Source organism: Eleginops maclovinus, chromosome 15 (genome assembly GCF_036324505.1).
Source record: "Eleginops maclovinus isolate JMC-PN-2008 ecotype Puerto Natales chromosome 15, JC_Emac_rtc_rv5, whole genome shotgun sequence".
Taxonomy (NCBI): domain Eukaryota; kingdom Metazoa; phylum Chordata; class Actinopteri; order Perciformes; family Eleginopidae; genus Eleginops; species Eleginops maclovinus.
In genome coordinates, this window is record NC_086363.1 from 14,476,511 (window position 1) to 14,548,599 (window position 72,089).

The following is a 72,089-nucleotide window of genomic DNA, read 5'->3' on the forward strand; positions in this document are numbered from 1 at the left end:
CAAACTGTGCTGTGAGGTATCCTTGAGCAAAATATCCATTTACTTCACAGCAACACAGAAAGGTGTGCCTCAAACCGGACTGAAATAAAAAAGCTGACACACGCCGACACTCTGGCTGCGTCAAAAATCCCTGCTGTTTCAAGTTCTCCGGGGTGAGCGTATCTGCCAGTACTTGTTGGCCTTTGGGGAGGCTATTATGAAATGGAGTGGTGACTTGGACCAAAGCTGTCAAAACTTTTAAAATAATCTTGATGGAAAACTTCACCTCATACAAAAACTAAGCAATGCACAGTTTTACATCTCCTGGGGTTTTATTTGTTGAAGAATTTATGGTCTAAATATTGACTTAAAATTGTGCCTTTAGTGCACTGTGCCAGTTGGAAAAAAACAGTAACAGAAGCAACGACATTGTTCATGCAGATGCATAGCACAGATGCCTCCCTTTGCTCATTCAGATCTCACAGCTCTGAATGTGCCTGTAGCCTGTCAGAGTATTTGTATATATCCTGTGAATCATCTGTTGCATATCAAATAGATCCACAGTTTCATCTGACAATGGGAGTAGCATCAACATCAATGTGTTCCAGATCTGGCAACCTGATAGCCTGCCTTTCTTCTCCCTGTGAACAGATCATCCATTCAAAGCCTCTACATTTTACTTAAGACCGGCCCAGGCTTAGTGTCCGCTGACTGGTTCCACGTGTGGGCAGGCGGCACTGAGGTATAGGATGGTTATGTGCCTATGCGCAGGCTCCACTAAAGGGGTCATGAGTCACTGAAACATGAACGTGACTGATGCACTTTCTAAGTCTTACTCTAATTACTGCTGAGGTGTCTGTGATTGCCGTGGTGACAATCCTGAGCTCTGCTGGTGTGCTGTTTCAGCCCCACCAGGATGACACTATCACAAAACCCAAGTCCGTAAGGTGTAATTGTGCATTTTCAAAAGTACTGCATTAGTCAATCACTATACACCTTGGCGTTTGGATGTGCGTAGGTCGTGGCAAGCAGCGACCCTGTCAACTGCTGTAGTAATTGCTGCTGAGTAATGTTCTCGCTAGGGCTTGGGATAGTGAAAAAACTCACCAGTAAATCTGGAGGCCATTTTAGGACTTCTCCCAACAGGCTATGAGCTCGCATGGGAAAAGAGCCCTCGACTATTATAAGCCAAAGAAATGGCAAAGTTGAAACCATACAACCTTAACAACATCAAATTAAAGCTCTCATCAAAAGTTGGCCGCCATGGAACGAGGGCGAGAAAGCACAAAGTTGGCCAACAAAGCAGCGCAGTTAAAGGAAATACCCACACCGCTGACTGCACAGAAGCACAGCCTCTAGTCATTCCCAATGCTTGCAAAGACAATGGGGATACGCTGAGGCTTAAGTAATAAGCCCAAAATGACTTCCAGAGCAGCGGGGCCTCCTCATTTCACCATGGCAGCCATGCGGGGAAATCAGAGCCACGCGAGTCGAGGGTTCCGTGGAGGATCAAAGATCGTGATTAGCTTACACTGTCCATCCAACATTATGGGGAGCCCTGCCGCCAATGGCAACCATATGCCGGCCGGATTAACCCTCCATCACAATCATTATCCAAGGGAGGAGGAGATGAAGACAAGAGGAGAGGAGACAAAAGTGGAAGCACGAAGAAGGAGAGGAGAGCAGAACAGAGAGGGTAGAGGAGCCCGAAGAGGCGGGGGAGGAACGAGAGGAGTGGAAGTGGAGAGGTAGAAAACATAAAATGTCAGTGATGTGTGGCACAACACGTGTGCCCAATATGCAGGAAGCCTTTTGGCAGGTTTCCCTGACCTATCCGGAAGTTGGAGAAACTGCAGGCTGAAGCAAGTCTTTCAACTTTTAAATGAGCCACAGTAGATGCTCTGCACTGCACATTTGGGAATTTAATAAGCTGATACCGATTGAGGAGTAAAGACGTGTAATTTCACAAGTAGTGTTCCAGGAGGGGGTCATCTAGTTCAGTGAAAAGCTTTTCATTAAAACTCAACTAAAATGTCTTCTCCTCGTAATCACTTTGTGCCAGTCTATATATTCGTTCGATGGAGATACTAAACAGAGGACAGAAAATGAAACTACACCTGGATGCAAACGGCTTACATGATTCCCATGCTACCTGGGTCTCCACACTGCGGCTATATTGCTTTTTATTCTTTTGTCAGAAGGGGATAAAACCATTTATAAACATGTGAATGAAAACAGCATCTGTGCTTTCATTTTCTATGCTAGAACTGTTTTTGCAAGGAGACCGCTTCAGTTGTTTACTCATGGCTGCAATTTATACTGTGGCCCTGTGTAGCCTACACACATTGATTAGGCTTTTTTTCCCCCTTTAAAAATGTTTGTTTTGTCTGGGAAGTAATTTCTGAACAACAGCGTACAAACTGAATGTATTGGATTAGATATCATTTGAGATTAAGCAACAGCAGAGTTGTTCAGTTTGTATAGGGATACATTTAGTCTAACTGCTACCAAATATATTTCTCTGTCTGCTACAACATTTAGCTTTATCTTTGCAACATTTAGTTTGAATACCGTTCCGTTTCAGCCTGCTACACAATGCAAGAACAACACCCCACACTTTTAACTGAGCTGAGCAAAGACATTTGTATAGTTCACCTATAAGCATTGACGACATTGGATTCTCAGCTTGTTCACTTCCTTTGCTGTTTAGCCATTGGAATAATATTGATAGGAGGCGCTTTCACTGCAGTACAATAAACAGAAATTGGATGGAAAATGTACTATTTCAGCTCAGTTCAGCATTAACAGTTTAACCATACAAAAAAACCTGTAGCTGTCAGTTGTTTGTCCCTCTATCATTTTTGTGTCTCCTTCACCCACTCCCCCAGCTCTGTGCCTGTTCCAGATTACTCAGATGAGCCGATGAGTCGTAAGGTTTAATGGGCCTCTGCTCTCTTTCATCAGCAGAGAGCCCAGTCATCACTACTGAGTGGAAAGCCTATGTGGGCTTGGCTGCTCGGGGAATAGGAGCGGGATTAAGTGATATCATATTGTTCAGCAGGGGATCTCCCTCCCTTGGCAACAGCCCTGAAAGTCAGTCATGCCTTCAGTAGGTGGTAGTCATCATGACTTCTGATTCGTCTCCAGAATCGGTGATATCTCCATTGGTGATATTATATATCGCAACTGTCATGACAATAAATTGAAATTAAAAAGAAGGCATTTGTTAGAAAGGGATGAGTCACTTGTATATCATACAGGCACATTCATCCAGTTATATTACACACATAGAGCATCTGCCGCAATCTGTCTTTCTGCTCTTTCCAGCTGAAAAAGTGAGTGGGTGGGACAATTTAGCCAATTCCCTAAAGGCCTGTTTTTGCGTGGAGAGTGAGTTCTGATGAAACAGTGTTTTGTGACGCAGTAGTTATGGTTTATACATTTTCTGTGTAAACCATGCAGCCCTGTTTGGCAGAAGGACACTTGAAGGACTCTGTGAAGTTACTTAAAAGCATTTTGCACTGAGATCATGTTGACACATTAGCGCACAGTGATACTTGGATGAACTTACTCAGAGATGCTTTCGGGAAACCTGGCACTGGTTATAAGAGAAGGTCAGGCTAGATAACTGCTGCTGTTAAGGGACTTTGTGGAAGCAGTTCAGAGAAGGCCTCAGATGGCTTCCGTGTGGCTTTTTTACCTCTAAAAACAACAAAAAAAGTCAGATTTTAGAGCCCTGAAAAAGTTAAACCTTAAATCATTTTTGTATTCTTGCAAAATTAAAACACCAGAGAGAAGCTCATGTCATGCTTGATTTGAATTTGTGCTTGAATAATGCAACAGGTCTGTGCTCATATGTTTGAGTCATTACTGAAATTAATGAAATGAGGAGATGCTGTACCTGAAACAACACTTAAGCAGTGTGGTTAATTTAGAGGAAAGGACACTTGTGAATCTGGTCTTCTGGTTTATGCCTGTTAATAAGCAGAGCCTTCCATCCACCATTACACTCTAATTAGGTGCAACAGATTCAATATAAACGTCCCTGCCTTTTTCTAAAATCCTGCCCATTAAAATAAGAACTACCATTAGGGGAACACTGATGTAATGATTGTTATGAATGCAAGCAGTTCTAAATGTCAGATGTCATTTTTCTTGGCCACCCAAGCTCTCCGTGTTATGAAACCTTTAGGAACATTCACAGAGGATTGTCAAAATGCTATGTCAGTTCTTTTCTTGACCAAACACACAAGCCTGGATATAGTAGAAGTCGAAAGCTTAAAGGGAATAAAACAACATATTTATCAAAGCTGGTAGTAATAGGGTCTCTTTTAAAGTACAAACTGAAACCAGGCTTACAAGCGATATTAAGTCTTGCCCTTTCGAACCACGCAATCCAAGAATATCAATAGCAGGTCTGAGCTGTCACTCCATATGCAGGTACATTAAGCAAAACATCTCCATGGATGGTCTTAAAGCCAATATGGTTTGTAAAGTAAATAAATACCACAGTGTAGTCGCTTTGACATTTAAAACTAAAGACTCTGCTATGTGTTTTCCAGACCCATATTTTTTAGCTATAGACTGCAGTTAAGATCTGATTTACTTCTACTTCTAACTTAGGTATAACTCTTTACATAAATGTTAAATTAGGGATGTCACTGTTAACACGTTAAAGCTCCTGATAAGTCTGGAAACGTTAAAAACAAAATAACATTAATAGCATCTCATTCTGATTGCAAAGTCTGAGACAAAGTTGCTCCTGTAAAAATCATGGATGTTTACCATGAATTGCATTGAAATGAATAAGGAAAGAAGTAGGAGGTTGCTCAAGCTTCATGTAATGCATTGACTTGAGGCCACTGGACATCAGTAAGCAGTAAACAATGGCACACTTCATCCATAAAAAAAGGCAAATGCACTTGTTTGCTGTAGGTGTGGTGAAACCAAACTCAAGGCATTTTTCCAGACCATGGGCCAATTTCTCAAAGTTGCACTGGAGTGGGAGATAGCGGACTGGTAGACCAGATAGTGCTTGTAGTATGAAAGCTGCAGAGAGAATACTTATCTTAATACTTAGGGCACATTATCAGAGGAGTACCACAGCGGCTCTCTGTGACAGCAGCTTTGTCGATTCTTTGACCAGAATCTGGAAAATTGTCAGACTTTATGCCAAAAAATTCTGAAGTCCAAATTAATCTCAGATTATTATTGTGGTATCACATGATCAAACTTTCATGAATTGACAGCACTAATTTAAATCCGTTTAATCACGATCTTCCTCAATGAAGTTTAGCAGCTGCATGTTACCTTAAGGAGCTAACGTGAGATTAACTCAGGAGAGTGGAACATTTGAATAGTTAAGTATGGAGTTATCAGTATGTTGTTATAAGTATCCCAGTATTGTAGCAGTCTTCATTTATTGCGCACTAAATTAGTGAATACAATATTTGGTCTGGTTTTGAAATGGTGTAAAGCACATATTCGTTAAAGCATGAGGTGCACTGTTTTGATCATCCTATATTTTTCTTCTTTTAATTTAAAAAAGATCGTTTAGAAGCTAATACAATACAACAACTCAGACTTTAAAGGTTTTTTCTAAGTGTTCTGTTCTCCGGCACAACACCAACACTAGCTAGGACTTTGATAACAAACATATATAACACTCTGATAATGTCAAACCTGTTGGATTACATTCATTCAATTGTATGGATTTCTCTAATGAATTAATATGTAATTTTAATTCTCACATCATTATATTATAATTTGTAAAACTTAAATGTTTTTTTTAACAGCATTGCTTATTGTCCCCCTTGATGAAGCAATTGCCCCCTAACAATGTCACAAGCCTAATCTTTGAAGCCTTTCCTGGTTATCCTGGCTCTAACACTACCAGACTGTTTACAATGTATTATGTGCACAACAGTTATCTTAAAATATTTACACACACATAGCTCATGAAATGTCTACAACAACATTTTATACTTGTTCCTTTTCTAGAAATACACTATTTTAATGACAGCATGTTTTAAGACTGCTTCTTCTGTTTACTCACCTTGTGTTGAAGTAACATATATTTCGATTTATTTTTGTGGAGTGCAAATAGCTTTGAGGCAGTGAATTATTAAAGATTAACTCTGCGTTATTGGTTAATGAATACCTTGTTTTTCACAAAGTCATTTACAATTACTTTCAATGCTTTCAAACCACAAATTGTATAGTGGTTAATGTCACTCCATTTTTAAAGTGAAAAAGCAGAACTCGGGTATATTGATTGATTCCCCTCATGCTGTAACTTTAGTAGTGCCTTCTGGAAGTATCTATTCCTGTCTGCGGCTGGTGATCCAAAGGACAACAAAAAAGATACTTTAGAACATTTCATCAAATTTCATGACATGGAGAAAAATACTACAGGGCAAATGTTATTTTTAAGTTTATGACAGTTGACATTAATGGTGATATATGAAGTGCAATGTGTAAGTTAGAAATCTCTTCAGTTCTCAAATATGGCAAGGAATCTTCCAGAGGAAACAGCTTTAAGGATGAAATGATCCCTCAATTTATTTTGAGTAGAAGTTGGTTCATTAAAAATACTGGAAAATCACATTTTCTATTCTGGTCCAAAGTATAACAAAATCAAAGAGGGGAAGATTTAGAATTCCAAATAAAGACGGCTACAGATTTTTTCTTTAATGTCTCGTTTTCTGTTTTTTCAGCGGGATAAAATGGTTACTCTGTACTTTGCTTGAGCTACAGTCAGTAAACAGAACAGCAAATATGTTAGTCGGACCGTCTGGAATGCAAGTGTACGTTTTGGTTAACTTCTTTACACAAAGAACCCTCCCGTACAGAAGAGCTTGTATTTTATTCTGAAGTTATTGCTTCCCCACCCTGACTCTTTAGGGATGACACCAAAGGGAAAAAAACTGTAAATCTTATCATATGCAAGACTCTCAACAATTTAGTCACCCTTTGAAAATGTCCTTGATGAGCGGTAATTGCCATCCCAACCCTTCCATCTTCTTCACACTTTCATGTCCCCTCAGTGGGTCTTGAATCACGGCATTTGGTGGTCTCCTAAACGACCCTTCAGGTGTCTGATCTCTGAGAGAAGACCACCAGAATTGCAAAACTTTGGCACCAAAGAGGGCCCTCTGGTGTGCCCATTAAATCATCCTACCCTATTCCCATCTCAATATAGCCACGTATTTCTGAACAAGATAAATATTTGACTAATACATACTGTAGGTACAGGACTGAGCTCAGGCCAAAAACACCACTATCAAAACAGGAGAGAAAGAGAAGCATTCAGCAGTCGGGGATTATTGCAGATGCAGCATTTGCACATCTCTGATAAGACTGGAGTCTCATTTTGTCACAGGGATTTAATTCAAAATCAAACATCCTATATAAAACAAACTAACATTGACCCAAAGCCACAAAGTCAATCTTTGTATTTTGGTTATTTAGGGGTACAAATTAGGTCCTTACAAATGGCTTCTCAACATCCAAAAATATGTTGGCCCTCCTGTGGCCCAAAGACCATTTGATAATAAAATAGAAAAATAATTGAAGTCAAAATGTCCTCGGTTTTCAAAGGAAAAGCTGTCTACATTCAGTGCAGTTGCTTCAATTGCAAAGTGTTTAAAAAATATCAGCTATAATGTGGAAAAAATAAACACTGATAATTTGTTGAGAGACAATTTTGAAATGTTTACGGTATCTCAGTTACATAATGCCTTTCGGGTTGTAGTCCAATTCGAGAGACACTGCTGGCTTTCATTAGCAGCAGGCATTTTTCTCCATCATATTGAGCGATGCTGCCAGAAGTCTGTGCTTCTGAAAACATTGCAGGGCCCTGCCAACAAGTCCCCCCCCCCCCCCTCCACCTTCTCCTCTCAGTGCAGCCAGAGCGGGGCCAGATTGCTAAAAGGCAGCTCAGGCAGTGTGGCCCTTCTCCAAGCTTGGCCACTTTGGAAATCGCCACACGCAAGTGCTGGCCTCGCTGTCGGTGGCGTGATGGGGTCACCTCTGGGGCCTGGGGTGGGTAAACACACATGACCCAAGACAAACTTTCACAATTCGACCAGGTGTGCAAACAGGAGGCCGCATAAACACCCGGAAAACTCTGACCATGCAAAAACAATATAACTGCCTCTGATGAACTCCTATGAAGGTAGAGGCACAAAAGGCTAAACCAGCGGAGACGGACCAGCATTGCGCGTAGAAATTTGTCAAGTCTTGGAGAACTGGGAGGGTTTGGATTGGAGAGTCACCTGCTCTAATTCAGACCAAATACTCAGCTAAAATAATCACATGCCTCATGGAGACATAACGTTTTTAAGATTACATCTGACAGCCAGCATTTTTGTTTGTCTCTACCTCAATAAAGCTCCCCACGTGGCTAACGGTCTATTTAGTGTCTTTGTAGTGTTTGTTTCATGGCCCGCACCAGCGATCCAATCCCTCCCATCCTGATCTATTGTCTCCTGGGCCGTTGAGTCCTGAAGCTGACCTCTGTGGGGAGTCTTCCCGGCACCACATGTTGGTTTTGTGTCCATATGAACTCTACTTGCTTCAGCACTCGGGCCTATGGCACCATGTCTGAAGGACAGAGCAAAACAAGGATTTAACTGCAAGCAGATGCACCACTGTCCTCCCAGATCATCTCTTATGCTTTGTCTTAGATGTTCTTCAGAGATTCACGCTGCTACTGGACGTTGATGCCAGTTTGTTTGTTCGCAAGTGAATAATCAAAGCTTTTGTGATGTATTCAGATATGTTTTCATCTGTTTTTTCCCCGGAATTATTAGTGGACAACCCTATATGTCACTAGCAGTGTTACAACAAGCCTATATTTCTTCTTAAACTGCCGTAAATCTTTGTCACAACAACATACAAGTTGAACCACACCGATTTTGGCTTAATAGTGATATTTTTGTTACAGCTTACCTCTGCTCACCCTTACAGCTAGACATTGAGTAAGCACGTAGCAGCCTGCTGGTTATACTATTAGCAGTACAGATGAGAGATGTCTGCATGTCTGTAAAGTCAACCTGTAATTATGATGGCTGTATATCCCCGGGCGAGAGACTAAGTCAGATTTATAGATTTATTCTGTCTTCAAATTAGCATCATGCCTCAGATTCCAGCATTTCATCTTGCAGGCTGCTGGAATGTTTTGAGAGTGAAAAAAGGAGTCATTGTAATTCACAAATACACATCCCAAAAACCACCATCTGTAAAATAACGTTGGAGAGGTAACAATATGCGAGTGTACTGTTCACAGGAGACACATGAGAAACCTCATTTAACTGGAGCTCTACGCTTTTCATTTTGGATAAAAAGGACATATAAAAGTATCTACCAATGTTCACTATAATAAGATTGCTGGAAGTCAGAAAGAACTGCTTTAAATCTTTTTGCTAATTTAGGATTCATGAATCATTTCTTCTGCTGCATTTAAATATGCTGCTGCCACAAGGCACAGTTCAGTAAGACCCCATTCATACATTTTCAGTTAAAAAGACGTGTACTAAATATAATATTTGATGCGATTTCTTAATTGTTATGTGTAGTTGCTCTTAAGATGCTGGCATACGTCTTAAATCCAATGAAGAGCCAAGCTAACAATTTCACACATGGAAAAATAAAAAACCTTAAAGCCTTCAATTATGGCATAAAAGTGCATTGAATGCAAGTAGCATGCATAGATCTCTTTAGTGAGCAAGTGTCATTTTAAAAGCAGCTCTTGGTTTAATTTAATCTTGTGATTACCTTTATTGTGAAAAAGAATTTGTTTTCTTCAGGATAGTACATTGCCTGTGTATTTAACATTTACCTGGAGAATAGGACAATACATTTAAAAGAAGAATTCCTGTGCAAAGAATAGACGAGAAAAAAGTAACCCGGTTGTTAAACTTTATTTTTGAAACTTTTGCTTAATAGGTTTCAAGCACAAAGAAACACAGACATACAACAACCTCACAATATTTTACATGTAATGCAAATTATGATGAAGAAATTGTTTAGTTGAGTTGTACAAAACCACTGTACTACTGAACTTACACATCTATTTAATAACATTTTAGTCGTATAAAAAAAAGGACTGTATGTACTTTTTACTCAGCTAAATGTATCCCACAAAAAGTGTCCAACAGGAACTAAAACAGATACTAATTTACTTAACCTCGACCAACTACAGTACAATAATAAAATAGTACTTACATATTGGTGCTTCATTATTTCAAACTTAATATGCGTTATAGAATAATACCCGTCTCACCCACGCCATCTTTCTGCACAGTGAGTAAATCGTTTTTGCTGATAGTACAATTATTTGACGAACTTATAAGTTCACTTGTACTTGTAATAATGCATTTTCCCATGATGGCATTACTACTTTTTATTTAGAGGAAGATTTGAATACTTACGGCATGTAAAAAACCAAAGTCAGTGAATATTTTTTTTCAGGTATGCATGTAACCTTAAATGTTCTCCTGTGCCACATTTTACAAAAACACAGAACACCCACCTCTGTTTAACTGCACTTCTGAGTTCCTTGCTTTCGTTTTAAAATGACTCCCAGAAGCACAGCAAGCCTCTAATTTTTTACAAGCATATTTAATCTGCATGCGCATTTTAACGGCACATACCGTAGCGCAGGTTCTTTTTAAGAATGTGTTTACAAGTGCTACCTTACCCAGCCATCCTGTAATATATGCATTCCTACGTGTCAATTTACTGTTTGGTTCATCATCACAGCGTACATTATAATGTAATTTCTTTTTGAAGTCAAGTGTTTTTTTCTCCATGAGGAGTAAATACATTCCTCGCCTGACTTGTCCCGGATTGAGCTCTGCTGACTCAGAAAAAAAAATTGCATACCTAAGAAGCATCTAGTAGACAATGCCCCGGGGTTTCTTCTGTGCACGTACAGTTCATGTGCAGACGCCTTTGTACGGAGAAGCATTTTTACAGTTCAAACTAGTCTTTGAGGTAGCAACGCAGACATTTAATCTCTGCAGACTACTGTCAGCAAGAAAGAAACATTCATTTGTAAAGAGGTTCAGGTGATGAATGTGAGCTTTTAAACAGCCTAATAATGCACATTTTAATATGGGCTTTAATATAGTTATACAATGCTTAGCACTGTGGTAACTTCCTTTTTATTCAGTATAAATCTGGGTTGACTCGGGAGTATTCCCATCTGATTTGAATTTGATATTTAGACAGCCTTAAGAAATAAAGCCATAAACTATGGTGCAGTTGTGTGAGCACTTTTAAATGATTATCCTGAGACAATACAGCCAGTGAACTCTGGGAGCTGTGCTGCAGGCTGTATTATGACTGGTTCAAGTCCGCCTCCTGCTTATACATCTTTCTAAAATTATACACCACAATGAAGAAAAGCGGCCACTTCTAAACAATGCCAAAAATTCAGATTTAGATCCCTGCTCCTTTTTTTTTATCTTGTTATTGTGTTACACAGGGACTGAAAGACGAGTCACAGCATTATGAAATCATGTGAGGAGGGCAATTATCCATCACAAAAGCCCCACAGAAAAAAATATAAAAAATAACCCACCGACTGGAGGAGACAACAGAGCCTTTTGTTTGCCCATTGTCAGTGACACAGTGCCGAACTCCTCCTCATAATGGCTTGTTTCTCCAGTGAGCCGCCTGCCTTCATCAGGCCTACTTTGTTCTCGACAGCAAGTAAACTGAGTTTGTGAGACACATAATGGGCAGCTTATGTGTAACTCATTCAGGTTGCCATTGGCTGCCGTGACCCCCAGACTTGAGTCACGGTGAAAGCATAGTTAACTTATTCCTCCTCACACTCGCATGACAGACAGTCATTTCTGTTATTGACATTTGCCTAAAGTGACGGCATCTCGTGACCGTGGGGCACCATGTGACCTCGTAGTGGACTTGTATCATCGGCGCGATGTAATTATAATGCTGACATAGCAGTTCAGGCGCTTGAACTCTGTCGACCTCGGCCTAACAGCTATTGTAAAATCTCTCAGCTGTTGACAACTGACCACGCAATGACAGGGTTTACAGTCACCGCAACTATACTGTACCAACCTCAGAGTAGCGTTAGAGCATCACAAGGTCCTCAGTCATGGTCAAATAGTCTTCGGTATGAAGAATTTGCTCTAAGTCTCAGATCTGGTCTCAGCAGCCGGACCTGTCCTCACCTTTAACACAGCATGGCATATATAAACAGGACTTGTGGAGGACTGGTATTGCTTTTCATACTGAGAAGAACCATAAAATTTCACAGAGGTGAAGAAATAGCGGGAGAGTGGTATGTCTGCCAAGTAAGAAAGATATATATAAGTCCACCTCCATCTACTTAGCACACAAATTAAACCGAGTTGTCAGTGAACATTTAGAAATCATCGCTTGGGTCTCTGCGGGCCTCGCTGTTTGAGCTGCAGTGTAGGTAGGCACTGTTTATCCTGGACCAGGCGCTTGATTAAAATGAGGAATGGAGGGAAAAATGAAAAAATAGACCAGTCTCTCGGTGGTCAGCCACAGCCTCCTCATCGCAGCCTCCACCAACGATCCGACTTTTCCCCCCCTTTTTTTGCAAATTTTATGTAATCACAACTCCAAGAGCTATTTTTAATGTGTGTTTAGGTTGTGCTCGCGCCATTCGATATTAAACATTTCCCCTTATTACTTAAAGGCTGACTTTATTTTCCCTCACAGCTGTGACTCCAAAAACAGCTGTCCAGACACCACAAGAAAGGGCCTTAAGTCACTGGAAGATGTAGATACCACTGCTGGACTCCAAAAGAAAAATATCTACTTTTCATTTCACCATACCGTACCTTACAAAACAATTCACACAGAACATCCACATCCTCTTGGCGTCGCAGCGTTGTAGATTCAGTTTCTGCACTTCTAATGAGTTTTTGGGCCATGTTGAACTGAGACCCTTCATGACTCCGGCTTTGGTCTATGGGTCCAGGTCACCGTCCCGCCTCAGCAGCACTGTAAGGACATATTTACGTTCACACCAGCGGCGCAGCGGCCAACAGAAGCTGATTGCAAGTGGTGTTTGTTTCCAATGAAAGCACGTTAATTCGGGCTCGGCCGCAGTGTAAACTACCTTGGCGTTTTACAGATGTCGCCTGTTGAAGTGAATCACTGTACCTGCCTGTTTGCCCCGCTGGGCCTTTCTGATGCCTCGCCAGAGAGAGTACACAACACGAGCCAAAAGGGGCTATTAATAAACCTTTCCTTTTCTAATACTGTAATACCTCCACGTGTGTAATGTCTGCGCCGGGCTAATTTTGTCACGTCATTTTTAGCATTCGAAGAGAGACGAATACAGACAGCCTCAGTCTGAGTTAATTTTAACTCATCTTAGGAATCATTATCCCCAGATATTTTTCCAGAAAATGATTTTCTTTCTGCGAAGTTCATCTGATGTGACAAAGCGAGAAAGGTAGATATTTTATACACACTGTGTTAATAGCATGTGTGATTTTAAAGCATGTTCCAACACATGATACCTCTATTATGTTTCTGTGAGAGCTTGAGATAACAACGCAAGTCCACTTGAAGGTGTGTGGTCCTGAGTGGTAGAGAGAGAAAGTGTCTGGCAGGGTGGGCCATCAACCACAGTCCTCAGGGCAGACCTTGGCCAGAACCCCGAGTATGGCCAGGCTCTTCAACTCCGCACACACACATACACCTACAAGTATAGCAAGTGTAGTATCCGGCCACCAGCGGAGACCCAGTAATGAATGAAATATTATATTCCACATCATATTCCAGCATCTAGTATTATTACCTTCACATAAAAGCAAGGAGCACATATATTACAAATGTGTCTGTGCAGCAAAATGACAACCTTTTCAAACTGGCAGTACCTCCCTTAAGTGCTTTTTTATTATTATTTTTTGCATGGAACTCACTGCTTCAATACATTATGATATTATGTTAAATCCATCAAAAAACTCACATAAACTTAAATCATAGGCTCTCCTAAAGATATAATTGGTAAAATCCATCCAATCAGGCCAGAATAAATTCAATAAATACCTTTTTAACCAAACTGTTTATTTGCCAAACGTCCCCAAAACTTTTAATAAGAAAATCAAAACCTTTTATTTGCATGATTTCTGGATTAGAGGTAAATTGAGTTTAATGTTCAGACTTGCCTTTCAACACAAAGAGAAGATGTGGTCGAGGTTCCAGGGATGGAAACACTTTATTGTGGTTTTCTTAAGGTAGGTGAACTGCTGACCTAACCCAAAAAGTTGGACACGTAAAACAACAGTTGGCCAACTTTACCTAAACTTTGTTACTGTATCTGGGGAAAACATCATCCATTCCTCGCAATTTTAATCCTTGCAGTTGTTAAAGAATTCATGCAGAGATATCTGAGACTGCAACATCATCATAGTTCAGATTTTCGCCATCAAGGTTGTTTATCACATGCCATGCCACCCAAGAAGTTATGTTTCCTGGCTTAGGAGTGGAGTTTGACATTTGTGCATTCTTTTTTTTTCATTCAGTATTTCAGATTCAATCACGATGTGCAAATTATACTCCCATCAAACTTTGTGTAATTTACTGTGGCTCAGCAGAACTCATTGCACTCCGTCCTAAAGTTTAACTGTTCTGACAGCAAAGAATCCACTCACAAAAACCTTAAAAAGGTTATATATAACATGAAATAACATGAATTATTATTCTTGGAGTACTGAGAACCAAACCGATGCTGAGAACAGTTTGTCTTTGCGCTGGTGATCCAAAACATATTCTGGAAGAATTGTTCAGAAAGCATCAAGGTAAACTGAATTAATGACATGGTCAATTTAAATCCGTGAATGGAAATAGGTAAAGTGTGTGTTCTGGGGGATTCAGTGTGTATGCAGCATCTGAGTATACTTTACCTTAAGATATTGTAACGCTGCAACTCAAGAGCCATGTTCTTGTTTTAGACAGCAAATATTTACAAAGCAATAAGCCAAAGAAAATGTTCACGGCACAAAAATAAGGTAGGTGGCAAAGACTTGTGGACATGCTGTTGTGTGGAATTCGGGGAGGGGGGGGATTGTTTGTATTTCAAGTTTGACATTTTTATTCACTAACACCACATTAGGTGAATTAAGATTTTAAATAAAGGTTTTATTGCTTAATAATGAAACATATTTTGTGTCAGCTTTTACACAGATGTTTTACGCTTTGTATTTTCAGCTCTCATTTTATACTAAATAGTTAGTTTTTTCTTATGACTTTATAACAATAACATGTACATTTTGTTGTTATCTCAGAGCTATAGTTTAGTACATATTAACCAATTTAAACATTTGAACTACAATTAATTCAATTTTGAAGAGAAATTGTGTGCTTATATAAATGCTCAATTTATGTCCAAATGACTCCTTTACAATATCATTCAACTGTACATTTTTAACAGTTTATCCCTTAACAGTTCACAAAAATTACTAAAAAATTATTAGTTTCATCACTTACATATTCTGATCTAGTCTTGAAAAAGTTTAGGATATATATCTGTGATTTCTGCTATTACCTCAATGCATTACAAGTATAATTTAGTTTCCTTATTGAGCTCACAGTAATAAAGATATGCATTTAAAACATTTATCTCAAAGACCCTGGCACATAAACATGCCTTTTTAAATTCCTTTATCACAGGCTATGATTAAACTACTTTGACAGATTTATGCAAATGACAGTTCAAAGGTAGTTTCAATTGGTAATAACAAATGATAATAAAATAGAGCCAAATGCATTGATCTTAAATTTACTGCTTAGTCATACATGCCCACTGGCCTGCGACACATTTGACTGATATGCTTTCGAACCTGACTAAACTCCCTGCTCCATTCCTCACATTCCTCTGCTTCTCTGCTAACACCGTCTGTGTTTTTGATCTGTTGAAACAAACACCTGATGGGCGCTGATCAAAGACGGGCCGTGACGTGCAAGGGTGTTTACTGCATGTGCGTGTGTGGGAATCTGTGTGTGTGATGATTCACCGTTTGATTGCCGTGAGCTGCCTGCGCCGCACTACATGTTGGCACGGCCATCCTTGCAGGGCGTCTGTGTTCAAGTGTGTGTGTCTCTCCGGGTGTTGGCAAGACTGTGAGAAGGCATCTCTTTCACAGGGGGAGACAGGTGGCCACGATTTACGGCCTGTTACAGGAATCGCCCACGTCTGTCGCTTCTATGAGAGCCAATTAAAGGTCAGTACGGACTTGAATGCACACACACCGTTATTACAGCAGTGACATGGAGTTAGTGACAGTGTTATAAAAGTGTGAAACAGGAGGGAAAAGCACCAAAATTCAGGCTGCAAAAGTGACAGCTCTCACACAGTTCTCTGTAAATAAGCACACCACCCCCGCGTTCTCCTCACACACACTCACCCAGCCCCTCTGTCTCTCTTTTTCCCCATTCTCTCTGCTGCACATGTATACACAGACACACACCCAGTCTCACACCGCGAGCCAGCCAGCCATTCGCTCCTCACTCACACCCTCAAGTCTTACCAAGCTCAGCTCTCCCTGCTCAGAGGCAGACAGGAGCAGCACAGCAGCCTGTTAAAGGAGTTGAAGAGAAGGAGCAGTGGAGTCAGGGAGAGAGACATAGAGAAGAAGGGGGATGAAAGAGTGAAGGGTGAGCAAAGCAGAGAGAGCACTGTTCTCCATATGCTGAGGAGGCATGGGCGGTTGAACAAGCTGCCCCCACTGAAGCCTCCTGACTCATGGGAGCGTCAGACCCCGATCCCCCAGAGAGCCCGCAAACGCTGCCGAACCACGCGTAACAGAGAAGGAGGGGAGAAAAAAAAGTCCGTGGAGAGGGAAGAAAGCCACAACGGTAGGCTGTCCCACTCAACTGCCGTGCCGTGATGACGTCAGACGACATGTGACCCGGGCTCTCCAGTGACGGCACATGGAGGGCAGGAAAGAGACGAGTTTTAAAGCTGGTGCCTTTTGGGTTGTGTGAGGGCTCTTGCTCGCCTCCCAAACAACCACAGAACCACAGACGTGCGGCTCGGGGTTGGTGTTTGAGGGCGACCCGGAGTGTAAATGGTTAATCGTCGCGGGCCAGCACCAGTCACAAGGACGGCGCTAAGCGAGTAAGTACGTTCCAACCACACTCGCCAAGCAAGCAAGTCCGACACCATCTGATCTATCCGCAAAGACGATATTTGCCTCTGCAATTTTTTTTTTTTTTTTTTGCTCTATAAAACCAGAACCTGGTTGTTACTTGTGGTCATCCAAATAGTTGATACGTAAAAGCATGTCTTGTGGATGATTTTTCCATTTTTTTTTTCTTCATGACACGCTGCGTGCTCTTGGTTTAGGACGTGTCAAGGGTCACAGAAACCACAGAGGAACAAAAGTGGGGCTTGCTGCGACCAGAGGCAGCTATGGCATCTAACAGCCTCTTCAGCACAGTGACACCATGTCAACAAAACTTCTTCTGGGGTGAGTACCGCTTCGCTGCTTGCCGTTGTGTCTGGAGTTGGGTTATTGGGGATTGGGTGATGGGGAGGACTTGGGGTCAGGTGTTGAGGTTTGGATTGAGGAATTAAGGGGTTTTGGGTAAAGAGGTTAACGACAGTGGATTTGATTGAGGGATTTGGGTCCAGATTGAGGAGGTATTGGAGGGGGATCAGCTGAGGTCATTGAGGGACCCTGCTATCAAGGTCCAAGCTTTTTGTGGTGGAGGAAAGATCGAACTATCATCAAGACTTTTTGTGGTGCGCGAATGCAAAAAAAACAACAACAACCAAAAAAACCTCTTCATTTAGAGATTCCAGTATTTACTCTACCCTATGTTTATAAATATTCCTCAAACAGGAAGATGACATGTTTGTGCAACATACCCTTAGATTTACAAAGCGATGCCATTGCGGAACCAAAAACAAAAGCGCGGGTGATATTTCTGACAAGCGTAAACAGACGCCGCACAAGACAGTTTACAGTTGAGCATTGAAACAAGATGTGGAGATCACTGGATTGTGTGTGTTGGGTGTCTGTGTTGTTCAGAGGAAAGAAGTATTGATCAGAATGCCAAGAAAGGTCTGTAATCGCTTCCTGAAATTGTTCCGTCGGGCTGCTCTCATTAATTAATCAGGGTGGATTTCTGCAGCCTCCAGAGACCATTTAATCGACAGACATAAATCCACTTAGAACAAGAAGTTGCTCCATCTCGACTTCCATGATATGAATTTGTAATTAAAGTGCTGGAATAATTCATTTGGAATTGAAACAATCCATTAACTCTGACTTATTGCTTCACCGCAAATTCCTGAAACTATTATAGTTTTGTGTGAATAACTAACTCCTTATTTGTACTTTTTCAAATTGAATTTGTTCATTTAATTGCATTTTGTTTGTTCAATCATATATTCCAAACCTGCTTATATCCCAAAGAAGATACGAAATAAGACCCCAAAAAGTCAAGAGCTGTGAACAGTAGCAGTGTAGACCATATGATTTCCAAAAACCTGTGAAGGCCAACTCGCATGCTGCAGTTTGTGGCCTCTGTTTAGGGTTTGCTATATTCTATTGTGACAGCTTCTTTACACAATCTAATTTAATCTGCCAAATAAATGATGTCTTTAGGTCTGCCAAATGAATTTTGAAATTTAAACAAGAATAGACATTTTAATAGCCCCCCCCCTTCCTCCTCTCTCTTCTCCATTCCGGTCCATAGCCTCCGCTCCTCTGTCTAAATCAAATGTTTAAAAGACGTTTTGAAGAAGTCGCTCTGTCGTCAGACACAGCTGTTCGGGGCTCTGCACAGAAGCAGGGTGGCTCCTAATACACTCTGAAAGCCGGGAGAGAGTGAGCGTCTTCCACCAATCACCACCACCTATTACCATGTTAACCCCTGACCCCTCGGTGTGTCTCTTGGGTCGCAGCGAGAGGAGAGGAGCGGGGCGCCGCAGGAAATTGAAAGCATGCTGTAACAGAGGCAGACAGGAGCAGATGTGTAGAGATGTTCAGGTGGAAGGACTCTGAGGAAAGATAATGGCTGATCTGGTCTCCGGTATAAAGCATCGTGGCTTGATATTGCGCTGCGGTTCATTGATGTTGCCCCTGTTTATGAACATCTGGGCAGTAAATCTGTCAGTGCAACCACAAAAAGCCCCCTTGACAGCCTAATGTAATTTTGTAAGACCACCAGCGTTTTTCTGTTGTATTCATGATGTAAAATAAATAAAAGAAGTGTACTGTGTTGTATCAGAACCCGCAAGATTAGGATTGGCGCCTTAAACATGTTAGTTTTGGTCAAGAGAAAAAGAGTTTGAATGAAGTTTGATTTTCAATAATCATGAAACTGACATAAAGTGATATAATAAGTACTAAATAGAGTTTAGATTATATGTATTTATTTATGTTTATCTTGATTTATTAGTTTATTCCTCACAACTTTTGGGGAAAAAAAATACAATAACTGAGGTAAAATCTCGCCTTCTGTTGACTTTATCCCGTCCTCCTGTTACCATGTTCCCATTATTTTGTCCAGCGTCAGCCCTTTTTATTGGAACAAAATATGTTTTGTTAGTTAGAAAGCCACATTACTCCATCCCGTCCTTAGATTTGTATTAAAGGACATTTTTAATTTAGGACTGAGTGTACATTCCCAGCGATAAATTGAGCCGACTTGAGGGAGAGGGGCAAATATTCCAAATTGAGAAAAAGGGGGCTCATTAAAATTTGTCTTGGCATTTACATCAAGCTTTTTTTTCATCTAATTGCCTCCAATACATTTTTTATAACTCCTCAGACTGGCAGATGAGATGAGGAGGGCAGAATAATGTTCAACATGTGTGGCACCCACTCAACCACCATGCCTCTCTGGGGAACATTTAAGTGCCCATTTTCTCTATTACAAACTTAATTACATATAGACAATTAAGTCATGGGAGCAATTATCGTTCAGTAAAGTTGTGCAGTCGCAGTGGTGATGAAGAAAAAAAAGTGCTTACACAGACGGACCCAAATCAACACGATCAAAAGGAAAGCGGGCCGATGTGGGTAAATATCTGAAGACTCCGGGCGGAAAACTTTCCCCAAAGAAAATCTCAGATAATTTGCAGGGAAACCGTATATGTATTTGAGAAAGGCAGCTTCTGTTGCATAAGTGTTGCCTTAGATCTAACCGCAGGCCTGCTTCTTGGAGACATCTTAAAAGTGAACCAGACATCCTCCTCCCCTCATCCAGGGAGAGACGCGAAGCCCACTCATCAATAGGTAATTTGAAAAAGCCAGGGGGAAAAATGTGAGCGCTTCACTGGCTGCTACTGTGCAGAGGAGACTCTTCCCTTAACTCCAGGCTCAAAGGAACTCTATTTAGCATCGCTTAATTGTACCTCAGAGGCAAACATGTTATTTAATCCTGCCAGGGTCATATTGATGGAGTAAAATGGTGCTGTTTGTGTTTGCATGCTGCGCTAGCTATTAGGACGTATTAGCGCTGGAAGTTCACATTAGTCTGCGTAATTCCTGAGGGTAATCACAGTGTTAATGTGATCATTGTTTAATCAAAGATAGATTAATTGCTCTGCATTTTCACTCATATGTAACAGTGAATGGTGGGTTGATTATGGCTCTAAATAGGCTTTAGGCACTTATTAAGGCCCAAATTAGAGCGTCATGGGAGCACATTAACCAGTGATTTGAACAGGCTGGAAACAGTCTTTTCCCACTGTTGATTTTAAAGAAACTTTTTGTTTTTGTTCATTTGTAAAGGTATTTGCATGGTCATAGAGCATATTAAATCTGAAACACGATCTGAAATCTATAAAAATGTGACGCCTATCCCTAGAAAACAAAAGAAACCCTGATTGCGAGGCCCTTTTTTTCTACAGTATCAACTTTGTTGTCACGTCACGAACAACCCTGAACAATGTCTGCCTGCTTCTCCTCCTTCCAACTGAAGCACGGAGGAGTTGTAGAAACATGGAAGAAAGAGAGTCTCACTGCAGAGAGATCACATTCAATCCTGTATTCTGCAGACTGCAACAACAAACGGAGAGTTCAGTGTAAATACTCACAAGGCCCTGTGTATTATCCCTTCTTTTATCCCCATATTCAGTAGCTTGGGGGCTAATTACACTGTTATGATGAGGCAACCTGCCAATTGACTGTGCTTACTGTAGCTTTCAGCCTGTTTAAAGTGTTAATAACAGACTCAAAAAAAAAAATCCCGACGGAGCGATGAAGCCTATCTGTTAAAGGTTATAAGTTCCAACACCTCTGCTTTTTAGCACATAAATCAATGTGAGCGTTTAATATCTTTGCCGTGTTTACTCTTACTACCTGCCAATTTCGTGTGTGTGTGTTTTAATGATAGCTCTGCAAGCTCATGCTACAGAACGCAATGAAATGATTATTTGATTTATTTTTAATGCACCTTAATTACCATGTAGTTTAATGCCAATGCGTTAGCCAGTGAGACTTTTAATGTGTCTAACGCTGTGCTATTTTCACACTTAACAAGATCCTACAGCCCTCCATCCATTTCAATTGCATCATGCTGGGCGAATTACTGTTATCCGATATAAGCCCTCAGAGAGGAAGTAACTACCTTACACTTTGAAAATTGGTCTATCTTGGAACCGGTTCACGCTAATGAAACAGAACACCAGTATTATAGCATAGATTCGTATACTTTGTTCACTCTGCTCTATGTTTAATTTCCTCTCGGTTTGAGTTATTTTGGTCAGAAGAAGGCATTAAATGCAGCTGATACAGAAAATCGCAGGATACCTGAACAGCATTGTTTAGCATTCCGCCCCTCGCTTTCCTGCGACAAGGCTGAGGCGGCTTTGCTTCCACGCTGCATGTTTCTACAAGGGGGAAATATGGAGTGTCGAGCCTGTTGGATGTTTGGGTTCAGCCCGTAACGATGTGAGTGAGAGCGCGGCTGCAGCACCTACACAAGGCCTTACCTGTTCTGCCCCACGCCGGAGAAAAGGGCAGGTTTTTCCCCTTGTTGGTTTAATCTTAAAGGAATGCGGTATCCCCTCTGACTCAGGATAAACTCCCAAAAATATGAACCCTCTAACCAGCAGGTCATGAAAGGAGCAGCACGGGTCGGACGTGTTTTTTAAGCAATTCTGATTATTTATCAGGTAACACACACTGTTATTTAAGTGAGGACATAGAAGGGTAGGATTCTACTCAATCTTTTTGGAGAGAAGGTGATGCGAGATGAGTTAAGGAGCATCAAACAGCGAGCTATGGCTGTGATCAATAGCCTGGCAGCAGATCAGTAGGGCTGTCTGTCTGGAGGGATAAGTACACCGTGTTACAACGTGTCTTCAGACGTTGGTATCAGAGCTCTCCTTCTCATGAGTTGTAGTCAATCATGCATTTAAAAAAACCTTTTTTGCATTTTCAAATGAGGAGTTTAGTTTGTAGAAATGTCGCAGATACTGACAGTGGGGTTTGTAGTTACTTCTGTGAAAGCGTAGTGCCGTAAGTGTGCGCTGAAGGTGACTGTGACAGGAAGATCTGTCCGCTTGATTAATGCTCTCACTCAAACTGGCACCTGGAACCAATCCCCACTCCTGCCGCCCCCGTCCCATGTGCACCTCCCATGTGCACCGTGTGTGTGTGCATTCCATACACTGTGCCTTCAGAGGGGCTAAGGGTGGGTGTTGAGGCACAGATGGGACCGGACTCTGAGCGGAAGAAAAGAAAGGTGCGTACAGAGGAGGGAACAATAGGTGGACGTTCTGTGGAGGGTGTGGGGTGTCATTAATAACACACAGGCCCCATCTCCTAATTTGCTCAAATTACCTGCCCACACGTTGGGCCCCCTGCCAGTGTCGAGGTGTGAACACAACAGATCAAATAAACCTGAAAATCAGAGTGCCCACCCACTCGGAAACGCCCACGCAAGTCTTTTATGGCAATTTGACAACTCGGGAAGAGTCCATGGTTATTCTTTCATATGAGAGTGCGCGGTAAAATGTAAGAAAATGACAGAGAACATTAAATATCAGAAAAGGAGTAAGTGAGACCTAGATGTTATACAAAGGAAAGGATCAGTTTGCAGTCAGAGCAACACAAGACTGACTCTTTCAAACCATCTCCCATATGGCACTGCGGGGGTGGACATTTACCATCATCTACCCTCCTCTTCTCCCTTCTTCCCTTTCCTTCCTCCTTCCCCGTATGTCCACCCTCCATCCTTCCCCTCCCACCCACGCATTCAGGAAAAGGGGCGATGATAAATGTGACGGCCGGCGATGCTTTGGTCACCGCAATAATCAGAGGCGAGTCACCAACACTGGAACCACCTGTGGCACACACACGCACGCGGGGAGACATAATCAAATGTGTGCACAGACACTGAAATTAAATATGCCCCTGAGACACAAAAGGGGCCAGGAGTGTGTGTAGGTGTGTGTCGTGGGATGCCAGTGTTTGATCTTTGAATCGTGTGTATAGCTGATATTGACAAGTCCCCAGGGAGAAGCTAGAAATGGTAGCTCCTGTTCCTAAAGTGGCCTCTAGAGAAAGAGAGATATAGAGAAAGAAAATGAGGGAAACAAGCGTGAAGATAACTGGGAAAAGTACACCATAACGAGGTAACACTTCGCTTTAACTCGCTGTTACCAGCAGACATTTCAATTGTTTATCAGTGTATATGTGAACAACTTGAACTCCACTTATGAAGCATCTGAAAACTTTTCATTCACTTCTTCCTGGGGCTTTTTCTAACATCACATGGCTTTCATCAGTGGAGTTTACTCAGATGTTAAGGAGATTAAAGAAAAGCTGTTAATGAATACATTCTTAATTAAAAAATGACATAAACACTTATGAACTTATAGTATTGCATGCATAATAAACAAGATCAAGCACCCTACACAATTCTGAGTGAACCAGAGTAATATACTGACCTAATGCATTTGTAAATTACTTGATTATTCAGATAAAAAACAAATATTTCATACATATAACATTTTATATTCCTTATTACACTCATGCATGAACTGACAAACTTGGAGCCTGAATGTTGATAAAACATATATACTACAAGACAGTTGGATAGGTGTTTAAAACTACATTAAACTGTGTTATACATTTATACAAACTTTATTAGGTGTCTGCATATACAACTTTATACGGGGTTAAATTAAAGTGTTGCCAGTTTTTTTTATCTGATGCAGACTTTTTGCTGTGATAAAAAGAAAAGTTTCAAACTATTTCTGCTATACAGCAATGTTACAGAACTGCAGAATCCCCTGCGTTACATTTCAGCTTGTTTCAAAGCGCCCTCCTGCGACAGAAATTGCCAATCTTTCGAAAACTTTTAGCTGCTGTGTATTATGTTGATCACTGAGCTGTTCCAGTTTACACATATTCAATCGAATCATAGCGCTCCGACACGTAGCTCTGTGTGATCAAAGTCTACATACATACACATTTTCTGATCCTCGCAGAGCACCCTCTCAGTCTGGAGTCGGATCCTGTCACTCACCCAGACAGCTGCCCTCTTACAGTCGTCTGTACTTCATTTTGTTGTTGCAGTTAAAAGTTTTCCGTCAACTGTTGAGCTCCTCATTCTATTTTCTGTCTTTTCCCCAAAGGAAATAGGTCTCTCTCTTTTTCCTTTTTGGACGGAGACCAATAACAGGCGTTTTCCACTTCACTTCTCCTGATGCTGAATGAGCAAAGGAATATTTTATTAGAGTGATATTTTTGAAAGTTCCTCTCCTTCCTCTATTTCTTTCTTCCTCTCTTGTGATGGAATTTTAGAATGCTGCAACAATTCTGTCTGTGTGTATGCGAAAGAAAGCTCACGCAGAGCAAAGACAATTCAAAGCTACAGCTAAATGACAGGCTGGGAGCTCCGGTCTTTTGAATTGCATTGTTTTCTTTTTATTCCGGCTTGGGAGGAGGATCGGTGGGGGGGAAAAACCCCAATTGGGACAGAAAGCGCGCAGTTTATTCTCTGGAGAATAACACTCGACTCAAACTAAAATAGCAGTCATTTTTTGCTGACAAACACTTTTTAATGTGAGGGAGTTTTCGTGTGGAGTTGAGCTCTTTTTGTTTTCTTATTTATGACAAATATTTCAGGAAAGAAAGGGTGGCGTGTGTATTGTAGCATTGATTTACTGTAGCTTAAAGCTGTAAGAGGGAAAAATAAGAATGAGCAATGTCTGAGTTCTTCTTAATTGGAAGCTACATAAGAAATATTTGACTTCAAGGAAATGTATATTACAAGAGTTATTTCCTACTCCACCGATGATATATCTTATGCATTGTACAAAACGTCACCTTCAAATGAATACTGCATTACACACATGATTACACCTACACACAAACATGCACACACAGCCAGACAGATACACACACACACACACACGCCCTTTTCCTGCAGGGCCCTGCAGATGCAGCAGAAACAGCAGAGTTGGTCTCTCTGGTAAACAAACAGTGAGAGGCTGCTGGGAGTCTTCACTGGGCCTCCAAATTATAGTCCGCTTAACCAAAGTCTCAGAGCCAGCCCCTTTACTGCTACACACATACTGTGCATACACACCCACAACACAAGCATATGCGCATAAGCACATGACCTGTGTACATTAAGGGACACACTTTAAAAGCACATATGCAATCAGGTGGTAATGGGACCTTGTTTGTGCTGCCAAGGGTAAAATATGTTATAGACATAAGAGAGACTAAGAGGGAAGCAGGCCCTTAGGGCTCATCATAAATATTACCCAATCATCAGGCTCACAGTGTGAGGCAATTACTAATGAAAAATAATCTGTTGTAATGTAAACAGTGTAATGTTCACCGCTTTTAACCCTGTATACCTGTTTTTTGATTTTTGTACTGGACCAAGCTGCTTTACTTTGACAGGGCGCTATGTGACTCTCGGTGAAATATTTGCTTATTCTATTGGAAAATTACTAAAAGTTGATAAGGACTGGAGGTTGGGTTGTCTAGAGCTTCTTTAATTGTCTGTAAATGAGTTCTGCAACTACTGGGGACAGTTTTCAGTCTCTCGGGACGCAAGAACATATCAGAGTGATCTATGATGCCATAAAATCCACTTAAAACTCTTACGATGATCAGTTCTGGCAAAATGATTTGCCGTAAATCTCACGCCTCCAGAGTGACAGCATATTCCAAGCGGACAATTTAATTGTCAGCCCGAGACCACATCCCAACAACCCTATTGCCAAAGAGTGGGGTTTTATGTGTGTGACGTTGAAATACTCAGCTTAAAATGCAGTACCACAGAATATATTGTGTTTGAAGGACAGCATTTCACAATGTAATTGATGTTCCCACTGGGACCAGGCAGTTGATGAGTCTCCCTGCTCTTTAGGCGCTTTAAAGCTGGCGTCATCTGAGTCTCAGCCAGGGGCAGAGCAGACAAGAGATGAAAAGGCCCTGTCCTCAAACAACCGGCAAATTCTGGCAACTTTTGAGTTCGTGTGGAAAATGCAGGGTCATAGGTCACATAATGACAAAGTCGTTTATCTTCTGTGAAATCATGTTTTCCACCTTTTACTTTCATGATTTTTCCTTTCATTGAACCCACTTTTCCTTAAGATGACTCGAATTTTGTCTGAGGATATCTCAGGCTGGAAGCTATGAAAGTGAACTCCATCCACCCATCCTCCCCCCCGTACACCCCCACCTTGTCATGAGTCATTTCTGACCAGGAGCTTAATAGGCTCAGTCTAATTACAGGCTAAGCTTTTCAGCAAAGGAACCATCTCTTAGTGTGTTTCATCAGCGATGACACTCTCAACTTTATTTGTTAACACGTTCGGCACCCAGAGCATCAGATGCTACATGTGAGGCCAAGCCAAGGGTTTTCCCAGGCCTTTTTGACGCCTAAATAGCTTGGAATCTGATCTAGGATGTATGGCTCCAGGTTGCAGAGTTCATGCTTTTGGAGAGGTTCCGAGCTGGACTGTGACCAGAAAGAGATCGGGAAAAAAGAAAATGAGCGGGATCCAAACCCTCGGAAGTTGAGTGCTCGATGCACGCCCAGTGCTGCGGCTGCATGCGGCGCCTGCCCAGTACTGTTTTTTCATTTCCTGTTTATCTGATTGGCTGTTGTCTTAGTGCTGGACATGATGACTGACTGTTTTGACATTGATTACCCCCCAGAATTGAAGTAGCAAAACAATGCCAGGACTTGGCTCAGTGGCTGTCAGATTTATTGCCCAGTATGTGACGATGGCCAACCAAAATAGATAGTATATTTAACACATTTAAACACTCCAAGACAAAAAATTTGTATGGACCATTTCAAGGCGTGGGTTTACACCGTCTATGTTTATGTCTGCGTGCAATTGAGCATCCATGGCAGACTTTTCTTCCTTCATATGGCTTTCTACAGCTCCTTATATCGATTTGGACCCATTGCACCTGGACATTCCTTCACTCTGCTTCCATTCATATACATACATACATCCTTACCTCCTGTCTCCTTCCTCTCCCTCCCTCGTCTCCAGCCCCTGTCCGTCCTGTGTTTGCCTTCCTCTGGTCTCGAAACAGGAGCAGTGGAAACGGGCGAGTGATAGCCGATAGCCTCCCTGCGAGTGCTAGTCTGGGCTGCTGCTAGTTTGCCTCTTGCCGCGTAGTCACTCCATCTTTCTCGCCTGTGCCTCCCTGCCTCACATAAATCATCCTCAATCACACCACACCGACAAGGGAGAACAGAGAGAAATCTCCCCTCTATAAATCTGGTATTAGTTTTACCTCGCATAATGAACACAGGGGCTAAACGATCCTGGATACATGAGAACAGCATGTCTTGCAGATGTACTATAAATATTTTGATACTAGCCGGCTAGTTTGCAGAGGGGAAGTAGACCAGTGAAATACACAGAGGAAGGGAAAAGTGTAAAGTGGAATGTTGGCCTAGCCCGAGTGTCTGTATTGTCTTTAGCACCTACAGAGGGTCTCGGTCCAAGAAAAACGCTCTTTACAGGGTTCCTGTTCCCAGCCGTGGTCCGGTACCACTCCTGGATACGCTGTGTTTCCTTCAAGCCTTCAAACTGGTCTCAGAGGAGCGGGGCTCATTGTTTGATTAATAGCACGATCAGACCTGATTGAGTGATAGATGCTGTGAAGGGGAAACCAGCACGCCTTAGGGACACTCTGGGACTGAGTCTGGGAAAGGCAGCTCTAGGGGAAGGGTTTGATTGGTGGAACGACTGAATTAAAGTGAAGGACCAATAATAGCATAGCTAATGACACAATGGCTGCAGCCAAATATGCCTGATCACTGTACAGAGATTTTGTTGCAGCAATGTAAAGAGAAACTGTAACATAAACTTGCTTACAAAAGTGGAAAACTGCCTCTCTTTGGCATTTGTCTGGCGTCAAACCCGGGCACTGTCACTCTACCCCATGAAAGAGCCACACACCCACCAACACAGAAAAGCCTACAAATACAGTCGTTGTGACAGCAGGTGGTGTGTGACACGTCAACATCTGAGGGTTCCTTGGCAGACGGAGAAAGAGTTCTCAGCTCAATCGCTCAGATCTATCACTGGGACGCTTTAATGGCAGTCTTCGTCACATATTACTGCTTTATTTTCTCCTTTCCATCTTCCAGCCCACATAAGTCTTTTTGTTCCTATTTTTAAGTACAAGTGATCTCAATTAGGGACCTCCATGAAGGCGGTAGGCGGCAGACAGTCAGAGCAATAAGAGCAGAGAGGAAATTGTCTTTATACCCCTTCTCCCTCCCTCCCTATGTCCCTCTCCTACCCTCCTGCCACAAGCAGTGAGCAGCCGCCCCTTCTATGTCTCCATCTCTTTCCATGCTGCTCTTTCAAGAACAGAGTGAAATATCAGACACACTTTTTTCTGTATATTCACTGAGAATAAATACATTAAACTCTGAAGGCACTCCAGCCACCTCAAAGTTTAATACAAACCTTGAATTTCACTCGTTAAAAATGGTGGCTTAGGAACATGCACACACACCGCAGAACGTGCCATCCTCCTCCTAACAGTTCATTGTGATGTCACAGGCTCGTTGACAAACAGTCATTAAGGGCTTAGCTGCGATCTGGGATCAGTGCAGGGATGTGTGTCGGTGAGGTCAGGAGGAGTAAACTTTCGGCCCATCGTCATCCTGGTTGGACGTCTACCCGGCCAAGTCTAACTACAGTGACCGGCAGGCTAGTTATGTGGCCGCTCCTCCAGTTGGTTGGGTTGATTGGCTAGTAGACTGGATCTTTGGCTGCTCCGCTGCCGAGCCTGGTGGGCTCCCTGATTGGTTAGCTGGCAGAACCCGTTGGCTGGTGGCCTGCCAAACATGGAAACATCCCGTTAGAGCCGAAAAAGCCTGGGCCTCGTCACTGCCCTCTTCTAGAAAGCTATAATTAAGTGTCTTGAAAAATGCACCACTGTGAAATGGAGCCCTTATCCTGAGTCTTAAGTGGCTGTACTTTTCCTCTCAAATGGCGAGAGCATGCATTGTGAAGAGGAGATGGAGAGAGTGTTGCGTTTTATAATACCGTCAAACATATAGTCATTGTCAAATCTAAAGGTGAATGAATGTGCATTAAGACTTGGGTGTACCCTGCTTTTGCACTGGACTATATTGATGTACATTTTAGCATCAACACTGTGCTCTGTCATCTTTTCTACAATGAAATGTTAATAGTTAGGATGGATTGGCCTCTAAATGTGTGTTTGCTTGTAAATCTGCGTGTGTCAAACAGCAAGAGAGATGCTAAGACCTTGACAGATGCGCTGTTGTTTTAAAAAAAAAAAGACAAGGGAAGAGAGATACTGCATGGTTAGTTTGCTGACAACTTTAAAGACATCATGTGCATTCATATTAGAGGTTCCCACAAAGTCTTTGTCATTCCAAGTGGGAACTGGAACAGAAACTTTTTATGACACGCTTGATATCACGACAGGAAAATTAGCCAGGGAGCGTCAGCTGAGTTTGATTTTTATTGAAAACAAATAATTGAAACTGAGCGGCAGAAATACAATATTACCATAAATCATAAAACACACATCCTGCTCAATGTGGTACACTGTGGTTCTTCACTGTTAGTGACTTCTCCTACTGTGCAATGACTCGGAGCCAGTGTAACACAGTAGATGAATAATACCAGAGCTGAGAGAGAGACGATCCAGCTGCGCACCAGGCGAGGAGAAGCCGCATTGAATGAACCGCTTTATGCTAGATTCATTTACTACATAATATTACATTTGTTAATACTGAGCAGGATGGGTCCAATATCCTATAAGTCCAATAACACATGAAGGATACAGCATTCACATTTAATTAGAAGTTGATTTTTGGCGGGGCTAAATCTTGGACAGTGAAGCGGGGAAGTGGTATTTTTTTTATCAAACAGCGTATCCTGGCACATTAACGCCTTCTCTTGTGTCTTCCTAACATCTTTGCGACTTCAAACGACATATTTCAAACTCTGAGGTTGTCCTACCTCTGAATGACAGAGCCAGGCAGCAGGCCTTAGTATATGAATGCAGGCCGTATCCTGTAGGGAGCTGGAAGACAGATGCTGGACGCACAGCAGAGAGGCAAAACGGAGTCAGATGGGACAAACACTCTTTGATGAGCTGAGCTTGTCAGGGTTTAAGTCACGGATACACTGGGGTTAAAAAAAAGGGGGGGGGCGTTAGGGTTCTTGGATCTGGCTGGGAAAATCAATAGGCTTTTCCTGCTGCTGCCTATGATGGGACAATAACAGGGTGCAGAAAATCCACATTTAAGACTGATTAGTTGGCCTAAAATTAGAGCAGCTTTATTATCTTGACAAAAATCAGATCTGGCGTTCATATAATGTACATTAATGTGTCTCTGAAGGATAATAAAAAAGTTCTAATATTAAATTCCAGTTCAAATTTCAGTCAAAATAACGTAAAACACATAAATAATTTTGCTGATTTAAATTGATGGCATGAAATTGACTCTGAGTTTATTATTTCATCCCGAACATTTCCTAAATTAAACTACTCTACAACATTAAGGATGTTTTCCACATTACCCCAAATGTATTCAGCGGTGAATATATTATATTATCTGAGCTGAAACTTAACTCTGTTGGAATAACTGACTCCACGGTTCCTGCAAGGCCATGTTTATCACTATTACAGATTTAATTACTACTATTCACATTTATCCATCCATGAATTGTGAGTTGATCTTTGAGTATGTAGGACAATGTGAACCATATTTCTGGTGTTTGGGGCACACGGAGGGGAAGTGTAACTCAATCACTCTTTTTTTTTCTCTCTTCCCCATTCCCCGTCCACATGACGAGGTGCCAGATGCATGTCAATGCTTTCAGACTTTATATATCCCTCCCACATCCTCACACACACACACACACACACACACACACACACACACACACACACACACACACACACACACACACACACACACACACACAAACACATGCTAACAGACATGTATGCATGTGCACACATAGGTACATACATTCTTATGTAACACAAGAAGTCAAGTTATTTCAAGTTACAGTCCTCAGGCTTTGGGCTTTTTTCTCTCAACACAGAAACCTTATTATAAAAATGTATAAGACAGAATCCAGATTTTACAGCCTGAAAACAAGCTGCAGAAGCCCTGACAGAACCCAAATAACCTCACAGCTGTGCCTCCTATAGTCCCTTTTATATTGAAACAGGCCAAGATTATCAAAGGCCTTTGTCTTTAAGACTCTTTGCAATTAAAGCCTTTTAGGGAGCAACGGAAAAGGACACAGACTGGCAAATACACATGCTGCTGTGTGATGTGGCACCCAGAAAACGCTTTTTTGGAGACTGATGGGTAATCAGGGCAGAGGGCGGGGCGGTGATGAGAGCCGGCTTAGATGTGGAGTCTCACAGAGGGGGGATGATGCCCTCTACAGTAGACACAGGAGGGGCAACAGGCCTGCTCAGTCACTGACTTCAGAGCAGCATCCTCAAGAAGTATAAAACATTTCAGCTCTAAAATAATGCAGGAAATTATTTTTCTATATTTTATTTTAGACATTTTTCCTCGCAGTACAAAGTTGCAATTATGAACCGATGTACAGATGACTGATTTAAAAAGAAAAAAGAAAAAAGATTTCAACAAAAATTGTGATTTGTTTTTTGCTGTCCCTGGAAAATGCTTGATTTTCAAATCTAATATTTTTCCCTGTTCATTTTACATTGATGGAATAAGATCCTTTAAGTATAAGTAGAAATAACACGCTGTGAAAGTCATGCATTCAAAATATTACATGATTTAGAATACATAAAATAAATCAGAAAAATGAGCACTGAGTGTTATAATATAATATATTATGTCCTTGGTGTAGTGTTACTGATGCATTGACATGCATCATTTTCTTTGTCTAGGAACAGCCTTTTTTATTTACTTTATGTGGGTTGTTTAATCTTAAACAATACATGTGAGCTCATGTGTTTTGTATCTTAAATCTTTATCTGCAAAATAATTTATACTCAAATAAATGTGGTGGAATATAAAGAGTATTTCACTCTACAATGTAGTATAATGTAAATATAAATTGCTTAAAAAAGGATCAAGTGTTTGAGTAAATGTTATTACTTACATTCTACCTTTGTAATTTTGAGGTAAATATATATTCATCCGGGTATTTATTTTTTGGCGCTGTTATGTTTAAATTAAATTGTAAAATAATGTTAAATTGTATGAGGCACAACAGATTGTTAGATTATATGTTTTACTTGCCTAAAAAGAGCATACAGTTCACAGTAAACGGTCACATGGCTGGATAAACATAACTAACGCCCGTGTTGGTAGAATACCTGTACACCTGCACAACAGCTCTCCCCTGCGACCGAGTGAAACCCTACTCCTGCCTGTGCCTCTATACCTGACTCACCGCTCTCCGGTGACTCACCCCCTCCTACCTTATGGAGAGTAACTCACTTCTCACCCGGGCTCGGATCTCTGAACGCTCTTCTGAGCCGTGTATTATCGGGACATAGTGGGTAACACAACACGGAGTGATGGACTGATTCGCGTTATTCCGACTGGAAATGACCATCCCCGGAGTTAGGAGCGCGCCGATGGTCCGGGGCAGCGGTAACATGTCGGTATGTACGTGAGACAGTGTGAAACTCTTATCTGTGAATAACGACGGAGAGAACATGCGTGAGACTTGAGTGTTTCATGAAGGTATCGACGTTACACTGAAACCTGTCCGGCCGTGTATATAGGCGTGATAGATTATGGCAGAGGGAATGGATCTGACTCCAGACACCACGTGTTGGAGTCGCATCAGCGCAATAATTGCTGGGCGCTCGAGCTATATAAACCACAAAAAGCCTGAGCACGGGAAACCCCGGCCTCCAAACATTAACCACATTTACGGCTACAAATACGGGATACTATTTTTCCGACTCCTTCATCTCACCGGCGATTATTATTTTTTTACTTCACCTTTTTAACCTTATCTACAACACTGCCGAGAGTCTTTACGGAGAATATACACAGTTGTAAGGCTTCGGTGGTTCATACGTAGCTCTTAAGTATTGTTAAAGTGTATTTCTTTGACTTTGAAAACTTTTTTGTGTGTACATTGCCTGAGGGCTTTCAAAGAGCCTTTCAGTTTGGTACAAAGACTTCAATGACGCACCTGGAGCAGTGCTTTGACTTTTCACTAAAGGAAGACAGACAAAAAGGGTTTTTTTTTTTACATCTGAGTCGGCGATTCCTTTTTAAACCTGCCTTTTTTGTAATTGTACAGCCCATTACGAGCTCGGACATTTATTTGATGTTATTTATATCCACACACGAGCAACTACGCCTGCGTTATGGCGCATGGACGCTTTCCTCGAGAAGTTTGAAAAAAGGAGCTCGTCATTTAAAACATCATCAAGTTTTCAAGGGTTGTTTTTCTTGACGGAGAAGTATATTTTATGTCGTTTGAAGGCGACCACTAAAGTTTGTAGTGGAGAGAGTTTTGAAACGCGGTGCGCACACGAAGTTTTCCATTGGCAAGCGCGCTGAGGTTCTCCGAGCAGCGGCGCACACTCCGAGTTTTCCCCCTGAAGTGTGTGAGAGACAGAAAGAGAGGAGCTGGAGAGCCTTTGGTGTCTTTTTTGATAACCAACGCTGTTGTGATGCGAATTCCCGTAGATCCCAGCGCCAGTCGGAGGTTCAGTCCGCCGTCAAATAGCCTCCAGCCGGTCCCAGGAAAGATGAACGATGTGAGCTCTCCAGCGGGGCAGACGGACGCAGCTGCGGTGCCGAGACTGCGCCCCCACGAGAACCGCAGCATGGCGGAGATCATCGCAGACCACCCGGCCGAGCTGGTTCGGACCGACAGCCCCAACTTTTTGTGCTCGGTCCTCCCCTCCCATTGGCGATGCAACAAGACGCTGCCTGTCGCCTTCAAGGTGAGTCCCGTCTCAGCGATGTGCTCGGTAATTAACATGAGAGTAAACCACAAAGTGTTCAGTGTTCACTTTACTGTAACAAATCATTCAATTTAGCCAGATTTTTAGATGAAAGTACATCATTATTTTCTTGTTGAACCCCATATCATAAACATTCAATGAATGTAATTATTTTGGATGGCGATTTTATTGTTTTAATTCTTCTGACAGTTTTGTATTTATTTCATGATGCAAGGGGATCTGGGAGTTTTAAAAGCAACTTTATAAACCATACAAATTCAGAAAATGAATTCGAAAAAGGTGGTGATGTTTAAAGGGACAGACAAAAATAAAAGGTCTGGTAAAATGTCTTTAAATGTAAAATAAGCAATTAAATGTACATATTGTTTTTCTATTCACATTTTTGAAAAACAAATCATTATTTAGTATTTTTTTGGAAAGGCAGTGAATTTAGAAAACTACAACATTCATGTCTCTTAAATAGCCCCCCTTAGATGGTGGATACTTTTACAATCAAAGCTTTGTTTCCATGGTGATTAATATTTGTTTTCTATTTAAGGTAATTATTTTCATATGTTAAAAATATAAAAACCATACCTCAACATAAATGTGTTACCACCACATTAGGGCCTATAGCTCTGATTAAAATCATTACACAAAATTATAGCAAATAGTTTTCACATGTTGATTTTACTGAACATTTAATTAGCAGAAGAGCAGTAACTGAAAGAGTAACTGTTGATACATTAAAGGCCTCTTAGAGCGTTTTTGAACCCTTGACAATATTTTTGCTCCCATGATATTTCACAGGAAAGGCCTTATTAATTACTTGACAGTTATTATTTAAAGGATGGATCAAAGAAACACCAAAGTGGAAATTTGTAGCTGTAGCCTGACTGGCTCCAAATCAAATGTGACACATTTTAAAATATATGTGTTACTTAACCGTTCTTATTACTACGGCTCTGTAATTATGGCTGCTCTGTAGGCCGGCTCCTGCTCTTTTATCTGCTTCCAGGAATCTAAATAATAACACAAGGCCTCGCAACTTTTGTTTTAAAGAAAGCATTTTAGAAATGAAGTGTAATTAAATCTATTCATCAATATTCCAAGGAAGATGAGAAGATGTAAAACAAGTCTGTCACATTAGCTCAATTGAATTCTTCTCAACAGTGAAACTGAGAATTAGTTTCATTTCATTTTGCTAGGCTTATAAACAGAAGAATTTATTTTATTTAAAAGTATAGTTTTTTTTTTCTATTATAACTTTTACATTTCTCTTTTACCATATTATTTACAAAATATTGGTCACAGCACAAGGGAGCAACATGGGTGTCTTCCTGTTGATTATATTTCTGAGCAGTTAATACATTTCTGCCCTTTGACCTCTCTGCCCCTGCCAGGTGGTTGCCCTGGGAGATGTCCCTGATGGGACTGTTGTGACAGTAATGGCGGGCAACGACGAGAACTACTCCGCCGAGCTGCGGAACGCCTCAGGTGTGATGAAGAACCAAGTAGCGCGTTTCAACGACCTTCGCTTCGTTGGCCGCAGTGGCAGAGGTGAGGCCCGACACACTTTATGCACCATTCACTGAAACTACAACTCAGGGGGAGCCATTAGATTCGGTGGTGTGGATTAGTGGTCACGTTCCCTTCGTGGCAACCACATAATGATCTGTAACTCCGGCTCAAATACCACCGCCCGTTTTCAGAAGTCTGAGTGGTAAATCGCGTTGCTTGAAAATGAACCTCTTCAAATTATTTTTGGTCTTTTGAACCAAGGTGGGTTAAAAATGCTTTGTAAAACCTACTGTTTAATGCTTTGGATCTTTGCCCTTGGGTTTAAGACACCAAGCTTTGAACAAAAATAGGATGTGTGATCAGCGTGGTATCAGCTGAATAAGACAGTGTTGAACTGATAACAAGAACACAAGTTTGTCTTTAGAATAATGTCACCTGACATGACCCGACACAGTCGAGGCTTATAAACATGTTGGGTGGTGCTGCAGCCCCACAGCTGATCGCTCTGCACATATCCTCATGCTGTCAGGCAGTGAGGCAGAGGCCCGATCCTATTGGGTCAAATAGCATTCCCTAAATATTTGGCATTGCAGGAGCGACTCATTGCTTAATTTAACGCCATGTTACAAAATCGTCTTATTTACGATTTGAAATTTGGCTCAGAGGATGCAATCTCGCCCTCTCAAAAGATTTTTCATTTCTACAAATCTCACAGGAAGTGGTCTCCTTCAATAAGTTGACCGTGATAAGAGCTGTCAGCATCTCCGTCAGTGACTTTCCCTCTCAGTTCCCCCTCAGTTGTCAAAAAGGGAGGGTAGCCGAGGCAGCCAGGAGCGATGAGGGGCTGACAAAAGCATAGAGAGCAGGGAGGAGGCATGTTGGCTGGACATATTGCTCCCTCAAGATGTGACACAGAATATAGTCACAGGAAGTGACATAGGAGCCAGGGGAGATCGGACTACGAGGTGTCTGAAATGAATACCTGAGATAAGTACAAGCAGAGCGAACTGATGGGATGTAAGACATCTAAAATTTGTGCACACAGAGGCATGGAGAGATGACTGAGATGGACAAAGATTGATAGTCAAAGGCCTTAAAATAGTGCTAGAGTACAATGACAGCAAGGCAGGTAACTCAGAGAGGAATCAGATACTTGGGATTGTCTCATTAGAGTTAATAGTATAGCAGTGTGCAGGGTTGCCTGAATTAGATCGCATGTAACGGTTGACGGCAGCAATGATGGCGCCCTACTTTATCACAGATCACCCACATGCTCCTCAGATATCAGGTATGTAGAACACCTGTTGCTTCTCCTATCTCCCTGAGTCATCTCATCCCTTTTTGAAAGGCTTGTTTACAGTGAGTGTAGAGCAGGAGAGAGGAGGGCACACACTAGTAAGTGACTGCGCCTGAATGGACAGCTGCTCCGATGAGTCGCTGCAGCAACCTGCCCCCTGCTCCCTGTTTCCTGCGTGTAGCCATGGCAACGTGATGCGCCCGCATACCTCAGACGTTAGTGCTGCTGCTGACTTGGCTGTTGCGCTCTGATTCATAGTGCTCCCCATGCATACACATGGGAGCATTACACACACACACTCAACCCCAAGGCAGCAACTGCTGGGGATTATCGAGAAAGGAAGTGACTATTAAAATGCCTCTCGCCCACTCACACTGCGCTAGACAGAGAGAACAGTCTGGATAACAAGATACTGGCTCCTCCAGTCAATCTTCCATTAAGACTCTGCCAAAAGACTTAAATAGACCCTCTCAAACAGCAATTGTTGTCTGTTGTTAATCCTCTTAAAGTCGATTTTTGCCAGTTTGTATTGGCTATTATGTGATCACAACCACACTTGTGACTTGGGGATGGTTTAGCGATGAATGGGGGTCATTGTTTTTGCAGATGGTATGTCATTTGATGTTGTTTGATGTCACCACAGGCAAGAGCTTCACGCTGACAATCACGGTATTCACCAACCCGCCCCAAGTGGCCACTTACCACCGAGCCATAAAGGTCACCGTGGACGGACCGCGTGAGCCCAGGAGTGAGTACAAAGGCACGCACATGCAGTACAGTAATGGAATATGTCTACACACGCACAGATAACAAAATACTCCCTCTTTTAATCAGCCTTTGAATGGGTTCACCAACATGTTAGTATGGTGCTTAAAAATATGAGGGTTTTATGAGAAAAATAAAAAAGTTGAGGAAGCATAGGTCAAAATATCACACATTTTAGTGCCTAAGCTCCCTAGAGCACTGCATCCTACATTTCCCAAAATGCAACTCAGTAGTCTTTCATTTCAACACTATTTCAACTTTGCAAAGGTACACAGCAGCCAGGAAAGAAGACATTATACTCTGAACTGGTTTTTTTTTACATGCTCAGAAGTAAACCTTATGATGGAAAACTAAACTTTATAATTAGTGAAGTGCCCCTTTAATTAAGCTGTCGATGTGGCTTACAGTACACTACGCCAATGACAGCAAATGCCCTGTTATAATGGTGACAGGCTAATAAAAATAAGTTAATTAAAAAAAGTAAATGTTTTACTAGAAAAAGTTCTGATTATGTTAATTGGCTCTGAACAGACTTTTAATTCTCAGAAAGCCGCTCAGCCTCCAGAGTGACGATTTGAGAGAGAAACGAGAAATAAAAAAGTGAGACAGAATCTTCCTGAGAGGGTACACTGGGTAGCAGAATGCTAGCATCAGCTCCTTTTAATGGGCCATATAAAAACAACTGAGGAGGGGAAAAAAACTTTACTATAGCCCTCAGTGCCAACTGGTCTGGCATGCAGCTGTTTCCCCGACCCTCCTCCCTATTCATAAAAAAAAACATATTCTCATCTCATGGCGTCTCAGTGAACAATATCAAATCACAAACAACCCGACCTCCCGACTGCCCCGTCACATATGGCACCAGAGACACAGAGGAGCCAGGAGACAGTAGGATTAGTACCACCATTAGTCTCCATTGTAGGAAAACCTGCCCGTTGTGCCAAAAAATGCCTCAGACGCTCGACATTCAGCGTTCATCAACACGCAGCCTGAAACAAAGGCACATGCTTGTCGTCAAACGCACATGTACTCACAATCACACCCACTATTTCCCTTCTAACTCTCATTGCACTCAAGCCATCTTGTTTGATCAAAAGCATTTCCTGTGCATCTGCTGTCCCCCGTCAGATGACTTTCAAACAAGTCCTGTTATTCAGTGGCGAGCAGATGGGAGTCGGAGCAGAATTTGTTTAGAAAAGGCCCACTTAGGTCTTATTTTGTGTCTAGAAAGCCTTTATGTAACCCTGTGAGTCACTAATTGATAGGCGTTAGCATTACCTGATGTCAGGTGAGGGATTGGGGCATTGTGAAAAGACTTAACACTTTCATTTATTGTTCCTCCCTTCTATTTGCTCAATTTGTGGTCTTCGACATAGCTTTAAAGTTAAAGTCTGCTGGTTATAACTTCAGTCCCAGGACAGTAATTTAAGCAATAAGGAGTATGTCATCACATGTAACCCCTGAACTTCTTCACTTTGCTGTTAAGTGGTCAGAATTGCAGTGGTGGTGTAATTTACCCAGAAACTACAGCCAGAACACGTCTCCCTCTCAGGGGTCATTAAGCCGAGGTTGGAGGGTGGCAAAACACACATGTGCCCTCTTAACCACACCTCCCCTCCTCCAGGTTTCAGCACAGAGAGACTCCAAGCTGAGAGCACCGGCTGTCTCCAAAACTGCGATTCTATCTGTGAACGCTTCATTGACACATTGGGGGGGCTTTGTCGGCCATTACAGCTCTATTTTGTGTTAAACGAGTGGGTAATTAGGGGGCCTTTGCTACCCCGGGCCCCTATAGGGAGGGGTCCGCACAGAGACACACGGAGAAAGAACAGTGGGCTGTCTTGAGCTTGACATACACTGGTACTCTGTGGCCCTTCTCTGTGAAAACACTGTGTTGTCTCTGGAAAATAGGCTGACAATAACATAAGATTTGAACTTGGGCTGGTAAGTGGTATATAAAGCTAAAATAAGTAACCATTCCCTTTGGTTTTATTAATGTTTTTTACACTTTCCTGATGTTATTGGGAGGTTTTGCTCCCTGTTAATGACTTGCGGGGTTGTGGGTGTCGCGCTCAGGAAGGATATTTTGTGTAGGCGTGTTTGATGAGCCTTATGGTAGCCATATGAGTCTTCCTGAGGGATGTCATTTCCCTCAGCGGTTCCACATATAATATCAGAGAGGGGGATAAAGTTGGACCACCCGCGAATAAACGGGGCTCATATCGCTGAACTGTGGCTCTGAGTTTAAGCTAATTAATTGCGTGGTCAAAGAGACGAATATCAGTGAGGCCCCGTTTTAAAGATCTGTGGTATGATTTTCCTCAGAGGTTACATTGTGTGTGTGGGGATGGTAAGTGGTAAGTCAGGTCCCTCTGGCCACTGTGTTATTAGCGGGAGGCTAACTCAGTTTCTGTGGCTCGCATTGTGCTTAATCGATTGACAGTTCTTGGTTACTCTGTGGTTTTCTGCACCAACAACTCAGCAAGCGTGTACACATGTATGTGTCTGTGTGTGTTCAAGCGTATAAACATGTGTGTGTCTGCTCCTGTAGATATGATTGCAAATGCATGTATGTCTGTCCCATAGCGCCTGAGTGTGCAAGCGGGACCCAGATGTCATGTTTTGCAGAGAGAGAGAGAGAGAGGAGAGAGAGAGCGAGAGGAGAGAGAGAGCGAGAGAGAGAGAGAGAGAGAGAGAGAGTGAGAGAGAGTGTGTGTTATTGGTGTCATTAGTGTAGTGTAGCCACAGTGCTGGAGCAGAGCTAATAGGCCTCATTAAATGTCATTTTGAGCTAATAGACAGGGAGTGGTTGTTTAAACCAATATGCTTTTATAGGTGGTTCTGTCTCCTTTCAGCTGCTCCTGGCGGTGGCTGCGGCCAGCTGAGACAAACTTCCTGAGTGATAATAACCGAGCCGTAATAACACAATATACTAGGCTTTCTGTCCAAACCCACTGTTCTCATTATAGTTAATTGATGACAGACAAACATAGGAGGTGACAAAAACCATTGTGGCGTCACATGTACTGTGTCTTGCTGGGGCATTTATCAGCGGTTACTTTGCATAACTGAGTGCATGTGATGTGTGTGTGTTAGCGGTGGAGGTTAGTGGTCAGGTTCGTCTTTACTCTCTGGCTTTTAGAAGCTGCAGGGTCTGGGGGTTTCTGGGCTCGGGGACAGGGTCGTGTTTTGGTTCGATTTTGGTCAGGGTGTTAACAAGTTTGGTGAAGAGGCCCTGGTTACTAACAGGCCTACAGACAATATTAGTGGTCCAGGAGACCTGCCTGCCAAGCCAAACTATTCCTTTGACACACTTACGCTCACACTCACACACATAACACTTCCAGATATGCTTCTGCATACAATCATAATAATTGTTACTTTATTTGAACTGCATTTTTTAAAATCTGAATATCTTAGGGTTTTGGACTGAATAAACAAAAGATTTGAAAGAAATCATTTTGGACTTTAAGACAAAAACAACACACATACACATCTTAAGCTTCCAAACTCCAAACTGGAACTTAACTTATTATTTGACAAAACAAAATAAATAATAGTGACAAATCAACGTTACAGTGGAATTATAATAAGTCTAACTGTGTAATACTGTGTCAATTTTACCAGCATTTATGCTTTCATCATATTTTTTCAAAATTACCTCTCTGGCTTTTGACATTTAACCAGCTCCCTGAGAGAAAAAATGTACATCTGTTTGCTTTGTAATGCAGGTCTTTTCAAGTTGGGTTGCAGCTGTGAGCATGCCACTCGTAGTTAATTTTCAATGTCCAGCTTTGACCTGTATTTTGTTTTTATTGAGGCCACATCCTCACATAGGTAGGATGTGGCAAAAGAAACTGGTCATGGCTCTCCTACCTAGCAGTAGGTAATCCATCTCCACTCCAATCCAAAACCTAACCGGTGTGTTATATTGTAGGGTCATGCAGAGTGTGGCCGACTGTCCCTTTAAGAGAGAGAGGGGGAATACCTGTGTGGTGCATGCATGTGCAGAGCGAGCGACAGTGAAGAGCCAGCGTAATGTGTTTCTGGAAGTGAACGGGAGTAGCAGCATTGATAAGTCTGTTTACAAAGTTAGCTGCATAACAAAATTGCAAATAAATACAACAGACTCCCAAGGACAAGCTTGCCTTTCTGCCTTATTTAAGAGTGGGTTATTGAACATTTGAAGATTCATCCTCTTCTTTGCATTTATCTGGGAGCCCTGTCACAAACTTGACCATGTTATGCTAGCAGGGTTCAAGCATGCTTTAATTATTTGTCTTGCCACGCCTCCCCCTGTAATATATCTGCGTGCCTTGCATTTTGGGAACCACTGGGTTAAACGTTAATTGACTGCCAGGGTATTTAGGTAAATACCGAACAAAGTGGAACTTCATTTATTGCAATTAATCGAAAGGAATGTAACATTCAGCTTGTTAGGGTAATTAATGAGAGTAACGAGATTGCTATTGTTGCCAACTGCTATTGATACATACAGCTAGATGTCATCTGATTAGAAACGAAACTAGATATTATATTTGCAAATAATGCCCACTAAGCATGCATCAGAAAACAATAGCAGACCTTAAACTGAGCCTTGTGGCACACCACAAATGAACAGTAAACGATGAGGCATGGTTCACCATATTAAATATAGCGCTTACACCCATGCTCACTCAAATGCACTCAAACAAACACACACACACACACACCCACACACCTAAACAACCTCATAGTAGTGGTTGCCAGGCTACGTTCCATTATGGCTATTTAAAAAAAAAACTGTCTCTTCATTGCTCCTTGGCTGTAAACAGTCTAGAGTAAGGGAGACACCTTTATTAACACATCTGTCATGATGACACAAAAAAGTCTCATAACACAAACAAGCCATTACACGTACTTGTAGGGTACTATTACATGCTGTTAGGCCTTGGCTTTGTTTCTGTCAACAGACGTGTATGCTTGGTGCTAAATGCAAATTAAACAGTGCCACACTATTTAAATATTGTGAGGTATTTAAATGATGTACTCTAACATAAGGACCTTTATGTTCCTGGATTTTCATGAATTGTCAGTTACTTCCTCAAGTCCTAAAAAATCTGACATGCTTTTGTACAGCGTCCAGGTACTTAAAGAGGATTTGAGAAGACTCAATACATTTCCCCTCTCAGACAGTTACACACCCACCTATCTACTGCTGCCTTACTCGAAACAGCTTTTAACAATGGGAGCCGGACAAATAAAACTCACCCGAAACATCAGGAGGAAAAGGAATGAAAAGGGGGAGGGAGAGAGAAAGGGGGAAAAAGAGAGAAGAGAAAAAAAGGCTGCAGGCTTTTCCAGAGGCAGTCAGTCAGTTGAATGTCTTATGAAGTTCCTTGAAGAGGTGCCAAGGCCTTTACAGCACAAAACACAAAATCATTCAGTGGGAGGGAAAGACAGAGAGCACGACAGCAGAATAAAGAGTGAGAAGGGGGAGAAGAAAGTGAATCATAAAAGTGATAAAGATTATGGAGGGTCCGAAAATTGGTTGGCAGTTAAAGAAAAAAAAACATTTCAGAGGGATTTGGATCAAAACACTTTAGTTTTAGCAGAGGTGCTTAGGGAGCACACCAAAGCCAAACTGTGTGCGAGTGTATGTGTGTGTGTGCTATTTAAAGTTTGCGCTATATCGTGTGTATATAATGTGTTTTTGTGTTCAATAAATGTTTCGCCTTTGGGAATTGTTGTGCATGTCTGTGTGTGTATGCATGTGTGCGAGTGTGTGTGCCTTTCCCTTGCCTGGCTTGCTTCCTCCAGGCTGGAACGCATGGACCACACAGACGGCTGGCAGCGCTCCACGACAGCCTGGCTCCCCCTTTCCCTACGTCTTCTTCTCTCCTTCTCTCCTTCCCTCGCTGCCTCATCTCCCGCACCTTTTCTCTTTTTCCCCTTCTTCGTTTTTTCTCTGTTTTTCCCAATTCTGTTTTTATTATCTCCCCTGTTCTCTGTCTCCCCCCTCCCTCCTCTTCTCTCTCTTTATACCAGACCCCCATGGTAGACAGGCATCTAAATGTCAACCACTCAGCGCTTTTCTTTTCGAGCCACACTCTGCCAGTTTCAGATTGCCACCTGAAATAATTCATTGTTTCTGACCACTCACAAAAACAACATGGCCACTGTGAGGGCTCCAAATAAAAAAGTGAAATATGGACCCAGTGTATTCATTCATGGACTTAACTGGCTGTTCCACTGCAAAATGACTGACACACACACACACACACACACACACACACACACACACACACACACACACACACACACACACACACACACACACACACACACACACACACACACACACACACACACACACACACACACACACACACACACACACACACACACATACAAACACAGACGGGCTGATTCAACCCAGGCTCCATGAGCATGGGGGTTTTTCTGAATCAGCCCCAAAGATACATTCATCCAAGCTCACCCAGTGATCATAAACTAGCCTGAAGGGCTTAGAGGGCATGACGTGACAGAGAATTTATAAATTATCCCATTTATTAAGGATTTTCTGGCGCTCCGAATTTTCCTCCCTTAGTCAGGCAGCAGGCAAGATAATTTCCTAGTTATGTGTCTGTAGTGATATCTGAAACTTCATGTGTTGGTGTGGGGAGGAGGTTGAAAAAACATTTTTGAAACATTTCTCACTTAGAACCTAAGAATACTTAGCGTAGCAAAATGTTCCTACTAGTACCTTTTCAGCCCAATTATTCTTTTAATCTCTTGTTGCACATTTGATGCCCTTAAGACACAAGCCAGGCTACGAATTTTGCCAGCCTTGTATCCTAAATTGGCTGGTTACATGTCAATTTCAAAAAATAGTTTTGGGGGTTGTAGATATGCATTGTTTTGCTTTTTGTTTCTGATTTCCCGTTGCGACTAAATAACATGCTCATATAAAGTGCTATCAAAGTCAGGTGTCGTACTATGAAGACATTGGTGTCCTATCCAGAAGTCAACCATCTACTTATCTACATAGACTACTTAACTAGCTTAAATAAAAAAATGTTTTAACTGGAAACCCAATGTGTTTCTGCAACGTATAGCCCGTGTTAAAAATAGCTTAAGAGTCTAACTTATGTAAAGGGTTGGGTGTGAAAACATGGCATTAAATGAAACATATCGCTCTGTAGTTTTATGTTTACTGTACTGACATGAAAGTGGCATCAATCTGCTGATATAACTTCCAGCAAATGAGTGTATTTCTCTAAAACTGTCCCTTTACACTCTTTAGTCATGAGACACACTTTGGTACTCTTTTAATGAAAAAGATATATTCCCAAGCTAAAAAAATGCTTTGGTATTGGAGAAACATTTTCAGACATGACAAAGATCTCTGTGCTCAGGCTCAGATCAAATCTAATGCTGCCATTAATTACAGAGGACTTATATTCTGTTTGCCTACTTGCTTTTACTAAGTGTTATCAGATTCGAACGGGCGAGTTGAATCCAGACGTATGTCTCTGTGACGGCTGAAAAACTACTATTCTAGGATCAGTGTGCAACTGTGTGATTACAGATACTATCTATAGAAGTGCTATCTAATCATTATTCATCATTTGACTGTGTATTTCCGGGCCTGTACTGTAAGTGCATGTGCAAAGGTGTATGCATGGTGCATGTGTGCAACGGCTCATGATTGCTGCATGCGCAGACGTGTGTTTGCATACATCCATTTATTCTTGCGTGTGTGTTTTTCATGTGTTTCCGCGTGTGTGCAAGTTGCTCACATCTGGTCTGAATCTGTCCATGTTTCCGGCCGCTGGCTGGGCAGGGAAGTGGCAGGCGCTATCGAAAATCTCCGCTGTTTTCACAGGGATGATGGGAATCTCAGGGACTTTCCCTACGGCAGTGAAATCATCCGCCTTTCCCGCTCCTTTAAATACCCCCGGCTCATTCCTCCGCCCTGCTAGGGTTCCGATAAAACAGCTGAGACGTCTTGTGTTTGGCAACAGTTGTCGTCTAAAAGGTGTAATTAACTCATGAAAAACTGTATTTACTGTCAAGCCAGGCTAAACTAATGGACTTGAGGTCTGGCTGTTTGCAGTGTAAATTGGACCTGAATGTGGTGGTTGACATGCTGCATTCCTATAGGAGAAGAAATACGTTGGTTTCCTTTAAAACTGGGTTGCATCCATAGGTATCATGACAGTATGGTAGTGAAGGATGGTATCTGAGTGTTCCTGAAATTGTGTCTAACTACCAGTAATATCTTCCATCCATCACGTTGATCCATCTTTATCTCCATAAATATACATGTCAATATCTAGCTGTATTTTGGGATCTTCCTCACAGATGTTCGAAATCCTAAACTCTTTAACTATTTCAATATTCACTGTTCAGCACTGTGTCTGCTGACTGGTTCAGCTCCATCCAGTACTCTTAATTTACTGGTCATCAGGGTCTCTTCCTCTCCATGTGCCTCCTCCCCCTCGTGTCTGTCCCTCTCTGTCTCCCCTCATCTCCCTCGGTCTCCCATTGCTATTTATTCCCATCACTAGGAGACGGCCTGTGCACAAAGCCCGCACTGTGTCCCGAGGCTTTTTTAGAATAGAAATTTGGTCTGTTGAAAATGGAAACGCTATGATTGACTGGGCACAGCTTGCATAGAGTGATGAGGAACGCCAAAGTAAGGCACAAATTATCCAGAGAAATATTATTAATGAAATATGGCCATGAATTATGTTATGAAGAAAAAAGAACTTCAATAAGCTGAGGGTTTTGCAAGTAGCCCTTATTATCCCCCTTCCAAGTCATCTATGTTAAGAAGCGGTTGATGAGATTGTCTGTTTATTTGAACTGGATGATGCCAGGATGGTAACGTCATTGTAATAAAAACAAATCATGGTCTGTCTGACTGTCACTGGCTGCATTTGCAGTCCTACCATTCTCAAGTCAGAATTCCATAACAGTTGTTAGGAATAAATTAATTTGTTGTGAAGCGTCAGATGATTTGATAAAAGTATTTCTGTGGTTGATCTTTTTTCCAGACTTGCTGTAATGGACAAATAATACACAGAGGATTTGAATGACTATTTTTAATGTCTTCCGGTGTTTATTTGATAGTGGAAGGGACAAAATAATCTGCAAAGAGAGATGAAACGTGATGTGACGTGTAACAAAGCTCCTCTGCCGGGGGGGAGGCACACATGTTAAACTATTTGTACACAAGGAGCGCCCATAAGGCTATTTTCTGTGCTCTTTGATCTTTGTCATTTTTTTTGTGAAGAACTCCTTACCTGACACCAATCAGTACCGTAGCTGTAGTGCCAGGTCTTTGTTCCCAGGCAGCAGGCAGGTTGGGCAAGATTCTGAAGTAGCTCGTTGTCTCTGCCTCAGCCAACTGGAGCTCCGCCAAGCACAGCAGGATTTTCTACCCACCTCTGTTTGATATTTACTTTACCGCCTTTACAGGAGAACTAGTGCGAGACCAGACAGACGCACCAACATAGACCTGTGTCAGTGATAAAAAGGACTGTGTGTGCACAGGCTTCTCTTTCTACCCCACCTTAGCTAAACTGTAGTCTATACCTGGGCCCCATGGGAAAGTGTTTGTTGTGGTTCTCACTACAGGGCCCACATGGCTGCTGGTATAGATTTGGTCACAATTGACTCACTGTCTTGTGTTTTTGTATGTGTTTGCAATGTGCATGTACTGAATTTGTATACTAAAGGGGTCTGGATTTAGCCCAAAAGAGATGAGAGTACAATCAGGGACGTAAAGGGTGTGCTACTATTGGCAGAGGAATGCCGGAAAAGATACACATTTTTGGCATAAGTCATGACTCCTGTGGGGATAATTGGGCAATGGCGTGAGAGCTTGTGTTTACGTGATGAAGAAGTCTCAGGTTAAAACTAAACATATTGTACTGTACGTGCAATGTCTCAACATCACTCGTAGTTCTCTCTAATGCTCTCATGCGAGGTGAGAGATGATTGTTAAGTCTTGCAGGATGTAGTAGCATCCAATCCCAAAAGCCTCTCTTTACCTTCTCTTTGTTTAGGAGCACACACTGTGTTTACCAAGTTAGGCACGGCACACTGAGTCATTTGACACCACTGAGAATCCCTTGGTTTTGAGATCCTTCTTTGCAATAGATCAAACAAACACTCATTTGGACGAAACAACACAGCAGTTAAAAACACCATTATCAAGTACAGTTTTTTCCCCTGCAGCATGAAACATCCTAACTAATAAAACGCTGCTTTTCTGTGTCCCCAGGACATCGTCAGAAACTCGAGGACCCTCCGAAGACTGGGCTCTTCTCAGATCGCCTCAGTGAGCTCGAGAGGATGAGGGTGAGGGTAGCCATTCCCACTCAAGGCCCCCGGCAAACTCTCAACACAGGGGGTAACTCCTTCAACCCGCAGGGACAGACGCAGATAACAGGTGAGCAGCCGGTTCTCATTTTCTAACCTTGGAAACAGAAAAGACAGGGTTTAAGAACATTGCAGCAATTATCCACTCTTGGGAAGTGTCGTAGAGCGGGATCTTACTGAACTGGAGCTGCTACTGACCTCTGACCCCCTTTGGGTCCCTCAAGTGCCTTCTGTCATTGAACAGGATTAATTAAATAGGGTTATAATACAAAACCTTAACCAGGTAAATTTTTAACAAAGTGACAAAAGAACATTTTTATCCAGAATTACAATTATATTTTACAATTTATTTCTGTATTTCTTACAATGACCATAATAATTCATTTATTTTAGGCTGGGAGATCATTCAACATGCAATATATTGGTTTAATTATTATAATTTGATGTTTATATATATATATATATATATATATATATGATATAGTCGTGGTCAGTCTGCAAAATTAAAACATTAAAAAGATATTGTACTTAAAAAGAATCAAGAGAACTTGTACAAAGGTGTGCATCTATTTATTTTTATATTAGGAATGTCATTTAGCATAATGAGTTTGCCATATTGTGACTTAAAGATAAATATCAGAAAATCTTCCTTATTATATTTCAGATTTCAGATAGATTGCCCAGCAATACACGTTTTTTAGTTTGCAACCAAGAATAAGAAATGTTATGTGTTTTTCACGTTGTATTTGAATCCCAAAATGCCAAGAAAATTATGCAACACACATATTCTGCTCAGAATCCTAAATCATGTCACTGAGAAAGCAAGAAGGCTCCGTCACAAAGTTTATTAAAATCTACTGTATATGAGGTGAAACATCAAACCCACACTGGGGCCATGTGCTCATGCTGCACAGAACGCTCAGTTCCACTGCCTCCGAGATCATCTGTCTTTCTCTGCTCCATGTCACTCTATCAATCTGCATCCTAGAAGGTAACACCATCTCTCACGGTTGGGGATAACTGCTACCTGATCCTCCACACCTCCGTAGGCTCGTCACAGGTCGTCATTTAGCTCTTAGTTACTCTGTGCCAAGGCTTTGTAGTGTTACTTATCGGATCGTTTGAGGGATGGTTGGACAGCGTAGCAGTGTGGCAGAGAGTATTATACACTGGACTGGACAGTAATTGCATGTGAGCAACAAAGATCTCCAGAGTAAATATTTTAAGGAGAAGGATGAAGTTTATATCCAAGTTCAGCTTTGATTAGAGAAGTGGTTCCTAACCTCATCCGGCCTACCCCCAAAAACATGTCACATGAACTCCAGGTACCCCTTCACCACCCGACAATTAAAAAGCAGTTCAATTCATTTTACACTTTAGATGATATAAAAGTGGATTTATGTTCCAACTTCCAATGATTTAGTTGTGTCACGTTTGCATTCTTAGTACGTACCACTTGGACTTTCAACAGTTTTTAATTTTTTTATTGTATAAACATGATTTTATCCCAGCCATTTATCCATTTGTACTTGTACTGTAGCTAACTATTTTAACTGTTTATCTATTTCTTTATTTATTGAGGAATACTTTAGGAGAACTGTTTTAAATGTGTTGGAACCGATCTACTCAATATATTTAGATTTGTTCAATATTTGTTTAAACTTTGAATTGTTTTGACCTCTCTGCTATCTTGCTTACTACTTTTCATGCACGTTAAATAACAACATATACCATTTAAAAAAATTAAGGTTACTCAATATGTTCCTAATCTCTATTGCATGTGTACAACCCCTGGCAACTACCCTGTGCGTTAATCCCTGAGTTAGAGATTGTAAATCACTACACATCAGTGAACAAATTTCATCATAACACATGAAAATAGCTCCCATAAAATGCAATATCGAGCAACTCTCATGCTCTACAATACTGTTGCGACACACAATAAAGTTTGTGTGGCGGTTGTTTTCTTGGTTGTCTGCCGGTGTGTTTACATCCTGGTTGTGTGCCAGCAAGGCTCTCTGTCCTCAGCTGCAAGCACAATGTTTTATAAGGCAAACAGGAAGATCTTCTCTTGGAAGGTAAACATTAGATGTGTCATTACGGAGGATGTTGCGTAACGCATCCAACTGATACTTGCCTCTCAACGTAAGGACAGAGAGACACTAACATTGTCGACAGTTGTGTATGTGTTTGTCAATTTGCCAAAGTAAATAGAACATATGAACCAGTCGATGGGCCACTGGTAATTATTCTTTCTCTTTTTCATCTCCTTCCTCCTTTCCTTCACTCGCTTTCCTTCTCCCCATCAGACCCTCGTCAGTCCCAGTCCTCTCCTCCCTGGTCGTATGAACAGACGTACCCGTCCTACCTGAGTCCCATGGCGTCCCCCTCCGTCCACTCCACCACCCCCCTCTCCTCCAGCCGAGGCACGGGCCTGCCTGCCATCAGTGACGTGCCTAGACGATTGCCAGGTAGATCCGTTACTTCATCTCCTTAAATCGCCACAAATGATCCAGATAATACATGTTCTTAAGCGATAGACAACAAGCTCCCACTCAAAAGCAGAAACATAAACAAAGACTACAAAAAGATCCATGTGCTACCATTTACCAAAGTCTTACATACATAGCGAGCTGCTATTGGCTCATTCTCAAATGACAGGATTTGTCCCACTGAACTCCAGAGAGCGGTTTGGATGGCGTGGATGACAGTAAAGAGAAAAAAAGGATTGTTTCCGTTTCTCCCCTCCAAGCCTTTGATCCCAGATGAGTATGGGTAATAACAGGCCCAGGGATAATAACAGGCTGACAAATAAAGTGTCTTTATAGCAATACGCTACTCTCACAAGGGCATTCTGGGTAATTGCCTTAGCCAGTGTGTGTGCCTTAATGGCAGCATCTGTGTTCCAATTTGTATCTGTTTTTTCCCCCAACGTGAAAGCTCCTTTAAACTCCCTACACGCCGCCAGACAAGTTTCTCCCCCGTACACCTGTTTGACTCACTGCCATGAGAGTTTTTTTTCCCATGCTGCTTTTTTTTCTCTCTCTGTTTTCTTGTGCTAACATACTACACCCTCGTGTGTGTGTGTGTGTGTGTGTGTGTGTGTGTGTGTGTGTGCCCTGAGCGAGCGTGAGTGATTACGCGACGCAGCCGTGTGACTCTGCATTAGAAAGGGTTTAAAATCCAGCCAGCTGCCTTGTCAGCTTTGATTACTTCGGTCTTTCCCTTCTGCTTTCATCTCATGAGCATCAGGCTTTGTTCTCAGAGTGACACACGTGCATGCGCGAGCACACGCGCAAACACAGGCTTGAAAAAACCCCTCTCCACCCACCTTCGCCCACTTGCACACCTCCAGCACTTAATGCCTTCTAAGTGATGCGACTAAGGCTCTCAGATCTCTGGATATCATGTTGACACCTCGCCAGACTGCGCTGTAACAGAATCTAGCCACAGAAACATACCGACAAGTACGAGCAGAAGCTGATATGGATGCTCCTGAGCAAACTCTGCGGCATCACCCCCCCCCCCCCCACACACACACACAATCCAGCTCATCTAAAATGTCACAGTCGCTAAGAAGTGGGTTGCAAAAGTTCATCACTCAAGTAAAAACAGCTAATTCAGAAGTGATGCTCTTCTAGAGTTTGTAAAAACCCTTTCTAAATATTTAGACATTGTTCCACTCTGGTTTCTTTTAAGCTAATAAAGATCGATCTGGCTCATCATCACAGGGCCCCTTTGAGGACTAAAATAGGTCCAAATGTTAAAAGCAGGAGTCAGGAGTTTATTGAACAGAGCCGGTCACGACTGTGATCACACTGCTCCTTCACAGCGGAAACAATCACCTACTATTTCTATTAGAATCAAACGGATCTTGTGGAAAGATTAAGTTTAAAGGGCTTAATTGGCAGCATATGCTATCTGACTCTAGCGACAAATCCGGCTTCGCAATTCCTCCCTGCACATAAACACTGCGTCCCCCTCCTCCCTCCTCTTCCCCGCCACCCCCTGTCCTCTCGCAGCAGACATGGTGACACGGAAGACGCCTGGTGATTTATGATAAGAGCGCCATGGCTGGACTAAACCACTGAGAGGAGACGAGAGAGAGGGAGGGAGTGCGAGAGGGGGAGGACCTCCTATTCTCCTTAAACTCTGCGCCCAGCGCGAAGCTCGCCACAGCCAGTTAGTGGTTTTCGGGTATTTTTTAAGGGATGAAGCGAAGAGAGGAACGAAGGGTGAGATGGAGCAGCTCTTTCTCGGCTCTCACTCGCTTGTTGCGCGTGCACACGTACACACACACACGTACACACACACGCTGGAGCCGATGGGAGGCGAGGAGAGGAGCCACATCAGAGCTCAGCCCTGCCTCATTATGGATCTCATGGAAACTGTTTCTGCTCAAAGTGTTTCCACATGTGCAGCTCCTGATTCATCCCAACTGCTTTTTTGTGTGCGTACAGTTTTCACACACACATACACACCATCAGCCCCCCCACCACACACACTGTTTGCACACACACACACACACACACACACACACACACACACACACACACACACACACACACACACACACACACACACACACACACACACACACACACACACACACACACACATTTGCATGCATAAACAGTTATACAGATAGACATGCGCCAACACACACACAGAAACATAAATATGCAGAGACATAAACATATTAAGGGATATGCATGCGCACGACGTCTCTGATGTTTGTTAACTTCATCAAAACTCAAGCGCTGGATTGGAACTGGAACTCCAGTGAATATGACGGATATAACAATATTTATAGATTAATAATATTTTATAGCTGTGCAAAGTCTTTCCCTAATTTGGATAATACACTTATTTGGCTTGAAATATTTGATTACGTTCAATTCAGTTTACTACTGTTTCACCCCTTAAGGGACTGATTTGTTCAATTCAATTACATATAAATAGTATCTTAAAAAATAAGTTTCACTAAATCAAAACTGACAAACTGCTATGAAAAGATTTCTGCTTGTACGATGATGTGTGCTTTACTGCGAATTCTAAACAAATGATTTATTTTATGTTTCGATAGGTTCCTCTGACCTGAGCCCGTTCCCGGGTCAGTTTGAGCGTCAGTTCCCGAGCCTCTCCTCCATCACAGATAGTCGTTTCACGGGTCCTCGGATGCACTACCCGACTACCTTCACCTACACCCCACCCGTCACCTCCGCCATGTCGCTGGGCAGTGCGCACTACCACACCTACCTTCCTCCTCCGTACCCGGGCTCCACCCAGAGCCAGAGTGGCCCCTTCCAGACCAGCAGTACGCCCTATCTCTATTACGGCGCGTCCTCCGGCTCCTACCAGTTTTCCATGGTTCCCGGCGGGGATCGTTCGCCCTCCAGGATGATTCCGCCTTGCACTAGTGCCTCCACGGGCACCTCCCTGGTGAACCCCAACCTGCCCAGCCAGACGGAGGGAGGGGTGGACGGCGACGGGAGCCACAGTAACTCCCCGACTGTCCTCAACCCCGGGGGCCGCATGGATGAAGCCGTATGGAGGCCGTATTGAAGAAAACCAAAGGGGGGCGGAGATCGGAAGTCAACTGATGTCATGGTTTGAAAGCACAAAACCTTTATTTTTTTATTAAAAAGGGGATTTTTGAGCTCTCATCAGCTATCTCTTCCTGGTACTTGGAAATTAAGGTTGAGATAAAAAATAAAAAAAGGCCAGACTTGTATGGACTCGTCTTCCTGGAATGTGTTTTGACCAAGGCACTACAAAGGGAGTCATTCTCACAGCAATAATGAGACAAGACAATTGTGGTTTACTAGGCCCAAGTGGATGAGACATTCTTTAGATTTCATTATAATCCACGGGCTAAGGGATGCTTCAACAATATTTGTAAAAGACTGCCTCTTTTGTATAGTGTTTGTATTTCAATAAGGCTTTTTGCAGAGCATGTTTTTGTACTACGACAATATCAAGATGCAAGTTAGGCACTGAGTAGCAAGTGATGAGAGTAACACATATGTTACCTCAAGTGGTATGGACAGTAAATTTGCTTTAAACCATTTAATTTAACTTGTATATTGTGGGTGAAACTTGGATGTAGATTGAGGCGTTTTCTTAGTTTTAACTTATAAAGCCATAAATTATGTATTGTATTTGAAACTTGAGTCAAAGAAGTGTAATCTGAATATTTTTGATGCATCTATATGACTAAGTTAAAATGATTTTCTTTTCTTTTTGATAGGTAATTTAAAAAATGAGATCTTTTAATGTCTTTTGTAATACCCAAAGATTTAAATTGTTTCGAATATGAAAGGTAATTTCCAAAGAGTATTGCAACATGTTTTCTCCTGGTGTAACTTTCAGTTTAACTGCTCCACACGTTAAGAGCCCGATATCCTCGCTAGGCGTTGACACACATTTGGCTAGGAATTAAACCTTTGGTATTTATTGAGTAATAACTCATAGTGTGCCTCTTGGCAACAAACCATTAAAGAGTTTCAACAGGGGAAAAAATAATTATCCTTTAGGGGGAATTTGTTCTGATTTCTATAGTTTGTCTAGTCTGACATGCAGAAAGAAACATATGAATTTTCTTGTCCAAATAAGAAATGGTACATTTATACAAACTGTATAATGGTGCCACGCCTAATGGGGCACTCAGCGTGTCAGACTTCAAGGTTTGCTTCTTTTACAACTCCTCAGGACTGGAATTATCCTTAGATCTCAAATCAACACAGATTTCGTAGATCTGCATATCTTTTTTTCATATCCGGTGTGGCTGAATCCTCTGTCAAGTTTATCAGAAAAAACTTGCCAAGTCTATTGTAGCGTTCACATCATGTGCAGAAGATAACTTTGAAAAAGTTTGTCTTAGTGTGTGACACACACGGGTACTTTGTTTGTTTGCATTTCTCTCTTTCAGTCTCTGAGACTGGAAAAGACATATCACAGTTAAAGACAAAGAGACTGTGACATTCCTTCAGACATTTATTTATTTTCCTTTTTTTTTTGCTTTTGTTGACATGGTTTACCTAACAGTTTTGTCCTCACTTATCTGAGTCACAATCTAAAAATCATTCTGTGGCAACAGCTGAGGCAGAGGTCTGATATTTTCCCATTTAAAATGAATATGTGGGATTTTAAAATAAAAAAAGTGTTGGGGTTAAAGGAAAAAAAGTGCAAAAACCGAGATGATTGGATGCAGCTGCTGGCAGCAAACTGGTAACCAAAAAATATGGGAGACTTGTGTATGTTTGTTTCATAAAGCACTTATTTCTTGTTTTATTTTCTAGCAGCACTTGCGGCAGGCTGCCAGCAGGGCTCGTGGTTTTGGTCCTCAGTGCAGATATAACGCCACTGGAGACACACACACACACACACATACACACACACACACACACACACACACACACACACACACACACACACACACACACACACACACACACACACACACACACACACACACACACACACACACATATGCACTCTCAAAATGGATAACACTTGGCCAAACAAGCCATTTACATTGGAGTTGAATCTGATCTCACAAGGCAGTTGGTATTTGTTTGGAAAAAAATGAGTTTTTCTTGCTTTCATACAATATGATATTCAGTACATGAAGGTAATATAATAACCCAATTTGAAAAAGCTGAGAAAAACATGGCCCTGTCCAAGGATCAGACTTCAAGCTTTTCATTGAAGGTTTGCACGCAGTGCCTGTTTTCCAGTCTCTGCAGAGGATGTTCTGAAGTCACTTAATGGAATTGAACATGTCAAACTACATTTCCCCAACTGCTCCAGCCCAAACGAAAAATCATTTTGCTGTTACAGGGTAAAATAAGAAAGCAAATAAAACTTTTTAGATTGTTGTGATTTTAAAGCTTTTTTCCAACTGCTAATTTGTTTAATGTCTCCATAGTAACTATGCACATCTGTTGGACTTTATTTAATCAGCTTTTTTCCTTCCAAACTTTGGGCAGGAAATGGTCTTTTAAAAACTGTTTACACATCAATGCAGCACTGACATCCCAGTTTGTTCTCATCCGCTTTTGTTAGTGTTGTGTTTTTTTTCATCAGAAAACAAGAGGTTCGTCATTTTTCTTTCTTTTGGTTAAATGTTGTATACAAACTGTCATCAAAAACCTTGTATTATTTAATGATCCACATGTATGATATCCAGGAACCATTACCCTGCTCTTATGTAAAGTTTACTTGTTATGTCTATTGTTATGCTTCTTCTCATGAACACTTGTCAGGAAACTAAATCTAATGGAGAATCCATTAGATTTTGCTGGTACGTTTCATAAACATCAAGGAAGTTTATTTTTAAAGGGACAGACAGACCTGACAACAGTGAGTGAAATTGGCATTGTGATTGTACATGTTGTTTATTTTAAAAATAAAATAGGAATTTTGTAACTTAAAGTCTCCTTTCATCCCCTCTCTTCAAGGAAATACGTTTTTGTGCAGCAAAAAAGGCAATATGCATGTCTGTAGAGATTATCTAAAAACTACTTTTCATCGGTCTCGTATGTTAGTTTTATATTGTGTAAAAATTAACTCTATTAATATTTTTGTGTAAAATCGGTTATCCACATAAAAATAAAAAAGGGGACGGAAGTTTATATGTATATTGTTTACCCATTGAGTAATTCTGGACCTCGCCCCGCACACTGCTGCTCGCGCTACTAGTTTGAGCAAAACACCCGCCAGTCTTGCGATCTGCGGCAATGTTTTTGCGTTTTCCTATGTGTCATTTTTTATCCATTAGAAGATAAATAATTCGGCAATACATGTTGGACTAAAAGGAGGCTGTTGTGCACTACCATTGGGGACTCGCCGTCGTATCAGAAAGGTAAGGGTAATTAGCATCTTGTATTTGTTTATGTTGTGTGTTTAGCTTGCTAGCTTGCAACTGCAGTGGCTGACACTGTTACTGGTTGTGAAACAAACAACAATATCTGTTGGGAGTTGTTGGTAAGTTTTGTATGAAGTTCATGAATGTAGTTAACTTACAAAAAATGCAAACTCAAATGTTGGCTGTCTAAACTTTTAGTAGGCTAATGCTAACTTTAGCTCTCTCTGTGCTGTTAAATCCCCACGGCGGTAGAGCTTCCAGGTTTGTTTGCCAGTGTTGTGCCAACGGCCCGGTTGATGTGTCGGTGTGTGGTCTATTAAACAGCGATTGGCTGTTTCGTATGTGTGATGTACAAAATGAAATTTGGCAAGGCCCACATTGAATCAGAAATGTTGTGCACAACTATGTAGTGTAATATACAAGGCACTGTAGTCAAGTCATGTGAAGACACTAGAAGGCATTTTTATCAGTTATCTTTAAAACAATTCAAGAATTGTGTGCACAGCAACAATTTGTGACATCACAACCAATATAACGGTGGTGCTATCAATAAGTGTGATGTGGAGCCATTCACCGCACACTGGAAAATGGACTTTTCATTGAAGGACACGACATCTTTTATCCAGGTTTTGCAATTAAAAATAGTCAGGGTGTATATTCTTAGATTTGATTTTATTTCTAATAAGAGACAAGGAGAGGTTTGCTTTTTGGTTATTATATCAGTCAATTTGACTGACCTTTAAATACCAAAATAAAAAAGTTTGTGTTTTGAACTCATTCCCCTGAATGTTTTGATATTTGGATTATATTTCTGTTGATTTTGTATTCAAATATAAAGGGCCACAACTGAGCATACTCTTAATCCTCAAGAACATTTAGCAGTGTCCTCCATTATAAAACAGTTAAGCAGATCTCTTAATGTGTTGCTCACACAAAGCACTTTAACGGTGTCATCTCTGGTCTGCAGCTCTGTCTGCACCAACATTGTCTTTGGACAGTGACTAAGGCTGGGGCCCCTAACGGCACACTCAGCCAGAATACTACTAGTGCCACCGCCTCTGTTATGGCATCATTTCAAAGATACACTGCGAAACCAGAGAGATGGAGACAGGAACAGAGACAGGGAGACCAAGGGAAGCTGTTTTACATTATTCCAAGACATAATAGAGCCAATCTAAGTGTGCACACACACGTACACATGCTGAAACACAGAGAGAAGAGAAGGAGATCTATGTTTTTTTAAGTTTCAGATTGGGAACATTCTCAGGATTTCCCTGAATATAGATTGCATGGAAAAAAAGGATCCTGCTGGTTTCAGGTTCACATTTGCAGCGTTCTCAGCCATGTCTAGCAATTATAATAATGAACTCCGGAGGAGCAACAGGACCCAGACACCCAGAGAAATTAGCATAATGTCCTGCATGCACGGGAGAGACAGCGGAGCCGAGGCAGACTCATTTAAGAGGGCTTGGTGAGGAGTTTTTGTCCCTGTTGAATTTAGTGGTTGGAGAATGATGCCAGTGATGATGTGCGCTTGATTTTTATACCAGGTCATAGTTTTGCAGCAGCAGCATAAAGAGGACTGCACTCTCTTCCTTATGTAATCACAAGAGAGGAACACAAACAGGAGTTTATGAGGAGACAAACCCACTCCTATCAGATGACTCTGCACACACACACACACACACACACACACAGATGACAGCCCATACAAACTGTTTACTTGACCTCTACAAACGTTTCAGAGGAGCAGCTCAGGCGGGAAGTGATTCTCAAGGGTCCCATACCACTCACTAGCAGTATATCTCTGCCTATGTTTCCGTCTGCACTAACAGAGCTGTGGGTGTGTGTTTGTATGACTTTTCTGCAGGAATCTATGCATCTTGATTTCTCATTTGGTACCACGATAAACTCAGGGCAGTGAACTCTCCAGTGTGGGCTTTGCCTCAGCGTGACCTCCCTGAACCTTTTCTAATGATGATGATATCCAATCTTAACCAATGGCAATGGGCCACCTTAATGTCTCAGTGGAATACCATCTCTGCGCTGACGCCCCTGCCCACCATAAAACACACAAAACAGATCTTAATTTGATCTGATTGTAATTGAGCAACCCCCCCTCCAGCTCCAGGAGAACTTCAAACTGAGTCAACAATAACTGTGTACTTTGGCGCACTCTAGTGGCTTTTTTTTATTTAACCTAAGGGACCGGGTTGAGGGGCCCACCCATATGGTGTTCCATACAGCCAAAGGCAAGCTGGATGTGGCCAAACTAGCTCTTATAATGTTAGTGCTGCTCCTACTAAAGTTCCAACACCCCACATTCGGCGTCTGTGGACATCAGCCCATAGAAGAAGTTCTGCTCCATGAATGAATGTCAGATATTAAAAGTTCTTCACCCTCACAGAGAGGGGGGGATGTAAACGAGACTTTTGAACCGTAATAAAAGAAATGATCAATTGGCAGGCGAGCAGCATCTAGGCAGCGGCCCAGTACTTCACAGACATGGTAGGTTGTAAGGCGTCCTGACATCCAGCACCAGAATCTATTCATCACTAGATTAAAGCAACCTCGTGTCTTCAGCCTGCTTTGGAAACATTTGATTCCCCGAAACCATTTGCTGCTAAGTGAAACGCGGCTCAGAGAAAAGTGCACTTATGAAACATAAAAAAAAGTATACATTTAATGAGTTCTGCCATTTCAGATTATGCAATCTGATACATGGCCATACTGGCTTTTTAAAAAAAGGAATTACTTTGAAAATGCGAGTGTCAGGACCATGGACAGCGACCAAACACACAAACAAAAGACCTCTTTGTCCAAGGCCTCCGCTTCATGTCAGTGTTTCAAATTATACACCACCTCAGCTGTCAGAAAATGGCAAACTGTTGCAGCACGACCAAGTGTACAGAACATTAGACAGGATAAACGTTCGATCGGTGCCAAATATTCATGCAGAACAGGCCTTTTCCATAAGTTTCAGCTAGGCAATACGATTTCAAAAATTTGGGCAGGGGGCCCATCTTTGCCTTAAACTTAAACATAAAGGAGCCCTATGTGTTCTTCCTGTCAGATGAAGAGCTGATCAAATCTGATTAGGTGAATGTTAATTGAGAACTAATGGATCGGTAATTCGGAGCAGCAAGACCCAGCTCACTGCTAAATGACATACAACCCTGGTGACATTTAGATCATGTTGGGGCTTTTTGGAAAATCCACCACACGTCCATAGCCCTGAGAGGATGCCAGGCGAAAAGGGGGAAGAAAGATGCCCGCCATCGTGTCTGGTTCTGCTTTAAACATTCATCCTCTCAGTCTCCAAGGATCATAACTCGTGTTAGAGGCAAGTTTTATGGTTTATGACTGGAAAATAAAATGCAGCATGTTTCCTGCAGGCGAAGTGATGATTTACAACTATGAATGATAAAGTGAGAGCCTGCCTGACAGTGCGGATGTGTGAGGGCTGCTGAGGATCCAGACATGTCCGACATGTGGATGTGAGTGTGGTCGTATAGCGAGTGTGGTCGCCACAGCGCGGTTATATACATTGGAACAAGGCATAGTGGGAACAATTCTGGCTCACTAGTTCCGTAGGTATCAATACCTGACATCATCATCTCACATAATTAGCACAGTGTCCACATCCTTCTCCAGTGACCATGGATTATTTCATGTGGTTCACAACTGGAACAGAAACTCTAACCAGTAAGTCTAACGGAGAGCATAAATACCTCGGGGCTCTGCTGTCTGCAGACATGGTTACCCATTCCAACTACTCCTCTCCAAAAAGCCAATCAGATATGTTTATTGTTATCTTCGACTGAAATTTGGGCCTGATTATTTAAATACACAGAAAAATGTCTAGATCACCTGGCTCCGAGCTCATAAAGCCCACATTTCAGGCCAGGACAGGCCTGTCCATGCCTCTATAAGGCTCTACCGCTGATCTTAGACAGGGCCCGACGTTTGCCAAGAACTCTCTCTGGTGAGGTCGTCAGTCTTACGCCGTAACCGCAGGCGCGCGCCAGGCAGATCAATAATCCCCATCGAGACTCACCACAAGTCACTCAAGCCTCCAAGGGCAGGCGAGCGGAGGAGGGCTGGGGGACCTGCGGAGAATTTGATACTCCCTTAGATTGCTCTCTGTCTCCGAGTGGAAGGGGATGAGGACTCGTCTTCCGCGGCTCTGTCTGCTCTTTAAACATGATCTACTGTTATGACATGGTTTCTGTCGTTTGTCGGGCGTGCTGTGATTAGACACTTCCTTCTCAGGCATGCAGATCTTCAGCCGCCACCTTCTTAATAGGTGGATTCTGATGTCACATGTCATTCATTTCTCAATATCGGGAGTGGTATGTCATTGGAGGACGGGGGTAAACTTCTGTGCAAACTATTTGTGCCTCTCGCTTATTATCACTCTATTTAAGGAGGGGATTTTTTTGGTTTGTCTGTTTGTCAGCGGCATTATGAAAGAGAAAAAGAAAACCAATTTTGGTGAAATGTGATAAATAGGTGTTACAGTGATGATCCGGATTACGTAGCGAATATAAGCGTTCTTTTTCTGCCTAGTTAACATTAAAATCAGGTAGCCATTCTATTCATTTTCACAAAACAATAATACATCAATATTAAGAATTGTATTAAATATTGTTTCACCGCAAATCAATTTAGAAAGTGCACGTCATTCCAAGCTACCGTCTTTGTTTGTATTACGAAAAAAAGTAAAACCATTATTTTAGTTTGTCTAATACAGAATATTTCTGAAACCAGATAATTAGAAGAGTCTTTTTGAACAATCTTTATTTTAGGTCTGTCCCTTCAACGTAGTGTTATTACTGAGATACGTAAACCGGGGTTATGTCTGGTGACTATACTGAAAGAGCAGCGAGGATATAGTACGAGATTAACCAACAGGCAAAGCCCTTTCTGCTGCTCCTGTCGTTAAAGCACATGGATAATATAGGGTTTCTACAGTATGAGGTAAAAGTAAACTTCACCTCAGGCTGAAACATATGGGTCCGTCTCCTGGGTACAATATCTATGGTAAGCACCACTGAGGTCTGTATGTGTGCAGTATTTCTTAAACTATGGCCCTTAATTGGATCACAGGTCTGTTTCTGGTGGGTCCTCACACGTCAAACACGCCAGTTTGTTTTAATCAGCTCTGGTCTCAAAGCAAGGCTCAATTTAGACAATTTATGCCTGAGCTGAAAAGGTTTACTAAACCTGGCTATAAAAGTGCGCCGTGTGCGGGTCCCTGTCAGCCTATGTGGACTCCCCGTGCTAAGGTGGCCAAGCCAAGGCCAGCAACTAGTAGATCCACTGGGAGTGTAAAAACAGATTAATGTGGCGTGCCAAGACCCCATGACCAGACGTGTTTGACGTTAATGCTCCACTGTATATTATCCAGCTTGCAGAAATTTTGGACGTGAGCGATGGGATCCAAGGACAGGGATGTTTAGGTACTAATTACCAAACAGCAAGGCACAAGTCTCGCTCCATATTTCCTTACTCCTGTGGAAACACTAGGCGGGCTCCATTTATTTTCTTTGACTGTTGTTTCTGGCACGATCGAGTCTCAGTAAACACCACTCACCCACCATTGTAAATCCGACAGGCGCAGATCTTTCAAGTTAGACTCCTTTGAGGAAAAATGGAGACGGATCGGATGGCGGCGCTCGGGTTTTCCGTCTTAATGAGAGAGTGGAGAAGAGGGATGGCGTTTGATCCCTGGCATGGAAGCCTCTATTTAAGCCTGTCAACGGTCATCACTCTCTCTCCTTCTTTCTCTCTCTTATGGATGGGGAAAAAGACCAGCACCACTGAATTTGATCAGTTCAGTCAGGCACACTTAACCCTTTTCAGAACGCAGATCTAGCGGCACCTTTGCTATCACTGACACACACCAAACACCCCGCCCTTTACGACAACCCTCCGAAGTATCAGTGTTGATTGATCACCTCGCTGGAAAAGAAAAGAAAAGGCAGAAGCAGATCTGTGAAAATATTATTTTATTTGTAGAGCTTTGCAATGAGCAAGGCTTTCAGTCATCATGCTCCAATTTCCTATCATATGTTTGTCCAAACCACACAAGAGCCTTATGGTTCTGCAAGGAAGTCTCGCTATAGTTGCAGCCTGACATCAAGCCAAAGACAATAAGCCCCCCAAGACAAATTTCCATCCTCTCTCAGCTTGGACAATGAAACATTTGAACTTTAACCTGTGGATGTTGATGGGCTAAGCAGAGGAAATGTGCCTTTGATGAGGGGCTGGAGGGCAGGCTTCTTCTGACCATCGCGGTCCTGGCCTGGAAGAGGCTTTTCATCACAGCCTTAATGGCTCTACCTAATCAGGCCTGATTGGGGCTGCTAAATAAATACTCTCCATTCATAATATCATGTGTAACTGAAGACAAAATCAATACCTACACTGAACACTAATAGCTAGAGGCAGAACAAATGTCTCCTCTCTGGCTGCAATACATTTTTTGAGTCCATCAGTGACATTGGCATGGATTTGTGATACTTCTAAATAAAGGCACATAGTAGTGGATTTTTCACATCTTGGAAAGCAGCTCTTAAATATGACAATTTAAATTAGATTCATGCATGCAAACAAATCATAAACGAGGTTTGTTCTGAGCTATCAGTGTCAGCTAAATCTTTCCCAACTAACATCATCTAGCATGTAAAGGTTTTTTTTTTTTAATCAAACTTTCTTAAAATCAGTCGTTCAAAAGCAGGAGTGAACTTTCAAGAAACGTACAAGCTCGAGGAAACAAACAGCAACAGTGACAATCAAAATGAATCTGCAGATCGCAACAGTCATATTCAGCAAAACATTTATAGCGCCAATCATCAGTCATAGATGAATCAAGGTGTCTCCCCTGGAGCCAGAAGCTTGATAATAAACACTGGAGTCAGACTAGACTTCTGTGGGCTTAGGAATAAATAAAGTGAACGACCCTGACATCAGCAGCTAGTAAAATGTTTGGCCGTGCGGACCGCTGGAGTTTGTATGAAAGAGGGCTTTGTGTTATGAGAAATAAATACAGGACGGGACACAATCATGTTTGAACAGTGTTATGTCAAAAGTTTCATAGCAGCACAATTTGAGCGTGGTTTGAAACCTGTGAATTAAGTTAAATGTGCTTGATTTGCCGTCCGCTCCACTTCTCTTTTGCCATGTCTGTTTTTGCAATTGCAACACCGCATAACTAAAGCAGTCGGGCCTGGAAGCCACCCTGCGATATCTGACTATGACTGACAAAAAAGGTCTGAAAATACCACTGAAGAAGACTCAAAAGGACAGTCACATGTATGTTGAAAAGTGATGGGGGCTTCTTGTGTTGTGTTACTAGTTTATTTTGTCTGAGCTCGGGTTGCTTTGTGAATTATTTGGCCAGTCTCCTCGCCACATCCTTGTAGGCGGTCTCGATCTCAAGGTCAGCAGCACAGGTGTTGGTGAACTCGTCACGTGTGTAAGCGTTCTTCAAGTACCGCCAGACCCCCGTCATTTCTGAGGGGATGTCGTAGTTGCGGTACTTCTTAGCGACAACCTGAGAGTGAAAGCAAAGCTGTAACTTCGACAAGTGGAGACAAACATGATTTGTTTTTAGGACATTGAACATCCACCCTTGGGCGGTATTTTAACTGTACCATCAATTGTTATGCAGTTGATGTAAGGAGGTATTTCGAGAACTTGTATATGTGAGAGTAAAGGACTTTCAACAACTGCTTCAGGGTTTTCTGCACCGTGTATGTTCAACTAAGTAAGCACGAGTAACATAGTGAGGACTTTCTCTAGAAAAAAACATGACCATGCTTTTTTAGGGTGTCTACATGCTAACACTTGCTAATTCGTCTTAAACACAGCCGAGGCTGATGGGAAAGTCATTATTCAAAGAGTAATCTAGACCTGTAGGTGGCGCTAAAGGTAAAGTCAGGGGATCACCTGTACCATAATTCATGAAAATCCTTCCACAAGTTGTTGAGATGTTTCAGTTTAGACCAAGATTTTGAGCAACAGGCCAAAACTTACACGGGGGTTTTTTCAAGAAGAATATAGAATGAGGGCACTAACGTCACTCCTGGCCAAATTTACGGCCTGGCCCGCTTTGCTGCGAAAATAATGCATTACAGCGAAGCGGAAAATGATAGTTTCTTCATGTCTTAAAGCTGTTCAGTCATATATTGCACCTCAAACAACAAGTAAGTCCATAGTAACAGTTTCTTTACTTTCCCTACAGAAAAAAGGACAGCCAAAGAAATGATCCAATTCAGAAATCACAGTTCAAGTGTAAGCCTGTCTCTTAAAAGACATGCTTTTTGTATTTTTGGAGTAATTATTATTCAGTTTTTGACAGAAATTAGCTTTCTTTGTTTCTTGTCGGGCTAAAAAATGAAACTCCCCAAAACGTTTTACTGATAATATTTTATACTACAATTATCTTAAAAGTGCCTAAATTACACATTTTTAATATCATTTGAATGTGTTTTGTTTGTTTAAATCCTCTTCCAATTATGTGTTATTGTTTCATCCTTTTTGCTCCTTTATGTTTAAATACAAACATTTTATTTGCATTGGAAATTTAAAAAAGGCCTCACACATGAGTACATCAAAGATAATATATCAAGTGCTCCTTAAGTGTTTTTGAATGAACCACTAACATTAATGAGCATTTCCCCTCTTTACCTTGACTATGTGCAGTTTGGGCAGCAGGTTGCAGTCTGCCAGAGTGAGCTCATTTCCATCGAGGAAGTCTCTGTTGGAGCCCTTCTCCTCCTCCATGCTGTCTGCATCGATCTCATCCGGCAAGGTGCTGTTCAGGTAGTCATCCAGCTTCTTCAGGGCCCTGTTCAAACCTTTCTCTAGAACTAAACACACAGAAACGCACATAACCATAAGTACTAGGTGAAAGTGTGTGGTGATAACCTCACTAGGTGGCAGCACAGCAGAATATATGCAAGCACTCAAACACTGGACTGTGCTACTCCCTAGTGGAGCAATAGAGTAATGTATTCTTTTTTTCTGTTGTGTGTGTGTGTGTGTGTCAGTGAGTGTAAAAGGCACAAAATGAGCAGCCCACCGGCGTTGGCCTCTGGTTTGGTGTTCTTGATGAAGGCTGAGAACTTGGCGAAGATGTCATTTCCAGCTGTGTTGGACTCTCTCTGCTTGGCTGCCAGTTTGGGATACCTGAGCAGACGGGGGGACAGAGGTAGGAGACGCAGTCAGAGACGCAGGCAGAACTAACCATCTGGATAGCATTAACACCTGGACTGGCGCTCAGCTCTGACTAAAAACATGTTACACGCTCACACACAGAGTTGGCCGCCCGCCTCTCAAAGCTCTCCAACACTAAGGTCCATTTATAATGCAAAAAACTTTACAGGCAATAAAAGAAAGATTAAGTTAAACTGACATTTTTCTATGCAACTGCTCACACACAGGCTCTGGTTTCTTCTTAGTAGTGACAATAACACAAAACAATAAACCTGTCTTGTTTTTCTAAAATTACACAAAAGCTATTTCCCAATTTAGAACACATTGTCTGTGTGCCTGAGACATATATATGTATACTTATTCACAAAAAGATTTACAGCAGCCATAAACAACAAACAGATATATCAGTTAACATCAGCCTTCATCAAATACAGCACGTATTCGCTTTTATTGGACTAAAATGTTTCCTGTCCTTTCAGCAGTGTCGCTGAAGTGAAGTAAATCTAGCCAAAAGCAGCATGTGTGCAGTCAGCGATACTGTAAACCATGCATTGTAAAACCTTCCAGTTGAATTACTTTGGAGGACAGAGCGTTTCCTCCAGAAACTCCTCGATCTTGTTGATATCGGTCTTGACTTCTCCGTCGAAGGTCAGGAAAGGAGGGTGCGTCCCCGGGGCCAGGTTGTGCAAATCTGCCGGCTTTCTGCAGAGGACATAAAGATAGCAGTGTGTCATGAGGAAGTGCACAGGTGTGTTTGTGCGTTGGAAGCTCGCACTTTACGTATCCTCACCTTTTGAGGTCAACAGTGGTGACGTTGAACACGACTCCTTTGAGCCAGAGGATCATGAAGAGGCGCTGAGAGAAGGGACAGTTGCCGATGCTTTCTCCATCATTGCCGGCCTAAACGACAGAAAAGAAGTCAGAGAGTTGAAATATAATATACACAGGCAAATAGCACGTACTATGGATGGGGTATAGTAGTTAGAAGACAGCCGAATAGGCGCAGATTAGATTTTTTTAACTGCTTAATCTTGTTGTCAGACATCCATTGATGATCGGCAACTATCAATGCTCTGGCCATTAAACTCCTTTGAGGAATACATTAATATAACCCCTCAGAATAAGAGCATGGATGGTCAACTGCTGCCTTGATTGGTTAGTTTGTTTGTGTTACTGTGTGACTTTGGGGTTTTTAAAGGTTAGTTTGGATGCAGTAAAATCACCTAGTAACAAACAAAGTCATTAATCGAGGGAGATAGAGATAGAGCAGCAGCTGCTCCCATGTTCTGGTAGGTAAAATGATCATTTGTTTAAGTCTGGAGGCTTTGAGTAGAACATTGATAATAGCTTTAGTTACCCGTCTGAAGGACAGGACACTTCCTAGACTCAGACTGCATCTCCAAACTGTAAGTGGGCAGGCCACCATCAACTGTAGGTCATTCACGGACAATTGACAAGTACCTCATTCAACCCCACTTTAAAGCTCTCCACTTAAGTACTAACGGCCCTACTTCCTTACTATGTTTCTACAGTTGGGAAAATCGTTGGTCACAAGGTTGTGTCTCTGAAAACTACCTCTGCTACTATCAATAAAATACATATTGAATTAAGCTTGCTGTTATCTTTGACATTTATTTGACTATAAAGGTTGTTCCAAAAAACGTAATACGCTGTATGAATGTAAACACTATGTGAACACGCATGAATACGTCACCCTGAAATCCCTGATACAAATTTATGATAGGGATAATTCCAAACAAAAGTACACTCAGGGTCAGTCATATATTATACCTGTACTAAATGTTGTTTATATACATTTGCTCATATAAGTAAAGCAGCATAATCTTCCCTTCAGGTTGAAGCTTTGAATTGTCTAATTTGGTTTGTCGTTAGATTTAATGATCTTTCATACAACAAATAAAGCATCAAATAACGAAATAAGAGTCTAAATGTTCCTCCTTGTGGTAACACTTCTGATATTATCACATCCCCTCGATCCTATACTTCTGTACATGCTGTGAGATCATGTGTCGGCATGTATGGATACACAGCAGAGCCTCCGGAGTGACACCTGACCCACTGGCCCGGCTGAATTATACATGGTGCTTTCATCACCTGGTTCACTGGCCGCTGGGGCACAGAGGGCAGGGTCAGACCTGCAGGCCCGCACTCACAGATACACAGCACAGTAAAATAAGTGCACTGACCCCAAGGTCAGCAGAGATTTGACAGGGCAGACGGTTCCTTAGTTTATTACATTTTAGTGATTTGGGAACTTTACTCCAAAGCATTTAGAAAGTAGTAGATGGATTTAATAACGTGCACATTTTTTGTAGTTTGGATGGCTTGCAGAAGCTCTGAGATGCAATTTAGGGGGGACAAATAATATTTCCCTAACAGTTTTCTCTTCTGTGTTTGTGACTTTCCTACCACGATCATTTTTTCGAAGTTTCTTCATTTTTTTAAGGTGGGAAAAAACGATTAAGCTATAATTGTTGTTGTTATTATTATTATTATTATTATTATTATTATTATTATTATTATTATTATTATTATTATTATTATTATTATTATTATTCTCATGTATTTATTGTTGTAACACTAGTTTAGGTGCATCACTACCTCCTGTTCTAAAAACAACCTGAAAACTGTAGCCACCAAAACGTTTTATTCTCCTGTTTGCAAAGATGAAGAACAAGATACTTAAAAAATGTATCCTGGCAAAACGTATCTTATTCAACATGACTTTTTTTCTTCAACCCTTTTTACGGGTGGATTATTTTTAATAATCTAAATAAGTTTTATCATATTTAACTTTAAAAATACATGTTTTTTTGTTACGTCATCAACAACATGAGATAACAGTGTACATCAGACTTAGTGAACGGTTAATCAGAATTGTTTTTATGTCACTTGCTCCTCAAAGCTTCCGTAAAGACTATCATCATAATGAACAATACATAATGTTTATTTGGATGACCAGGAGTCATTTCACAAAAACAAAATCATAGTGCCTTTCAGTTCATATGCCTGACAGTTACACCGCTCCTAGCAAAGACCAGAAACAGAGCTGTCGGTCCGAAAGTAGCTGAGCCAACTGTATGTACCCCAGCCATTGATGCCCGGTGCTGTCATGCTGCCTGAGCGCATGTGATGCCTCTGTCTGTGCATTGTTGTGGCTAGGCTCAGCAGCACTGCGGTAACACAATACACAACCGCTGATAATAGCCAATCAACATCTAGAAAACGGAGGACAAAAACTGTCACACACAACTGGGCTTGTGGGCGCAAGGAACGTTGAGAGATCTGACGATGCAGGGGGGATCCAGCACATGTACAAATACACATATACTTCACTATAACTGGGTTTTGCTCTTCTTTGTTTGTCATAACACTCATTTTTATTGAGAATGAATGAGAATGTAGCAATACTTCAGGCTTTAACCGAGAAAGCAATGACTCATGTTTTAATGTTATCTTGTTTATGCAATGAGTTAATATGGCAATACAATGCAATTCAACTAAATATTCCAACGCATATTTCTCACAAAAAGACCAAATATCTGGGATCAGAGAAATAATATGTGAGTAAATGATATGCTGCATCTTATATCTCCAGTGTGCTTTTCTGTCTGTTTTCTTTTTAAACGCTGTTAAACACTATTTTCATTCTATTGGCCTTCATTTACATTTGACCCAATAACTATTATGCTACTTTTTTTTTAAAAGGGCGTGCAGCCACGTAAATAGTTCTCTGTCTATCAGGTATCATGTCAGTTGGCAGCATAATGAAATAACTAATATTAGGGCTCATATTAGCAATACGGAAACCACTCTGTATACAACTAGTTGGTGTATCACGTACAGTTGATGGTGGTCTATGATGAAGCAATGTATGGCTGTAACACCAAAACATAAAAAAGGACATCCTTAAAATCCTTTTAAAGTCAATATAGATCATCTCCAGTTCAAGTGTAGGCTAGAACATTTTTACCACTTACCTTGCTGTCAGACAGCTGTTTCTGACAGCAAGGTAAGTGGTGAAATTGTTCTAAATATAGTGCAGTTAGTTATGCTGAAGACATTTTCTTCTATCTTCAAAGCCAACAGACACCATGGACGAAACCCTGATTTTAGCATGCAGAACGCAGAAGTCGCTGATTTATAGTTTATTCAATTGGTTAGTTAGTTTGTCCTATTTTGTGGCCTTGGTAAAGTCACCCATTAATACCAACTATTGAGGTAAAATGTATGTTTTTGTCAACCACAGATAATGGCTTCAGTTACCCATAAGAAAGGAGCTTAGCAAGCTAAAATGGTGAACAGTTTTTATAATATTGTACATTTCTTAGATTTCCAACCTGGGGGCAGGCCAACCACCATCTACTGTAGCCATTACTCAGTCAATGACTATGGATTGGAACTTTCCCTTTTAAAATACCTCAATAAAAGGCAATAGTGACTTTGGTTTATTGACAAACAACATTTAATGAAACGTGTGAGTGACAGCTTAAACTCGCTAGCTTAATGTAAGTTTAACTGCAGTATTTTGCTCTTTAGGAATACAATGTTCATGTACCGAAACAACAGAGGAACCTGTCAAAAATCAGGATAGCAATGCAAGCTGACAAGTCATATGGTACCATCCAGTTTCCTGGGAAGTGGTTTGTCTGCAGTCAGCCTCCACACCAGCTAATTGGGTCAGTGCATCCTGGCAGCACATCGGCAATGAGCCTCACCTGCCTCAGGTATATTCATCTGCCTCTAAAATTTCCCACAGGGCCTCAAGTGCATCCATTTGTGTAACGCAAAACAACACAGCTTTTCTTTCTGAAACTGGCACTACCAAACATGTTTGTTCTCTTTCAGGAGATTATCTGGGACATCTATTGATCGGGAATACTGTCAGCGGTACTTGCATACAAAACAGCAGAGTGGCTCATTTAATGGATTGTGGAGAGAATTGGCTAATGCAGTCCTTTCTTTAAACATGGCTTTAAATGTAGAGTAATGTGAAGTACCGCAACAGTATACCCCAATGCTAGCTTCCCACCATCCACAAGCAGCGTCCGTATCACTGTCACAACAATCCTGGGTCACCAGTATGCCAGTGCGTATGTAACTCTACCTCTACTATTGAGTTACACAAGCTTTCCACCACTCAATATCCTGCACATATACTGCTTCTATATTCCAGCAAAGGTAAAGTTAAGAAAACACTTTAAGCATACTGACTCTGTCTTACCTTGACAAAAAGCTCAATATCAGGGTCTCTGTCTTGGCTGTGAGTTGACATGATGCCTGCTTCTGGCTGTCACCTTGATTCTTTTTTTAAAACCACAGTCCTTTGCTTATCCTCTGAGGTCTACATCCTCCAGAAAAAGATGATAAAAAAACAAACAGGTATCCTCTCTCTGCTGACACCTTGTGAACTTTCTGTTTTTCAGGCCTTGATTGGAGATCCACCCCCTTTTGTTCCTCGTAATGGCTTTCTTCTCCCTTGCTGGTGTCCAGTCCAGGTGGCAGGTGGAGCCCTGACTCTGATTTAGACACAGATGGAGAGCAGAGCTAGCTCTCACTGACACAAGAGTGGAAAACAGGTGTCAGTCTATAACCAGGGGGAGGAGCCCCATCCCTC

At 41.7% G+C, this 72,089-nt stretch overlaps 2 protein-coding genes across 6 annotated transcripts in view; one reads left to right on the plus strand and one right to left on the minus strand.

Moving 5' to 3' along the window:
- Nucleotides 1-32,854: 32,854 nt before the first annotated feature.
- runx2b (RUNX family transcription factor 2b) lies at nt 32,855-56,796 on the plus strand. 4 transcript variants are annotated; one of them, XM_063902378.1, is made up of 7 exons: nt 32,855-33,101; nt 34,147-34,406; nt 35,810-35,966; nt 37,868-37,972; nt 48,263-48,430; nt 50,670-50,831; nt 53,447-56,796. In XM_063902378.1, exons 2-7 carry the CDS (start codon nt 34,209-34,211, stop codon nt 53,923-53,925), a joined length of 1,269 nt encoding a protein of 422 aa, XP_063758448.1. In that variant the 5' UTR covers nt 32,855-33,101; nt 34,147-34,208; the 3' UTR covers nt 53,926-56,796. The 4 variants fall into 4 exon arrangements, with proteins under 4 accessions (XP_063758448.1, XP_063758450.1, XP_063758449.1 ...); XM_063902379.1 differs by lacking the exon at nt 32,855-33,101 and adding an exon at nt 33,302-34,060; XM_063902377.1 differs by lacking the exon at nt 32,855-33,101 and having other exon boundaries at nt 33,302-34,406.
- A 6,427-nt stretch (nt 56,797-63,223) lies between these two features.
- Nucleotides 63,224-72,089, minus strand: part of clic5b (chloride intracellular channel 5b) — a 13,406-nt gene continuing 4,540 nt past the window's right edge. Inside the window, exons 1-6 of one of the 2 annotated variants that reach the window (XM_063902772.1) lie at nt 71,697-72,019; nt 67,242-67,351; nt 67,028-67,153; nt 66,318-66,424; nt 65,924-66,105; nt 63,224-64,787 (exon numbers count right to left, since the gene is read on the minus strand). In XM_063902772.1, the coding sequence (XP_063758842.1) occupies nt 64,623-64,787; nt 65,924-66,105; nt 66,318-66,424; nt 67,028-67,153; nt 67,242-67,351; nt 71,697-71,747 (741 nt within the window). In that variant the 5' untranslated portion in view covers nt 71,748-72,019 and the 3' untranslated portion in view covers nt 63,224-64,622. Of the gene's footprint in view, nt 64,788-65,923; nt 66,106-66,317; nt 66,425-67,027; nt 67,154-67,241; nt 67,352-71,696; nt 72,020-72,089 lie in introns of those variants that run through there. The other variant, XM_063902771.1, reaches the window with a different exon arrangement.

Coding starts and splice junctions, on each gene's coding strand:
- runx2b (XM_063902377.1), top strand. CDS start 34,131: ATGCGAATTCCCGTAGATCCCAGCGCCAGTCGGAGGTTCAGTCCGCCG. Junction 34,407..35,809: donor CGCTGCCTGTCGCCTTCAAG/GTGAGTCCCGTC, acceptor TGCCCCTGCCAG/GTGGTTGCCCTGGGAGATGT. Junction 37,973..48,262: donor CGGACCGCGTGAGCCCAGGA/GTGAGTACAAAG, acceptor CTGTGTCCCCAG/GACATCGTCAGAAACTCGAG.